Source organism: Pan troglodytes, chromosome 10, assembly GCF_028858775.2.
Source record: "Pan troglodytes isolate AG18354 chromosome 10, NHGRI_mPanTro3-v2.0_pri, whole genome shotgun sequence".
In the NCBI taxonomy this organism is placed as follows: domain Eukaryota; kingdom Metazoa; phylum Chordata; class Mammalia; order Primates; family Hominidae; genus Pan; species Pan troglodytes.
Genome location: NC_072408.2, coordinates 138,319,661 through 138,391,484, shown reverse-complemented (window position 1 = coordinate 138,391,484; position 71,824 = coordinate 138,319,661). Strand labels below are relative to the sequence as shown.

The 71,824-nt window shown below is 48.7% G+C and overlaps 1 long non-coding RNA gene across 1 annotated transcript; it reads left to right on the top strand.

Annotated features, from left to right (window-relative positions):
* The first annotated feature begins 35,529 nt into the window (after positions 1 to 35,529).
* On the top strand, positions 35,530 to 69,681 carry LOC134807527 (uncharacterized). Its single transcript, XR_010148214.1, has 3 exons — positions 35,530 to 35,640; positions 52,255 to 52,338; positions 66,306 to 69,681. It is a non-coding gene; the product is annotated as an uncharacterized LOC134807527 (long non-coding RNA).
* Positions 69,682 to 71,824: the final 2,143 nt, after the last annotated feature.

Sequence of the window (71,824 nt, the reverse complement as noted above, 5' to 3'; positions counted from 1 at the left end):
GATATATTGTGTGTGTATTGAGACTTATTTTAAGATAACTGAATATTCACACGCAGTTGTCAGAAAGAATACAGCGAGATCCCCAATACACCTCCCCCAGTTTCCTCCAAGGGTAACATCATATACGACTGTAGTATGTCACAGCCAGGACGTTTACACTGATGGAGTCCACCACCTTCTTCAAATTTCTGGCTTTATATGCACTAATTTCTGTGCATTTTAATCACATGTGTAGATCCTGTGACCACCAGAATCACAATCCAGAAAAGTTGTATCACAAGGATTTCTCCTGTGTTTTATTCTAACACTTTTATAGTTTTAGCTGTTACATTTAGGTCTAATGAATTTTAAGGTATATTTTTATGTATAATGGGAGGTAGGGGTCCATATTCATTTTTCTGCATGTGGATGTCTAGTTGTTTCAATATGACTTTTTGAAGAGACAATTTTTTCCATTTTATTGTATTGGTACTCTTGTTGAAAACCAACTGACCATAGATGCTAGGGTTTATTTTTGGTCTCTCAATTCTAGTCTACAGATCTATATGTCTGTCCTGATGGCAGTACCGCACGGTTTTATTATGACAACTGTGTAGTTAGTTTCCACACAGCGAAGTGTGAGTCTTCCACCTTTGTTCATGTTTATCAAGATTTTTTGGCCGGGCATGGTGGCTCACGCCTGTAATCCCAGCACTCTGGGAGGCTGAGGTCGGTGGATCGCCTGAGGTTAGGAGTTCGAGACCAGCCTGGCCAACATGGTGAAACCCTATCTCTACTAAAAATACAAAAATTAGCCGGGCATGGTGGCGGGCGCCTGTAATCCCAGCTACTCAGGAGGCTGAGGCAGGATAATTGCTTGAACCCAGGAGGCAGAGGTTGCAGTGAGGCGAGATTGCGCCACTGCACTCCAGCCTAGGCAACAGAGAGAGAGAGGGAGGGAGGGAGAGAGAGAGGGAGGGAGGGAGGGAGGGAGAGAGAGAGAGAGAGAGAGAGAGACTGACTTTGTCAAAAAAGCCAAACCAAACCAAAACACAACAAAAAACAAAAAAACAAAAAACAACAACAAAAAAGATTTTTTGAAAGGAGAGTCTTCTCTCTTCCTTTCCTCAGCCAGTCTAGACAAAAAATATTTGTCCATTTTGCTCTTCTTTTCTTTTCTTCTTTCTGGTTCCCTTTATTTATTTCTGTGGATTATATCACCATTTGTTGTCATTTCCTTAATCCGGTTCTGCTTTGTTCTCATCTGCCGCTTTGTGATGATATTATATTTAAATATGTTATAGGCCCCAAAATACAATTGCTTACAACTTTATGCAATTGCTTATTAAATGATTTAATAGAAGAAAGGTGGTAGCAATGTATTACCTTAGTTTTTGTTTATTTCTCCTTTGTTTTTAAAGATATTTTTGCTGGATGTACAATTCTTGGTTGACTGCTTTTACTTCCAGCATTTAGAGGATGTTTTCCCACTGCCTTTGGCCTGTGTGGTGTCGGATGAGAAACTGCCTGTTAGTCTTTTTGAGGATCCCTTTTACATGATGAGTCACTTCTATCTTGCTGCTTTAAAGATTCCTTCTTTGCCTTTTGAAAACTTGACTGTGATATGTGCAGGCAGAGATACTTTAGTTTATTCTAGTCATAGTTTACTGAGCTTTGTAGATGTGCAGTTTAATGTTTTTCATCAAATTTGGGGTTTTTAGCCATTATTTCTCCCAACATTCTTTTGCTCCTTTTTCTCCTTTCTGGCCAAGGCTGCCATTTTGTGCATTTGATGCGCTCCACGGTGTTCCGGCCGAGGCTGCCATTTTGTGCATTTGATGCGCTCCACGGTGGTCTGGCCGAGGCTGCCATTTTGTGCATTTGATGCGCTCCATGGTGGTCCGGCCGAGGCTGCCATTTTGTGCATTTGATGTGCTCCATGGTGTGCTGGCAGAGGCTGCCATTTTGTGCATTTGATGCGCTCCATGGTGGTCCGGCCGAGGCTGCCATTTTGTGCATTTGATGCGCTCCATGGTGTGCTGGCCGAGGCTGCCATTTTGTGCATTTGATGCGCTCCATGGTGGTCTGGCCGAGGCTGCCATTTTGTGCATTTGATGCACTCCACGGTGTTCCGGCCGAGGCTGCCATTTTGTGCATTTGATGCGCTCCATGGTGGTCTGGCCGAGGCTGCCATTTTGTGCATTTGATGCGCTCCGTGGTGTTCCGGCCGAGGCTGCCATTTTGTGCATTTGATGTGCTCCACGGTGTTCCGGCCGAGGCTGCCATTTTGTGCATTTGATGTGCTCCGTGGTGTTCCGGCCCAGGCTGCCATTTTCTGCATTTGATGTGCTCCGTGGTGTTCTGGCCGAGGCTGCCATTTTGTGCATTTGATGTGCTCCGTGGTGTTCCGGCCCAGGCTGCCATTTTGTGCATTTGATGTGCTCCACGGTGTTCTGGCCGAGGCTGCCATTTTGTGCATTTGATGCGCTCCATGGTGGTCTGGCCGAGGCTGCCATTTTGTGCATTTGATGCGCTCCATGGTGGTCTGGCCGAGGCTGCCATTTTGTGCATTTGATGCGCTCCATGGTGGTCTGGCCCAGGCTGCCATTTTGTGCATTTGATGTGCTCCGTGGTGTTCTGGCCGAGGCTGCCATTTTGTGCATTTGATGTGCTCGATGGTGTCCCACAAGTTTCTGAGGCCTTGCTCATCTGTATTCATTCTTCTTTTTTCTGTTCCTCATGGATTCATCCTCAAGTCTGCGGAATTTTTCTTCTGCCAGTTCAAGTTTGCCATTGAGCCTCTCTAGTGAATTTTTTATTCCAGTATTTTTTAACTCCATAATTTCTATTTTGATCTGAAAAAAATAATTTTTGTTTGTGGATATATCTGGGGAGACATTGCGCTCATACTTTTATTAATTCTGTAGACATGGTTTCTTCTAGTTTTTGGAACATATTTATAACAGCTGACTTGAAATTGTCTAGAAACTTCACCTGAGCTTCCATAGGGACAATTTCTATTGACTGTTTTGTGTGTGTTTATGTGTGTGTGTGTGTGCATGCGTGTGTACATGCCATATTTCCTTTGCATGTCTCATTTTTTTTCTTCAAAATTGGACATTTAAAATTATATAAATTACAAGGCCGGGCATGGTGGCTCACGCCTGTAGTCCCAGCACTTTGGGAGGCTGAGGCGGACAGATCACTTGAGGTCAGGAGTTCAAGACCATCCTGGCCAACATGGTGAAACCCTGTCTCTACTAAAAATACAAAAATTAGCTGGGCATGGTGGTGCACGCCTGTAATCGCAGCTACTGAGGAGGCTGAGGCAGGAGAATCGCTTGAACCCCGGAGGCGGAGGTTGCAGTGAGCCAAGATTGTGACACTGCACTCCAGCCTGGGTGACAGAATGAGAGAGACTTTGTCTCAAAAAATAAATTATATAAATTATATATGTAATTAATATAATCTTTTTCTGGACATCAGTTCCCACCCCTCCAGTGTTTGTTTCTTGAACTGTTTATTTCTGTCATTGTTTTCTTGCTTTAGACTTCCCTGGACTAATTCTATACAGTCTGCTTTCTTTTTTTTGTGAAGACACGGACATGTACTTGGTTAGCTTAGTGGTCAGATAATGACTGAACAGAGATTTCCTCAAATTCCTTGAAATGAGAATTTTCTCAGACTTTGCTGAGGGCTGTGTGGGTGTGTGTTGGGGAATGCCTTCACCATCCTGGCAGACAGCTTACAGCTCTGCCTTAGCTGTTGCCCACGCTGGCAGGGAGCATCCCAGTCAGCCCAGGTGAGCAGGGGCCCTCTTAGTTCTCTCCCAGAGGACACACAGCCCTGCATGTGCACCTGGCCTTCTAAGTTCTCAGGAATATATCGGAGCTTTTCAAAGCTTTATAAGAACATCTCATTCGACAATAATTCTTTTTAATTTTTTTTGGCCAGCCTCTTCTCAGCTTCAACTTGTATCGCTGCTTCAGGCTACTACAGTAATAAACAATCCCCACTGATTTTTTAGGACAAATATCCTAGGATAGGTAGGGCTGGTGCACAGAGCAAGCTCTCATGAGGTCAAGTAGCGAGGAGAAAGTTCTTCAGTGAGAGCACAGCTTCTCAGGGAGCTGTCATGGTGGTCCGAGGACAGCGATTCACTGGGAATGGGCCCTGTGGAGAGTTCCGATCCTCTGTGTTCCTCCAGGGGCTGCCAGCCTGCTGGCTTTTTATAGCCACTCCTTGTTTTTTAAGACTACTGTGGGGCTGGGAGAAGAGAACTGAAATTGGGCAAATTAAAATGCCACACAATTTGCTTTTCTTACCAAGATTCAGCCATTGCTATTATTTTGAGAAACGGATTCACCCTATTGCCTAGAGTGCAGTGGCACAATCACAGCTCACTGCAGCCTCGACCTCCTGGGCTCAAGCGATCCTCCTACCTCAGCCTCCCAAGTAGGTGGGACCACAGGTGTGCGCCACCATGCCTGGCTAATTAAAAACATTTATTTATTTTTTTTATTTTGGTAGAGATGGGGTCTTGCCATGTTGCTCAGGCTGGTCTAGAACTCCTGGACTCAAGTGCTCCTCTCCCCTTGGCCTCCCAAAGTGCTGGGATTACAGGCATGAGCCACCAGGCCCGGCCATTATTATTATTTTGAATAAATGCTCTTCAGATTATTGCAAGCCTTTAGCTAGTTTTCGGAGGTCTGAAACAGTCCTTTTGACATTTATTCCAGTATTCTGATTGCTTTTATGGAGGGAGAGAATTTTGGAAGCCTTTACTCTGCTATCCCAGAAGTGCTTCTAGTATCGCATTTTGTACTCAGCATTGTGCCCTGCAAAGGCAATAATGTGAAAATATTTTAAGTGGGTTGACAGTTGCCAAATATTTTCTAAACTGTTATTGTGAATTTTTACCACACATATTAATGCATGAAGGTTGCCTTTGCAGTTTAATTGCTGGAATTCTTACCCAGGGCAATCATGGACCTCCTGCTGTGTACAGATTTGGAGACAATTGAGAGTGTCACTCATCCACGACGATCCAATGCGGAGGTTTCTATTTCCACAGAGATGAAGCCACAAGCAAAGGCCTGTCCGTGTGCAGGTCTGTTCTGAAGATGAACATCTTGTCCCAGAGAGAAAATGCTCCCTCTGGGAAGAGCCTCCCTGGGCACCCCCTGGGTCCTTGGAGCCCTTCTGGGCCACATCTCTGCTTAGCATTGGGGGACCTGTCACACCCGAGTGGGGTGACCACGGGCTCGCGACCTGTAGGAGGCGAGACTCCAGCATTCTAGGGGGTGACAGCAAAACCAGGCCCTCAGCAGAGACCACCTCCTTCCAGAGCCTTCTGTGGCTGGGCGGGGGTCTCCAGGCAGCTCCGCAGCCCCTGCGAATACCGCCTGGTGCTGAGTCCGCTTATACAGACAGAGACGAAGGGCAGCGACACCGTTTTTCTTTTCTGAAGTGGGAGGGTCTCGTATCCGCAGCTCAGGAGGAAAACGAGGCGCAGGCTTTGCAGGTGGGTAGGAGTTTGTGTTGTACTCGGAGGCTGGGAGCCCCTGGGGTTTCTGTAGGGAGAGGCGGTCTGAGCCGCGCTTTAGAAGTTGACCTGCTGCTGTGCGGGGACTCGGTGCGGGGGACAGGGGTGGAGGCTGCTGCATCATCCAGGTGAGAGGAGAGCCAGGTGCGCAGTGAGCAGAGGTGGGAGGAAAGCTGGTTGCCAGGGAGACGAGGGCGTGTCCATCACTGCAAGGCTCCACCCACAGCACTATCCTGGGCAGAACCTTCCTGGCCCCACCCACAGCCTTAGCTGATTGGAGTGTGGAGCACATGTGACTTCAGGCTGAGTTCTTATAGGTCGGATGGCCTCTCGTGCCCTGCCCATGTGGCGATGGAGCTTTTGCAGGGGTTGTCCTGGAGAATCAAGGGTGAGTCCACCATCTAGGATGGTGGAGAAGAGTTATGGGGTTAGTGGGCCTGAGAAGGGGCTGTGGTTCTCACCATCAGGGGCAGGGCCATGTAAGAGGGTGTGGAGTCCCTGTGAGTGGGGTGGGGCCATGTGAGTGGGGTGGGATCATGTGAGTGGGGCAGGGCCATGTGAGTGGGGCGGGGCCATGTGAGTGGGGTGGGGCCGTGTAAGTGGGGCGGGGTCATGTGACTGGGGCAGGGCCATGTGAGTGGGGTGGAGTCATGTAAATGGGGTGGGGTCTTGTGAGTGGGGCAGGGTCATGTGACTGGGGTGGGGTCATGTGAATGAAGAGGAGCCATGTGACGGGTGGGGTCATGTAAGTGGGGTGGGGTCATGTGAGTGGGGAGGGGCCATGTGAGTGGGGTCATGTGGGGTCATGTGAATGAACAGGGCAGGGCCATGTGAGTGGAGTCGAGTTATGATAATGGGGCGGGGCCTCTGGTTAATTCTCCCGTTTGTCTCTGGAGATTCCTCCTCATGGCTCCCAGACGCTCAGGGCTTCTCTCCCATGGACAGAACACCTCCACGAGTCCCATGGCCTCAGCACCAGTGACCTCAGCGCTGCTGGTTCATAGAGGGCAACTTGTGCGTGCACTGGCAGGTCCTGCCTATTTAGGAAAGAGAGGTGGAGGCTCAGATGCTGGGTTCAAGACTCACCGGGGACGCGGGCACCAGGGTGCTCCCTCCCCAGCCTCTGGCTGACAGCACTGAACTCAGCCGCCTCGCCCGGCTTCTGGTGGCTTCTGGTCCACGCTGTACCCTCCTCTGTGGGCTCCGTCTCTGCAGGGTTCTCGGAGACATCGCAGCTGCTAAATGCCAAATGCAGAACCTGGGCTGTGGGTCCCGGCCTGGCTTCGTGTGCCGCGCTTTCCACTGAGAGCCGCGTGACTGGGTGCTACCTGGGGCGAGGGGGTGATGCGAAAACACTTTCTGTTCAGTTTCAGGGCAAGCTGCCCTAACTCCAGATCCCCACGCAATTTCAGAGTACTTTCTTTTCTTTGGGTTTTGAAACAGCAATGCAGTTTCCTCTCTGCGTGCCTCTCCGGCTTGCGGGCTGGCACCTGTGCATAAACCGAGCGTGAGAATCAGGTGTCTGCGGGCCCCTTTCTTCTCAAACGGGACTCCTGAGGTTTCGCAGAGGAGACAGGGACTTGGGGACCTTGGAGGGAGGGACACAGTTTAGAGTTGAGTTCACACTGGAGGGTGGGTCTCTTACCAGACCAGCATCCCACATTGACCATGAACAGACATTGAAAACCTGAGTTTCCGGGAGGCTCATGGTGTCTTTGACCCTGGTGCCTCCTGGGTGACTGTGTTGTACCTGCACATGCCTCCAGGACAATCGGGGCTAGAGTGGGTCAGGAGAAGGTCCCTCTGGACGTGACCGCGCATGGCTCTCGTGGTCCGAGCGGGGTTGAAAACAGCTCCCCTGGGGCCAGGGAGGGCGCTGTCAGCAGGAAAGACCAGGGAGTGGAGGGATGGGGAGGCTCCTGGACCCTCAGCGGCTGCTCAGCTCCAGCCCTGCCCACACCCGCCTTTCCCCGGCTTGGTCCATGCGGATACAGGCCCAGTGTTGTAGATCTTCTGAGTTTTACGTGAAATTTCTTAACATTTACAGCACCACACAGGCAAACAACACATCTGGGGCCTCCAGTTCACACCCCGCCTGACGGCCCATCACCGTGTGTGTGGTTAGGGCTCCCCAGCACCTGGGCATCTTCCTGTGCCTGGACTCGTTCCCCCAGCTCCCCTCTCCTGCTGCTTCAGAGCAGCATCCACCTGGGCTGTGCCTCCCCTGCTGGCGCTGCCCCCATCAGAGAGGGCCTTTCTGCTCCTCTGTCCCCAGAGGCCCAGGAGATTGCAAGATGCTGACTGGGGTGCTGTGGTGGGGGCCCCAGTCTGCTTCATCTCTGTCCCACGAAGCCTGGGGAACACAGAGCTGAGCCCTGCAGTGCCCGGCACATCCTCCATTCTGTCCACAGAATATTCCATTCGGCTGTGACCTTTAGGAAGGCATCCGTCTGGACATTTGCAAAGTGGGTGAGTGACCCTGTGGCTTTGTTGGGATTGCCCTGGTTAACTCAGTGGGCTACAGATCTGTTTTTATTCACTTATTTGGAAACTTGGAAGATTTGGGAGCAAATTCTTTTTGAACTAGCCATCCAACTTTGGAGAAACAATTTATGGATGAAAAGCAGAGGTGGGTTTTGTTAAAAGCAAAGTAGCATGTTGAGTTCTCTTTTTAAAGACATTTTAATAACAGAAGAGCTGAAAGGGATGTTACAGCAAAAGCATGCACCTATTGTTCATAATTTATAATTATTAATATTTATGTTCACATTAAAAATTGCAACAAGTAAGACATTGTAGAGGATGCCAGAAACCCCGTGGCCCCTCTGCTCCGAGAGGCAGTGACCGTGGTGAGTGCTGTGTGACTTTCTTGTCCATTTATGTACATTTTAAATTCATGCACAACATTGAGCATATTGGGGTCTTTATTAATCTTTCCTCTGAGCTCTGCAGCTTGTTTTTCCCTGACACGAGGTTGCCTGGATGCAGCCACGTGTACGTGTCTTTTAGATCATGCCTTTGAACCGGGACCCCCAGGTGTCCTGATCGAACCCCTCCTGGGGCACATGCTGGTGTCTCCACCTGTCCTGTCTCCAGCCGCACTCAGGAATCACTCTGTGCCCCTCCTCCTGCACATGTGGGATCGGATCCTTTCTCTGTGTAGACACAGACCGCTGGATCTCGAGGTTGGCTTGTTGTCATGGTCACTCACCGGCCAGGTGTCCAGGGTAGACTTATCTGTGCAGGAGCTGAGGAGCCACCTGCTAGTTTTTGCTGGCTCCCTTGAGGGGTTGTCACCTCCATGCTGAGATGAGGCCACCCAGGCCTCTGCTCCCCTGACTGATTAGGGCATCGTGACCTGCGCAGCTCCCCGTGGGAAAGTGTGACCTTCCTGCTCTTCATTCCCAGTTGCCCTCTGCATGAGCAGAAGGAGCCCGCAGTGCTCCCACCCCCCCGACTCCTGCATTTGCCTCATTCATTGCATGTTAATCTCTGACCTTACCGTCAAGCAGGGCAGGGCACGATGCACCCACCAGATGGACAGTGATGTGGCCGCCATCGCTGGCTTTGCCAATTCTTCAGAAGGTTCTGGAAAATCAAACCAGATAGTGTCAGAGACAACCCATCTTATGTCCTCTGATGGAACTATTCATGGGGCTTGCTCCTTTCAACCCCAGGGCTCAAAGGTCCCTGGCTTTGCCCCTGCCCACCTGAGGAAAGGCCGTGGTTAACTGTGAAACTGCCCTGTAGCTGCTGGCACTGACTTGAGGTCACGAGGTCCAGCAGCATCTCCTAGATTGTCACTGACCGCTCTGCTCTGTGGGCAGGTCAGCCGTGGTAAAGCACAGCGGGTGGAGGACCAGGCGTCCTGGGGCAGGTTCCTGTTGGCCCCGCTCGCAGCCTGCCTATTGCTGTTGAGGCTGCTGTGCAGGAATCTCCAGGCTACAGGAAGGATTCTTGGATGCTCCTGCTTGTGGGAGATCCAGGTCTTCAAGGTCCTCTTGGCCGTACACGATGCCCACCTCATGGGCTAACTTCAGGACCCAAACTGAGATGGTTTGACAAAAACTAGAAAAGAGAACCAGAGACTGTGGCTGTTCTCCCGAGGGCCAGGGGGCCCCATTTCCTCAAAGTCCTCCTATATCCTCAGGGATGCTGGCGGGCTCCCCTGTGACTGCCCTCTCCCCTCTCCTGGGGAGTTCATGAACCTGGAAGGGGACACTTCTGTCTCCCTGGTCCTGGCCACATAGCGCCCACCTTTCCCGTGACAGCCACGATGCCCATGGAGAGGGAAGTCCAGCCCCAAGGAAGTTTGAACTCGCTGCCACGGCCCGAGCCAGCACTCCACACAGGCAGCTCCACCCGGCCTTGGCCTCTCTGCTTTGTCTCTGAGCCCCACGGCACGCCGGTCCCCTTCAGGGGAGCTGACACAGGTATCGTGGCAACAGCTGTCCCACTCCTGATGGGGTCCAGGATGATGTTGCAGCCCCCCTGGGTCAGGCTGAGGCCCTGCCTCCTGCACACGCTGGGTCCAGGGGACGATGCCAGGGCCTGTGTGTGTGTGTGTGGGGGGGGGGGGGGCGGCGCGGGGAATGAGCTCCCACTGAAAGGGGAGGCGCAGGCTGCGGAGTCTAGGCTTCCCCCACCCCAAACTCAGACAGCCAGGGATTGTCCTTCTCACAGAGGGAGCGTGATTCCTGTAACCCAGGAGTGATTCACAGTCGGCTGTGAATCACAGAGGCTGAGAAAAACCCTCAAGCTATCCAGTCCTTGAGTGCAGCCCTGCTGGCTCCAGAACGGCTGCCTTGGTCGGCCTTACTCGGCTTCTGCAAGAATTGGCAGGCTGGGCCCCTGCTCCGCTTGCCCGCAGCCTGGCACGCTCCATCATGTGCCCACGCCTTGGTGAGCGAGGGCTGAGCTGCCGTCCGCAGGTGGGAGGCCTGAGGCCGAAGGCGCGGCGGGTGCTGCCCACACAGCAGCAGCACCACTGATCAGCAGCTCCCAAACTGCCCTGATCACCTGGGGGCCTTTCCCAATTACTGACATCTGCTTCCCACACAGACATGGGCTATAACTGGTATCAGATGGGGCCTGTGCCTCAGGGATTTAAAACTCTTCCCAGGTGAGTCTAACCTGCAGCAGGGTTGGGAACTGCTGACCCAGGAGTGTGAGGCAGCAGGTTCCCAGGTGATGCTGACGCTGATGGTTGATGCCACACTCAGAACCGCTGCACTAGATCTCTGGCCGAGGCTGAGTTTCGGTGCAGGGTGTAGACGTCGTTGCTGTAGACCTGAGGTTCAGCAGGTCTGGGTTTTTGCTGTAGGAACAGCTGCTGAAAATAAGCAAGAATGCGACATGTTGACTGAGCGTTGGCCTGTGTCCGAACAGGCTTCAGGAGTGGGTGCTCTGGGGACCTTGCCTGGGGAGCGCTGGGCTCTTGGAGCCCAGGGTCAGAGGTCTAGAGGTCTGAACTTGAGAGACCAACCCTGTGCTTTGGAGCCAACAGCCACCATGGTGGGTGGAGCTGGTGGGGGGTGTCAGCCTCCAGCCTGAGGGCACTGCTGTCTTGTCCCTGCTGTGGCTTCTGTCACCATCTACAGTGGCTCCATCTCAGTTCAGCCCGCCGAGTTGGCGTCCCTTTGAAATAGTGCAAAGCAGAACAGTTATTCCTTAAGGCCGTAGCTTCATTCACTTAAGAGACTCATGGAATGTCCACCCTGTGCTGGGCACTGTGTTTGATGGGCAGGGAGTGTGGGCTGGGTACAGCTGTCCCTGCTATCTGGGACACCCTGGAGGGTGGTGACAGTCCTACAGCTGAGAACAGGGACCGCAGTGGTCACAGCCCTGGCTATGGCCTGCTCCAGCCTGTATGGACACCAGGGAGCTCCTGCCCATCAGGGCCGTGGCCACCCTGCAGGCTCTCGGGCCTGTCTACCCTGGTCTCACCTCCCTGATGGTCCCTGGGCCCCGGTGCTGCCACTGCCCCTCCCCAGATGTAGCAAGAGAAGCCTTCAGGGTGATACAGAGGCACATCTGGGACGGGGAAAAACATGAACATCTAAGTGAGATGTTTTCACAGAGGCCTCTTGGAGATTTCCTAGAGGGCTCCATGTTGCTGAGAGAAGAGGTAGGTGGGAAGAATTTCTGTAAACAGGAAGCAAAAAAGAGCAAAACCGACCACTGAAATGCCAACTTCAAACGGAAGGGCAGCCCCAAGCTGACAAACCCTCCCTGATTGCAAAGAGGGTCTGGTCACGAGGGGAGGGGAGAGGAGGACAGGGAAGGCGGCAGAGCATGGCTGTGCAGAACCTTCTGCGTTGCCCTGCCTCCCTTCTGCCTTCCCCCTGGACCCGAGGTGAGGATTTGGAGGGGTCCACAAGTACAGCCAGAGGCTGAGTCTCCCCACGGCCAGGCCTCCAGTCCTCCCTAGGTTCAGCTGCAGGTGGACGGAGCAGAATTTTAGCCTCATTTGTCACCAGATCTCCCTCCCACCCCTGGCTGTGTTTGGGCTTCGGAATTCCTAGAAAACCTGAGGAGTTGATAATCTAGGTTCCTGCTCTGTTTAATTCAGGGTCCTCATCAAGGCTCACCAGGCTGGGTTCTGCTGGAGAATGGCTCTGTCATTTCTGGGAGATTCGCTTAACTCTCTGCTTCACGCTCTTGAACCCCAAAGCCCTTTGCTTGGACAGGGTCAGGCTGGGCACATCCTGCCAGCCAGAGGGCCCTGGTGCAGTCTCATCTGTGAAACCAGTTGTTAGAGGCGTTTGAACCAGAGTGACTCCATTTTGAGTAGGGGCTGGGTAAAATAAGGCTGAGACCTGCTGGGCTGCATTCCCGGGAGGTTAGGCATTCTAAGTCACAGGATGGGATAGAAGGTCAGGCATAAGTTACAGGTCACAAAGGCCTTGCTAATAAAACAGGTTGCAGTAAAGAAGCCAGCCAAAACCTGCCAAATCCAAGATGGCGACCAAAGTGACCTCTGGTCATCCTCACTGCTTGTTATATGCTAATTATAATGCATTCGCTACTAAAAGACACTCCCACCAGCACCCCGACAGTTTGCAAATGCCATGGCAATGTGAGGAGGTTACCCTATATCGTCTGAAAAGGCAGAGGAACCTTCCAGGAATTGCCTACCCCTTTCCCAGAAAGCTCATGAATAATTCACCCCTTGTTTAGCATATAATCAAGAAATAACTGTAGAAATAGTCAACCAGCAGCCCTCAGGGCTACTCTGCCTGTGGAGTAGCCATTCTTTCATTCCTTTACTTTCTTCATAAGCTTGCTTTCACTTTATGGGTTCACCTCGAATCCTTTCTTGCATGAGATCCAGAACCCTCTCTTGGGGTCTAGATTGGGACCCCTTTCTGGTAACACAATGGGTGACATGTAGTAGTTCCTTTTGGCTTTTCACAAAGTGAGGCTGGAGCTTTGGGATTCCAGTTCTGCACCTTGACCACGTAGTCTTTTTCTTGAAGAACGGCTCCATGGAGGAATATTCTGTCTGCCCCAGCCTCACTCTGATTGCACTGAGGCAGCGAGTCCCCTGGGGGGATAAGAATGAAATCGCTTTGCAAAAATTATATCAGTGAGAAAATTGTGGCAGTGGGGGAGATCTGATCTAGTCAACCTCCATTTTGCCTTTAGCCTTCAATTATTCCTAGGCTTAAGCCAAGCGAATGTTGGGAAACATTTAGTTTATAGTTTAAATGATAATAAGTCCTTACCCCAAACTCAACTGCCTTTGTAAAGCTAATGAGAGACCACCTGGCTGGGAGGATAGAGCAGGCTGAATTTTTCTAAGGTGTAGACATAAACCATTGCTAGCCATTATTCCAGAGGTCACAAGACATGCAACTCCCCAATTACTCCTGCAGATAACATTACTATTGTAGAATGTAAGATTGGCCTTTTCAGATATCTTTTCAGGTTTTTTGCATGTCTGATGACTGACGGCTCCATCTGGTCCTGCCAGCTGCTCCTGTGGCCCCACCCAGAATCGAGTTAGTAAGCAAGAAGATCATTTCCCATGCTCCTATGATTGCACCCCAGCCAATAGGCAGCAAGCACACATTGCCCCAAAGCCACCCCCACCCCTTCCCCCAAACTAGAAGAATGCATTGGGCGGTTCCAAGAAGCTCTCCTCATGGGAGACCTGAGCCCTCTGGCTGAAAATGCATGGCCAAGTCACGCTGTGACCCACAGGCTACATCTAATCCGTGGGTCTTCATTATTCGGCCTACCCATTTTTTATTCATTGCTAACATTAACATTTGAGACAAAGCTAGATTTATAGGTTCATTTGAGTAGTGGAGCAGTGAGCCACCCCTGGGCCACATCAGGATGATGGGCTGGAGCTGAGGGGCAGTGCCGCCCTCTGGAAAGGACACGTGCCCTCCGGCTTACTGCAGTCTCCACCACTCCCTGTGGTCACTTTGTTCTGTCTGGTAGCATCGCCCTTTTTTCTCTGTCCAACCTGCGTGATTCATTATGTGTAATTACCTGGACCCTGTAAACATGTGATTTGTCTCGAGACAGTCTGTTCTATCCTGATGTCAGAGGTGTTCAAACCAGAGCAACTCCATCTTGAGTGAGGGCTGGAAAATGAGGTTGGGACTTACTGCGCTGTGTTCCCAGAAACTTAGGCATTCCTGGCTTCTAGATATTTACGGTTAAGGGAACAAATTAATAATCTTTACTAAACAGACCCAGACTTAGAAGTGTGCAGATATCCCGATATCTGCAGAACAAAGGCATTCCTAATTTTGCTTTAAAGATAATATCAATTCTTGCAAAATGTAGTAATTAAGAAAATTAATCCTTTATCACAAACCCTTGTAGCAGAACGCATCTCCCCATATATGCAAGCATTGGACCTAGGGTGGACGCCTTCCTCCTCTTATTTTTAGGAACGCCCTACTCTGTCTATGGAGTAGCTGTACTTTCCCCGCTTTCTTAATAAACGTGCTTTTGCTTTGCACTGCAGACTCGTCCTGAATTCTTTCTTGTGTGAGATCCAAGAACCCTCTCTTGGGGTCTGGGTCGGGACCCCTTTCCTGTAACGCTGGCAGTTGAAATTTTAGCAATTGATTGACCTTAGCCACATGAGAAGTGGTTACTGATGGTGTCCACATAAACAGCCTTGTTCTATTTGCATGGGGATTACGCAGTGAAGAGAAGTGTTTCTAACCCTGAGAATGCTTTTGAGTCAAGCAAAATCTTTACCATTAGGCCATTACAATCCCTATATTCCCCACTAAAGGAGATGAAATTTAAAATTAGTTGGTACAATTTGAGCTAAAGATTACCTAGATCTGACATTTGTTAAGGAAAAAATGTTGATATTAAAAACAGATATGGGCCAGGCATGGTGGCTCACACCTGTAATCCCAGCGCTTTGGGAGGCCAAGGTGGGTGGATCACTTGAGGTCAGGAGTTCGAGACCAACCTGCCCAACATGGCGTTAACTCATTTAGAATGAATACAAAAATTAGATGGGTGTGGTGGCATGCACTTGTAATCCCAGCTACTTGGGAGGCTGAGGCAGGAGAATCGCTTGAACCTGGGAGATGGAGGCTGCAGTGAGCAGAGATCATGCCACTGCACTCCAGCCTGGGTGACAGAGCAAGGCTGTCTCAAACAAACCCCCAAAAACCCATGAATTCAACAAGGTTGCAGGATACAAGATTAATTTACAAAATCAATTGCCTTTCTATACACTTGGAATACAAAATAAAAAATGAGTTTAAGAAAATAATTCCATTTATAATAGCATCAAAAAATAAAATACTCAAGACATAAATTTAACAACAAACAAGTATAAAACATATACTTTGAAGACTACAGAACATTGTTTAGAAAAACTTAAGAACTAGACAAGTGAAAAAGCATCTCATATTATTGAATCAGACGACCTAATATTAGGATGGCAACACTCCCTAAATTGATCTACACATTCCTCACAATCCCTATCATTATCCCAGCTGACTTCTCTGTAGAAACTGACAAACTGATTCTAAAATTCATTCAGGATTTCAAGGGATGCCGAATAGCGATAATTACCTTGAAAAAGGAGAAGGAAATAGAACAGCCCACAGCTCTCGCTTTCAAAACTTACCGTAAAGCAGTGGTAATCAAGACAGGGTGGTGCTGGCACAAGGATAGACATCAAGATTAATGGAATAAAATTGAGACTCCAGAAATAAAATCATATATCTGGGGCTAATTGATTTCCCATAATGGTGTCAAGACCACTCAATGGGGTAAGAATTGTTCTTTCAACATATGGTGCTGGGACCACTGGATTTCCACATGCCATGGAATGTAGCTGGACTCAACCACCCACCATACCCAAAAGCTAACTCAAAGTGGATCAAAGACCTACCTGTCAGAGCTAAAACTATAAAATCTCTTAGAGGAAAACACTACTGATGTTGATTTGGCCAAAAATTCTTAGGTAAGGATTAAAACCATGAGCAACAACAACAAAAATGAGCAACAAAAGAAAAAATAGATAAATTGTATTTCATCAAAATGGAAAACCTTTGTGCTTCAAAGAACACCATCAAGAAAGTGGAAGGCCAGGCATGGTGGCTCATGCCTGTAATCCCAGCACTGTGGGAGGCCAAGGCAGGAGGATTGCTTGAGGCCAGGAGTTCAAGACCAGCCTGGGCAACATGGTGAGACCCTGTCTCTATATTACAAAAAAAAAAAAAAAAAAAAAAAATATATATATATATATATATGGAAATCCTACCATAGAACTCTTTTGATTCAATAATAAAAAGTCAAATAATCCAATCACAAAATGGGCAAAGGATATGCATAGTCATTTCTCCGAGGAAAATATATACATTGCCACATTAAATACACAATAAGCACATGAAGAATGATTGGCACCGTTAGTCATCAGGGAAATGCAAATCAAAACCACAGTAAGACGCCACTTTACACACACTAAAATGCCTATGATGAAAAAGTCAGATAATAACAAATGTTTCCGAGGATGTGGAGAAATCCGAATCCTCATCACCACTGGTGGGAGTGGAAGATGGTGCAGCCACGTTGGAGAACAGTTTGGCAGTTCCTCAAATGGTTAAACATAGAGTCACCACACCACACAGCAACTCCACTCCTAGTTACATACCCAAGAAGAAGCAAAACATATGTGCACAGAAAAACTTGGACACCAACCTTCAGGGCAGCTTTATTCATAATAGTCAAAAGCTGGGAACAACCCACACGTCCATCAAATAACAAATGGTTTAACAAAATGTAGTACAGGAGCCCCTCCTTATCTGAGGTTTTGCTTTCTGAGGTTTTAGTTACTCATGGTCAATCACAGTCCAAAAATATTAAATAGAAAATTTCGGAAATAAACAAGTCATCAGTTTTAAATTGCATGCCATTATGAGTAGCAGATGAACTCTCTCACCGTGCCACCCGCGATGTGAATCATCTCTCTGCCCAGCGTACCCTGCTGTATGCTCGGTCTGCCCACTGGCCACTTAGTAGCTGCCTTGGTCATCAGACTTACTGTCTCGGTGTCGCTGGACTTGTGTCTTCAGTGCTTGTGTTTAAGGAACCCTGATTTTACTTAATGAACAGCCAGAAGCACAAGGCTAGTGCTGCCAGCGATTTGCACATGTCCAAGAAAGCCATAAAGTGCTTCCTTTAAGTAAAAAGGTGAAAGTTCTGTACTTAATGAGGAAAGAAAAACAATCACATAATGAGGTTGCCAGGACCTACAGTAAGAATGAATCGTCTTTCCATGACATTGTGAACAGTACATTGTTATAATTGTCCTGTTAGTGGTTATTGTTGTTAATCTCTTACCTCGTGTCATTTATAAATTAAACTTTATCATAGCTATGTATGTATAGGAAAAAAGCAGTGTGTATAAGGTTCAATACTATCTATGGTTTCAGGCATCCACTGGGGGGCCTTGGAACTTATCCCCTGCAGATAAAGGGGGAAGATTGTGTATACATACAATGAAATATTATCCGGCCATTAAAAAAAGGATGTGGTGGCTCATGCCTGTGATCCCAACACTTTGGGAGACTGAGGCAGGAAGATTGCTTGAGACCAGGACTTTGAGACCAGCCTGGGCAACACAGCAAGACCCCATCTCTACAAAAAAATAAAAAATAAAAAATTAGCCAGGCATGGTGGTGTGTGTCTGTAGTCCCAGCTACTCAGGAGGCTGAGGTGGGAGGATCACTTGAGTCCGGGAGGTTGAGGCTGCAGTGAGCTGTGATTATACTACTGCACTCCAGCCTGGGTGACGCAGCGAGACCCTGTCTCTTAATAAAAAAAGGTAATGAAATACTGGGGGCCAAACACTCCTGAACAGAGAGATCCCTGGAATTATTACCTCCGTGCTCCTCAGTCTGGGGTCCCTCTGCTCTGGTATCACATTCCAGGGGGTGAGTGGCCAGCCCGAGTCACACATCCACCACTTGGCTGCAGGCAGGGGTTGCCATGATGGACAGTTCCTGGGTGTGTCCAGGAGAGGAAGGTCTCTTCTCCCAAAGCAAAGCCAGGAGGAGTGGACGGGAGAGAGCAAAAGGAGCAGAGGGCCAGGGCCGGAGCCCGTTACAGAAATCCTTCAGTGAAAAAGGTCTGGGGAACTTCCAGAGAGGCCGACTGCTGGCAGATTCAGTCTTTGTCCTGCAAGAGACAAAAGAGTGAGAAGCCAGCTGGGATCCCTTCCAGAAAGGGGCTGGGGAGTTCATTCCAAAGACAAATAAATGAAGGGCAACTTCTCAAGCTGTACACCCGCCCTCATGGCCTTGTGAATGGGATTATATGTGAGAATCCCAGTGTGTTGGCTGAACTCCTTCTCCAGGGCATCTCGGGGCATAATTAGCAGAGGAGGGCCAGGCTCCCTCACAGGGCACCCCACCTCAGACTCAGGGGAGCATCTGAGAAGTTCTTGGATGCGCCATGGAATGGACGGGGTGTGCACTGGCCTCATGTTCTCGTGCTGGACGCTTCTCAGGCTCCCGTGTGAAACCTCCCATGAGGATTCCTTACAGTGCAGATTTTGGTTCAGGAGCTCTGGGTGGAGCTCAGAATGCTGTATTTCTATCAATCATCCCAGTGATGTTGATGCTGCCTGTCCAAGCCCACAATGGGGAGTGAGGTCCCATCTCGTGCTGGCAGCAGGAGGGGAGGCAGGTCTGCAGCAGCTCCAGGTGTCCATAACCCCAGCTGGTGGGCCCAGAGTACTGGGAGAGCATCTTTCCTCCAGAGCCCTGTGTCTAAATCCCAGAGAAGGGCTCTGATTGGTCCTGTTCTTCCAGAACCCTGTGCTACATCCCAGGCAAGGGCTCTGATTGGTCCTGTTCTTCCAGAGCCCTGTGTCTACATCCCAGGCAAGTGCTTTGGTTGGTCCTGTTCTTCCAGAGCCCTGTGTCTACATCCCAGGGAAGGGCTCTCATTGGTCCTGTTCTCCTAGACCTCTGTGTCTAAATCCCAGGGAAAGGCTCTGATTGGTCCCATTCTCCCAGAAACCTGTCTCTAAATCCCAGGGAAGGGCTCTGATTGGTTCTGTTCTCCCAGACTTCTGTGTCTAAATCCCGGGGAAGGCTCTGACTGGTGCTGTTTGAGTGCTGTGCCTTAGGGTAAACCTCTGTGGCAAAAGAGAAAGGATGATAGCGGTGGTTGGTTCTCACCAGAGCCTCTGGGGTGGGGAGAGGCTGCTCCCCAAAGGAAAGGGGCAGCTGGTCCTAAAAGACACACGGCCAGGTGGTGCTGGGCCAACAGATGAGCTGTGCATATTTGATATCTGCTTTTAATGAGCAAACAGAACACCCTTTAGTGACCCCAAAGAATGTTTCAAGAAACTGAGGCCAGTATACCTCAGGGATATTGTGGGTTTGGTTCCAGACCACTACAGTAAAGCGAATACTGCATAAAGCAAGTCACATGAATATTTTATTTTCTCAGTGCATATAAAAATTACATTTACAAGATACTGTAGACTGTTAAGTGTGCAATAGCATTATGTGTAAAAAACAATGCACATACCTTAATTAAAAATACTTTATTCCTAGAAAATGCTAAGGTTCATCTGAACCTTCTGTGAGTCCTGATCTTTTTGCTGGTGGAGGGGCTTGCCTCAATGTGAATGTCTGCTGACTGATCAGAGTGCTGATTGCTCAGGGTTAGGCTGGCTGTGGCAATGTCTTAAAATGAGACAACAATGAAGTTTTCCACATTGTTTGACTCTTCCTTTCAATAAAGATTTCTCTGTAGCATGTGGTGCTGTTTGATAGCATTTTACCCACGGTAGAACCTCTTTCAAAATTAGAGTCAATTTGCTCAAACCATGCCACTGCTTAGCAACTGAGTCTGTGAAATATTCTAAATCCTTTATTGTCATTTTAACAATGTTCACAGCATCTTCACCAGGAGTAGATTTCATCTCAAGAGACCAGTTTCTTTGCTCATTCATAAGAAGCAACTCCTCATCTGTTCAGGTTTTCTCATGAGACTGCAGTGATTCGGTCCCATTTTCAGGCTCCACTTCCAGTTCTAGTTTTCTTGCTATTTCCACTACATCTGTGGTGACTTTCTCCACTAAAGTCTTGAGTCCCTCAAAGTCATCCATGAGGGTTGGAATCAACTTATTCCAAACTCCTGTTAATGTTGTTATTTTGACCTCCTCCAATGAATCGTGAATGTTCTTAATGGCATGTGGAGTGGTGAATTCTTTCCAGAGGTTTTCAATGTACTTTGCCCAGGTTCTTCAGAGGAATCACTATTGATGACTATGGCAGCTACAGCCTCACACAATGTATTTCCTTTTTTTTTTTTTTTGAGATAGGGTCTCATTTGGTTGCCCAGGTGGGAGTGCAGTGGTGTGTAATCATGGTTCACTGCAGCCTCGACCTCCTAGGCTGAAGCCATGCACTCACCTCAGCCTCCCAAGTGGCTGGGACCACAAGAACATGCCTGTGAATAGCGAGGCCTGCTGTCTTTCTCATGCCTGGCTAATTTTTAATTTTTTTTAATAGAGATGGGAGTCTCTGTGTTGCCCAGGCTGGTGTATTTCTTGAATAAGACTTGAAAGTAAAAAAATTACTCCTTGATCCATGGGCTGCAAAATGGATATTGTGTTTACAGGAATTAATCTTCTTGTACATCTCCATCAGAGCTCTTGGGAGACAAGGTGCATCGTCAATGAGCAGTAGTATTTTGAAAAAAATCTTTTCTTCTGAGCAGTAGATCTCAACAGTGGGCTTAAAATATTGAATAAACCATGCTGTAAGCAGATGTGCTGTCATCCAGGCTTTGTTGTTCCATTTACAGAGCACAGGAAGAGTAGACTTAGCATAATTCTTCAGGGCCCTGGGATTTGGGGAATGGTAAATGGCCACTGGCTTCAACTTAAAGTCACCAGCTGGATTAGCCCCTAACATGAGTCAGCCTGTCCTTTGATGCTTTGAAGCCAGGCATTGACTTCTCTTCCCCCACTGTGAAAGTCCTAGATGGCATCTTCTTCTAATAGAAGACTGTTTTGTCTACATCGAAAATCTGTTGTTTAGTGCCGCCACCATCAATGGCCTTTACTAGATCTTCTGGATAACTTACTGCGGCTTATCCATCAGCAGTCCTTGCTTCACCTTGCACTTCTATCTTATGGAGATGGTGTCTTTCCTTAAACTTTGTAAGCCAACCTCTGCTGGTTTCCAGCTTTTCTTCTGCAGCTCCTTCACCTCTCTCAACCTTCATAGACTTGAAGAGAGTTAGGGCCTTGCTCTGGATTGGGCTTTGGCTTAAAGGAATGCTGTGGCTGGTTTGATCTTCTATTCAGACCACTAAACCCTTCTCCATATCAGCAAAAAGAAAAGCCTTTTTGCTTTCTTATTCATGTTTTACAGGAGAAGCACTTTTAATTTCCTTCAAGAACTTTTCCTTTGCATTCACAGCTTGGCTAGCTGTTCGGCGTGAGAGGCCTGGCTTTTGGCCTACATCATTTTACTGTTTCTTCATTAGCCCAAACCCAGCACTGGACCAGACCTAGCCACAAGGAATGCTGGGAAATGTAGTCTCTCCAAGGAATGCTTGGACCAGGACCGACTCCTGGTCAGGGGTTGCAAACCCACTTGCCCTCTGAGATCAGACAGGGAACATAGAACTTTGAAGTGGCTGGGTACAGGAGGAGGCACAGGGGGAGTGGGGGGCAATGCCTGACCTACTGAAGAGCATGGACATAAAAAAGGATTGAGGCACTGCTGAGTGCAGGCAAAGCTGTTTGAGAGCTGGACCCAGCACCCGGCGGGTTGCTGACCAGGCCTGCTTCTGTCAGTGATACTCCGGTTTCCAAACCCCAAAGCTTAAATACCCATGCCTAAAGGAGACATTTCGTGAACTGTGGCATGCACGAAGGTGATGGGGACAGCAGCCTCTTAGGGCGTTGGTTAAATCCAGGTGATCGTTTTCTTGGTGGAAAGCCCTGTAAAGGGGGTCCCTCTAACCAAGGTCTGGGAAAGCAGTGGCTCTTCTAGGAAAGGGTCCCACCCCATGGGCTTCCTCCCATTCCCCTGCCCGCTGGTACCCTGGCACCTCCCCAGCCAGGCCCATTGATCACAGTTACTGGGGCTGACTGTAGCACAGCCCTGGGCAGCTTAGGTGCATGGAAAATGAGGTGGGGCTGTGTGACCACCGAGCTCTGGAGGGGCGTGGGTGGTGCATGGCTTGAGCTGGAGCTTCCTGGGGCAAACAGATGAATGCAGTGAGGCTGAAGGACTTCAGTTTGTGTTAGAATCCCCAGAAAAAAATGCTGTGGGGATGCAGAGGGATCAGGCCTGATGTTCCTTCCTCCCTGGCCAGCTCTGCATGGGGCCTTCTGCGTGGCATGCTCTGGCCCCCCCTTTGAGATATGGGTAAGCACACGTGCACACAGAGAAGCACACACATGTGCACAGATGCACACACAGGAGCATACACACCCACACATGGATGCACACACATGCACACATAGATGCACACAGGTGCACACACATGCACACTCATGCACACACAGGTGCACACACATGCACACTCATGCACACACAGGTGCACACACGTGCATACACATGCCCACACAGATGCACACACAGGTACACAGACACACACATGCACACACAGGTGCATACATACACACACATGCACACACAGGTGCACAGACGTGCACACACATGCCCACACAGATGCACACATAGGCACACACACACACATGCACACATGCACGCACACATGCCCACAAATGCACACACGTGCACACACAGGTGCACACATGCACACACACGCACACACAGGTGTGCACACACACACAGATACACACAGATGCATGCATATATGCACGTATATCACACAACCCACAAGCAGCAGTGAATTCAGCTGATTGAGCTGGCAGGCTCCATGGGGCTCACCTCATCCTTGTCTCTGTGGTCAGGGGCACCAGTTTCTTGCAGCTTGTCAGACAGGGTCACAAGGCAGTGACCTATCATCCCAGTCCAGCCTGAACCTACTGAATTTGGCATGTTCAGGAAGAACCTGGACCAGATGTCAACACTTGCCATGTGATTTCTCCAGGTAAGCAGTAAGGCTTAGCACTCTGGGCTCTATTCCTTCTTGACAGCCCTTGGCTAGGTCTGAGGACTTCATGTCACCAAAGCAGCCCTGGTAGGAGACTGAGCTTGTGGCCCCCAACACAAGCTCCCTACAAATGGATTGCTGGCTGGTTCTGTGAGTCCTGCAACCTCCATCTGTCTCCCTGTCAGCTTTCTCTTAATTAATTTCATCAAGAGCCCAGGAACTGCATCTTTCACTCCAACTGGCTTGGAGCTGGCTACGAGCCAAAGTCAGGTAGTCTGCAGGTAGCTGGGCTCCCTCAACCTTCAGTTTTTAATTAAAGAGTTGGAGGCTCACCCAGAGCATGACGAAGCCTCACTGCAGGGAGGGCCCCTGGAAGAGAGCAGCTTCTTCCCGTAGATTTCACCCTGGCCTTAATCCAGCCTTCAAGCAATCTGAAGTTGGTGGCAGAGGTGCCAAATGGTCACCTTCCCCTGATTTTCTGTCAGATGCCAGGCCCTGTCAAGAATGTGCGGTGAGTAGGGGTGAATGACAAATATCCTCCTTCCTCCAGAAGCCCACGAGGAAGCCAGGAATGGAGCTAAGGATAAGCATTTGAGAATTTAAATACCAGTACAGCATGCATGAGTCCCAGATCACAGAACATGGAAATGGAAGAAAGGGATTCGTTTTGTTTTTCTTTTTGTGATGCTGGCTGATTTCTTTTAGTAGCTCATGTTTAACTGGAAGGTGGAATTAATCACAGTCAATTTGGATCCCACCTTCGTCTGAGGCCACATCTTAGTTCCAGGAGGCTTAACTGCACAGTGCCAATGAACAGGAGAGGCATCAGTCAGAATAGCCTATGCGGTGCTGCAGTAACACACAGCCCCAGCAGCTCACTGGCTTAAAACCTTTTTTCCCTTGCACACACTTCCATGTCTTTCATGTGGATTCAGGAATGATATGGTTTGGCTGTGTCCCCATCCAAATCTCATCTTGAATTGTAGCTCCCATAATTCCCACATGTTGTGGGAGGGACCCAGTGGGAGATAATTGAAACATGAGGGTGGTTTCCCCTATACTGTTCTTGTGGGAGTGAATGAGTCTCATGAGCTCTGATGGTTTTATAAGGGGAAACCCCTTTCGCTTGGTTCTCATTCTCTCTTCCCTGCTGCCATGTAAGACGTGCCTTTCACCTTCTGCCATGATTGTGAGGCCTCCCCAGCCACATGGTACTGTGAGTTAATTAAACCTCTTTTTCTTCAGAAATTACCCAGTCTCAGGTATATCTTTATCAACAGTGTGAAAATGGACTAATACAAGGAAGCTCCACTCATTATATGAAAAGCCCCAATGAAGAAAGCACAGGCTGATCCCTCTGAAAATTTTCTATGTTTAATGGAGGGAGAAAGCTTAAACTCTGAGAAGCATATTTTCAATAAAATGGGACCAGGATCCCCAAATTTTATACCCAACCTTGTTAGGCATCTCACAGAGAATACTTTTATACCTGAGTTATTGTGCACATGTGGGGGCCTCTCTGTCGAAAAAATTCCTAGCACAGCACCTGGTTCTTAGTGAGTTCTTGATGAATATGGACAAATTTATCTAAATCCAGCTGTGATTAGTAGGGTCACACAGATAATTACTTATTTTAGATGTATCTATTGGATTCTCCTCATTCTTATCTGTCATCCTCCTCAACCACGTCATCACCATCACCGTCATCATCACCATCACCAACATCACCACCATCATAATCACCATTATCATTACCACCACCGTCATCATCATCCTCACTATCATGATCATCACCAACATCACCACCACCACCATCATTACCATCTTCACCATCACTACCATCATCATCGCCATCACCACCACCATCATCACCATCATCACCATCACCATCACCATCATCACCATCACCACCATCATCATCACCATTGTCACCACCATTACCATCACCACCACCACCATCATTACCATCATCACCATCACTACCATCATCATCGCCACCACCACCACCATCACCATAATCACCATCACCATCACCATCATCACCACCATCATCACCATCACCACCATCATCATCACCATTGTCACCACCACCATTACCATCACCACCACTATCATCATCCTGATAGTCATCACCAACATCACCACCATCAGCATCATCACCATGATCACCATCACCACCATGATCACCATCACCATCATCATTACCATCACCACCACCATCATCACCATCATCACCACCATCATCATCTTCACTATCATGATAATCATCACCGACATCACCACCACCATCATCATTACCAAAGCTATCATCACCACCACCACCACCATCACCAGCATCATCATTATTACCATCATCACCACCATACTCATCATCCTATTATGATCATCATCACCAACATCACCACTACTACCATCACCATCATCACCATCACCATCATCACCATCATCACCATCACCATCATCACCATCAGCATCACCATCATCATCATCATCACCATCACCATCATCACCATCACCATCATCACCATCACCATCATCATCACCACCACCATCATCACCATCACCATCATCATCACCATCACCATCATCACCATCATCACCATCACCATCATCACCACCACCATCATCACCATCATCACCATCATCATCACCATCATCACCATCACCATCATCACCATCACCATCATCATCACCATCACCATCATCAACATCACCATCATCATCACCATCACCATCATCACCATCACCATCATCATCACCATCACCATCATCACCATCACCATCATCATCATCACCACCGTCACCATCATCACCCTCACCATCATCATCACCATCATCACTCATCACCATCATCACCCTCACCATCATCATCATCACCACCACCATCATTATTATAGCTATTACCATTATCACATTCACAATGGACATCTATTGGGCACTTTAATTTAGAGGATGCTAAGAACTTTGCATGCATCATCTTATTTAATCTTTCCAATAATCACCTGTTGAATGAATCAATTCATCAAACCACCAGACATCAATAGGGACCTTAAGAATTATTTATCTTAGGCCGGGTGTGGTGGCTCACACCTGTAATCCCAGCACTCTGGGAGGCTGAGGCAGGCGGATCACAAGGTCAGGAGATCGAGACTATCCTGGATAACATGGTGAAACCCTGTCTCTATTAAAAATACAAAAAATTAGCTGGGCGTGGTGGTGGGCACCTGTAGTCCCAGCTACTTGGGAGGCTGAGGCAGGAGAATGGCATGAACCTGGGAGGCAGAGCTTGCAGTGAGCCGAGATCGTGCCACTGCACTCCAGCCTGGGTGACAGAGTGAGACTCCGTCTCAAAAAAAAAAAAAAGTTATTTATCTTAAATACTGTATCTGGGATAAAATTTTTCCTCCTCCTTCATCATCCTCCCACTAACATTTATTGAGTTCATATTGTGAACCAAGAATGATAGGTAACTTATTTCGTTTTCTCAGTAATGATTTGCAGTAAGGACTGTTGTCATTCCCATTTTATAAATGAGGCAGCTGAATCTCAGAGAGGTAAACTCACTCATCCCCACATCACCCAGCTATGGAGGTTGGTAGAGCCTGGATTTGAACCAGGGAGTCTTGTGTCAGAGACTGGGATCAAATAGGACCATGTCACTGCCTCCCAGACAGGCCACTAACATTCTGGCCTGGCCATTCATCCTTACAAATATTATCTTTCAGTGTGTCTGGAGACCCCGAATTAGGAAGATAGTGAGGAAAATTCATGGTCATGAAATCCTGGTATGAAAGAATGTTCTTTTCCATCTTTACCTTTAATCTCCATGGCTAGAGCTTGGGAAATGTGTATGGGCTGCGCACATGTTCTGATCTGACACTAAGCTGGCTTATTAAGCAGACGACTCAGGTTTTAGGTCCAGACATTTTAGCATCTTGCCGGGAATCTCTGCATTTCATTTCCCCCTTTATTACAATTCCATATTTTAAATCAAGGTAGGACTTGAGAGGGCCTAAAATTGTCCTCGCTACACAGGATGGATGGTGTTTTAGAGAGAACAGAATAAATTCCTGGAAAAGATGGAGACAAAAAAATAAGCCACATGTGAGCAGCTCAGGGTGGTCTCTAGAATAATTCTCATGTTCACAGTGGTGAGACTTGCAGCTGTAGTCTGCGAGCATGTGGTCCTGTTCCATGCCTGTCTTCTATGCCCTGATGCTCTGGAGGTCCCGTACTCAATCTCCAGAGAGGGTCAAGCCTAGAGACTCTGCAGGACTCGAACTCATTAGAGTCCCTCGTTAAGTGAAGGCTTAATGTCTGTACTTGTCAAGAACGGGTGCTGGCTGATTCTCACACTCTGCTTTGCTCCACAGAGGGAGGCCTCTATGCTCTCAGGGGTTGTTTGCAGTATTTCCAGAGCCTGTCACTGGGGCCAGGCTGCACGTCTGAAATCCTGGAGTGTGTTCACAACGGACTTCAGGGACCAGGTTCTCCAAGAACAGGGCCTCAGGGGCATCAGCTTCCTCCTGGTGAGGCAAACTTGCGGGCTCAGCTCTTTGCACCTGCCCAGGTACCTGCTCTGCACCGGAAACCAGTTTCCTCACACGGCACCATGGCTGTAGCCATAGGTCCACTCTAGACCCTGTGCTGGGACTACTGAGCCTTCCACTGGCCATCAAGTTGGGGAAGTTATTTATCAAGTTATTTGCTAATGATTTCCTGAGATGGGGTGACACCAGTTCATTGAACTGACAGGCACTCATTAATCATGCTGCTGTTAAAACAATAAAATTGAAAGTGCTTTCCTGTCAAGCAGATAGAAAAGTTGCCACATTTTTGAAAAACAGGACGGCAATCATAAAACACATGTACCCTGGAAGGTAATAAGCAAGATGACATTTTATCGTGTTACGCTGCTGGTATTTGGGTACCATTTCCCCTCTGTTCCCTAGACTTTCTGTAATGTCGTTGTTCCATTCAACATTTAAAGCAAGCACATTTTTCAGGCCAGGGAAGCTCCAGGAAGCTTCTTTTCTAGGTAATTAAATCAGATACTCAAGAGGTCGCCTGAAGCTGATTCTGCCACCAGAAGCCCCTGGAGAGCTCCAGCTTTGAGGCCGCCAGGCCCTGGAGCCGGGAGCAACCTTCCTTTCTCCTCACTTTCCTCCTGCTGCCTGGAGGGGCCAGGCTGAGGCTTCCTCCAGGGCGAGCGCCCTTGGGTCAGTGGGACCCTTGGTCAGGGGTAGCACCCAGAGCTGCACGGCCTGGCCGTACTCAGTTGGTGTCTTCGGCTCCCCCTCCTTATTCCAGGAATCTGAGATGTGCAATTTCCTCACTGGGAGCTGCTTTTCTTGAGTGTCCTCCTGGGGGAGAGGCTTCGTGGGCAGAGAAAGGAGCTGGTCCTTTGCCATCTCTCCACCTCGCTCCTGGCCTTCCTTGCCGGGGGAGCAGAGGGCAGAGGCTCAGGGCGGCAGCACCACACACAGACCCTGTGGACGATGCCCCACTTCCAAAGCAGCCAGGAGTGTGTTTTCAGATTTAGAAGCAGATTCATGAGGGGTCTGCCTCAAAGTTCATAAGGGCGTGTAGAAGCGGGCAGGGCTGTATTTCCGTGTGTGCGCCAGAACAAGCTCCCCTAGCACCTGTGGTGGGAAATGCCACCTTCCTACGCCCTTGTTTGAGAGTCATGAGACACATCAGCCCATAAACAAGCTACACGGTGTTTTCTGGAGGAGAATGGCCCCCCGTGGTTAGGCCCAGTCCATAAACACCTCCAGGCTACACGGCGTTCTCTGGAGGAGAAAATGGCCCCTTGTGGTTAGGCCCAGTCCGTAAACACCTCCAAGCTGCACAGTGTTCTCTGGAAGAGAAAGTGGCCCCCGTGGTTAGGCCAGAGTTCCCAGAGCTGTTTTTAAATGTGGATCCTTTTCTTGGGGGTGATCCAGATCAAGTTTGAAAAACTTTATTCTTAATACTAGAGCTTTCTTCCAACTCCCAATCCTCAAACAGACTCTTACATGGCATTGCGAAGTATCAGGCAGATTTATTTGGTTTTAATTCAATCTCGAGCGGTAGAAACAAAACACAAAGCAGCTTTTGCAAAAACTAGAATTTACTGGCTCATATAACAAAAACATCCGAAGTGATGGCCTCAGGGATGGCTAGATCTAGAGGCTCAAGTGACAGTATTAAGATGTTGTTTTGTTCCATCTCGCAGATCTGATTTCTCATTTGTGCCTTGGCTGCCCCCAGTGATACCAAGATAGCTGCCTGGATCTGAGTCTCACTAATACAGCTGTCCCTCAGTATCCTCAGGGGATTGGTTCTAGGAGCCCCCAAGGATGCCAGAATCCATGGATGTTCAAGTCCCTTATATAAATGGCATAATATCTGCATATAATGCACACACATCCTTCTGTATACTTTAAATCACCTCCAGATTAAGTATATACCTGATACAATGTAAATGCTATGTCAATAGTTATTACACTGTACTTAAAAAATTGTGCTTTTTATTGTTGTATTATTTTTCATTTTTCTTTTTTGAAAACTTTCTGTCTGTGGTTGGTTGAATCCACAGATGCAGACTCTTGTAGACACAGAAGGCCAACTGTATTTGCATCTTCCTAGAAAGCCCAGAATTCTTCTTTTTTGACAGTTTCAATGAAATTCAGGACGGAGTCTCACTGGTGCACCCAGGCCTACGTGTCTGTCCCTGAGTCTGTCTCTGGTAAGGACTTTGATGATGCAGTTAGCCAGGTGTGAGTCACATGACCATCTTAGATCCAGGAAAGTGATCAGTTGCGCTAAACACACAGAATGATGAGGCGGGTGGCTCACCAAGGAAAACGAGGCTCAGTCGTTGGGGCAGGGGGACTGCAGGTGGATCCAGCCACACCAACAGATGCTGATCGTTTTTCAAGTTCCAGATAATCTTGTCTTCTCCTACCTCCTCCTCGTGTCTTTAGACCAGCTGGTTCCCTCCTCCATCACCTCCATCACTGCAGGGCCACATCTGGCCCAGGTCGTTCATTGTCATGCACACATTATCCCTTGTGGTGTGTGTGTGTGTGTGTGTGTGTTTCTTATCTATCTGATTAGATTCTAAGCTCTTTGGAGAGCCGTATCTTATTTCACATTTGCTCTGTGCACAGTGTATTAGCTCATAGTGTCTGTATCTATCAAGTGTTAAGTTCATTCTCAACACAGAATGAGAAAAAAGGAGAATGACTGACAGGCAACTTGAAACAAACCAACATAATTTTCGGTTCTGTTTTTTTTACAGATTCTCATCTTTCAGTCTGTATCATTTCAATATCATCTACTACAGAGAGGCAATTAGATAAGGAAACAGGAGTTTCCGATCACCCCCACCCCGCGATGGCCGTGACTTCCACGGGTAAGTTCACATCAGGGTCTGAATGTTCATGACCTTGGTCCAGTGCATTGTTCCCGTGTGGGAGTGGGGGTGGTGTATAAGGCTGGTTTTTCCCAGGCCCTGGACAATAAGGACTAGAAGGACTGAGAAACAACTCCAGCTCTGTTCTTCCCAGAAACAGATGTGGTCACACATGGATCCCAATATCATGACCCTGTAGCCCTTTTCTGGGCAGTCAGCACAGTCCCTGGTACACAAAACCTGCCCAGTAAATCACAGCCATGTGAGTATATGAATGCACAATTGATATGGTCTCTTGTGCACCAGGCAAGTGGTTCCTGTTACTTGGTTAGGACGGGAAGGTAATCTATGGGGTCTGAGGTCTGTGCTGCCATTTTGAAACTGCAGCTGATAGGTCCATAGTTGAATCAGGAAGGGAATGAGATGGTGGGGATAGGGCCAGGTGAGGTGTTCAAGCTCTAGAATGATTATTTCCCTTCCTTTTTGGAAAATTAAAAAAAGCTTTAGCTCAAATGTCTTTACGAAGCTGCTGCCAGTTTCAGCCAAGCTGAGGAACCACTGAGTGGAATCATGAAAGGGACTCATTGAGAGTGCTTGAGACGAGAAAGGAAGTTGGGCATTTTCACAGCTTCAGGATGAGACAATATTTCAGCTGAATAGTGAAACTGGGAGAAATCCAGCCTTTTCCACGTTGGTGCAGGTTCCCTGAAGGCGAAGCATTTGTAGAAGGCAGTGTCTGAGCGCACAGTGAAACAAGCGTGGTTACGCAGACCACTGTTCTGGCCTTCCTTTCATTCTGGATGCTGTTAGAAGTTGAGGGACTAATTAGAAGAAGAATGTTCTCCTCAAACACAGCTCAATGGCATTTGTTCCCTTTTATCCCATCTGGAGCTTGGGGATTCTGGACTCACCCACAGTCCTGAGTCCCAGGGTCTGACTCTAATACAAGCCTTTTCCCACCCTCATGCCCGAAAGCCAGGCAGCACCAGCCAGGTTCAGGAAGCTCACCGGGTTTCTGAACAGGATAGAGTGTCTACCAGAAGCCCCTCGTCGACTTAAAATTTTGCATGAAATGCTGGAAAGCACCATCTCTCTCTTTGCAGAAGCATCCCACTCTCCGGAGAGCCTGGTTTGAATCGCACCTTTGCAGAGGTACCATTCAGACTTGCAGTGCATTTTCCTTTTAAACAGTGCATCCTCAGATGAGAGGTTTCTCCTCTCCGTGCTCTGGGCATCTTACAGGTGCTGTCATCTGTTTGGAGGCACTTAGTGTCTCCTGGTCTAGGAGGTGTCAGGGAGGAATGTGGGCAGAGGGGCAGTGTGCCCATGAGTGCTCCTGGGAGTCACTTGAGCTTTCTGGGCCTCAGCTTCCTCATCTGCAGGATGGAGTGGTCACAGCACCCACTTCGGAGGGCAGCAGGGGATGAAGGGAGATGATGTAGCACCTGGGGTCGAAGTGACGCGGGGCAGGCCCGCTGCTCAGTGAGTGGTCACCGGGGGAGTAAATTAAGGCAGCCCCGTGGAGACACCACGTCATGTGCTAGTGAGGGCTGCGCCACGCACCTGTCCAGAGCCCAGGCATCCTGAAGCTATTCCCAGATCCAGGGAGATGAGATGTCCTTAGGGAACCCCAGGCTCTTGGCAGTTCTGATGCTCTGGAAATGAAATTGTAAGGAGCTGGCATTCTTGCCTGAGTTCTGGGAGTCACATCCCATCAACTCTTGCTGGTTAATTTCACTTCAAACTAAAACTGCCATCCATCCTCCCCCAGTTCCAGAAACCTGTTTAGGAGTCTCTGAGAAGCTCCCCTCACTGGAGCCACAAAATCCCATCTCCACATGCAGTTTTCTCCTGGCTTGTTTGATGCGGCTGAAGCGCTGGCCACAGCCTTGCAGGAAGCCTCCTGGAGTGGAGACAGTTGTTAAAGGGCCTGAATAAATCTGTTCTTGGACAATTATTAGATTATTTCTGGTGGATGGTAGTTACATCCAGAGAATTTGAAGTGGTGACGGTTATGTGTTTGCATACAAATCTATGATAAGGCAACTCGACCAATTCTGCCACATACACACGGACATTTATTAAACTCTTTATTAGGAGGCAAACACAGAATGGCCATTATCAAACTCTTCTGTAAGCCCAGGAAGATCCTGATCTCCTTCTTTAAACCTGACCCAGCTTCCCCCTGCCAGAAGGGTTTACTAGAGGAAGGAAAAGGGAATTCCTGGGGTAGGGTCTTTACTCCTTGGGCAGCACCATGCTCAGACATCCTCTGATCCACAGGCTGAATAGAGGGCTGTGTGGGGACCGTGCGCACAGGCCACCAGGCCTGCTGGTTCCTCTACCTGCACATTCAGGGTTGGGGGCATGTCCCAACATATATGAGAAAGTCCCCTCATCGCTAACAGAAATGCTTTTCTAAGACCTGTAATGGTTTGTAATAAGTTAACACCTTCACCCATAGATACCCACTTCTAATATTCATTACGCAAATAACAACACATCTGGTGTTGATCACACTTAGCATTTGTAATGGCTGCTCTATAAACTCACCAACCCAGGTTGCGAACTCCTGGGGGCAACAGACTCACCTGGGATAGAGGTGAAACAACCCTCCTCTGCAGTCCTTTGTATCTGGGGGAGGCAGACGGCAGCTCACAGGTAGAAGATGGAGGGAGGACATCTTGAGTGTGGTTGGGTGTGAAGGAGACAAGTCAGATGGGCTGAGGCTAAATGTGGGTTTGGATGCAGAGATTCTAGTCATGAACTGCCTCTTATTCTAGGCGGGGGATTTCGGAAAACCTGAGTCCAGAAGGTTCAATAAACACATCCAGAGCCAGTGAAACCTGCTGTACCCATGGATTTTAACTTCAGAGAATGGTAACTTGAGATTTAAGGAGAGTTCTTCATAGGATGGAAAGGCTGGGAGCAACATCACCCCAACCTCCCTGAGGAAAGACAGGTGTTTCCAAGGAAAGGCATGATGTGAGCATGTGCTTTCCTGGGGGCCTCGGGGTGCCAGATGCCCTAAAAGCCGGTGAGGAGAATTCATCTCAAATGCTGCTCAGATCGCTGAGAGCCTGGATGAGGATGCAGAACTCCAGGGGTCAGAGACACAAAGGGGTCACATGCTAGTGGGCTGTCTTCCCTGGACCCTTACCTGGTGCTCCCAAGAGAGATGGAGGCAGGGTGTGAGTGTGGGAGAGCCCCTTGGTGTGTATTTTAATAAACTCAGTTTACTGATGTATTGCGGTGAGGAAGAACACATACCTTGGGGAAGTGTGGACTTCTCAGTAAGAGAGCATCAAAAGCACTTAGCGTAGGACTTGGACCTGTGTTAGGTGACTTGGGGGGAGGTTTAGGGAAGTGGAGTTTCTCTGAATTAGATGCTGTTAGGAAGCGGGGAGTATTTCTGTGATTAAGCACTACTGTGGTTTGAATGTTTGCCCCCTTCAAAACTCATGTGATAGCGTTGAGAAGTGGGGCTGTTAAGAGGTGTTCTGTGATTAAGCATTGCTATGGTTTGAATGTTTGCCCCTTTCAAAACTCGTGATAGCGTTGAGAAGTGGGGCTGTTAAGAGGTGTTCAGCTCATGAACGGATTCATGCTGTTATGGTGGTTTACCTCCTCTCTCTGTCTGCCATGTTATGATACGGCAAGAAAGTCCTCACCAGATGCCAGCACCTTCATAATGGACTTCCTAGACTCCAGAACTCTGAGCCAATATACTTCTATTTATTATAAATTTCCCAGTTTGTGGTATTCCTTTTTTGTTGTTGTTGTTGAGACGGAGTCTCACTCTGTCACTCAGGCTGGAGTGCAGTGGCATAATCTCAGCTCAATGCAACCTCCACCTCCTGGGTTCAAGCGATCCTCCCTAGTAGCTGGGATTGCAGGCACCCACCATCATGCCTGGCCAATTTTTTTTTTTTTTTTTTTTTTTTAGTAGAGACAGGGTTTTGCCATGTTGGCCAGGCTGGTCTTGAACTCCTGACCTCAAGTGATCCGCCCACCTCCTCCCAAAGTCCTGGGATTACAGGTGCGAGCCACTGTGCCTGGTTCCAGTCTGTGGTATTCTGTTATAGCAGCAGAAAATGGATGAAGACAGGCACCTTAACAATTCTTAGGTTGAAGCTAAGAAGAGCAGAGCAAGGCTGCTGCTGTGCTTGGTGCTGATGCTGCAGTCTCTCACACTGGCCAAAATAGAGGGAACGTTGATTGTTTTGTGGTTTGGAACATGCTCGTGTTTTGTCTGTAATCTGATATGATCACAGTTGTTCTTGTTTTTGTCTTGCTTCCTCATGTCACAGATGGTTCTGTGTGATCCAGGTGTTCCGTGAAGTGTGGGTTCACCAGGAGAACAGCTTCGCCTGACTGTAAGCAACAGGACGGCTCCCATCTGATGACATAACAACTTGGACAGATTGCAAGAGAATAGTGCAAAAGGCTGGTCTCAAAATGCTCCAGGCTGAATGCTTCCATTTGTGTAATATTCTTCAAGTGACACAATTACAGAGAGGAAGCTTTTAAAGAATAGCAGATCAGCTTCAACTCCCATAAGTAAAAGGACTTAAGTTCTGAGAAGGTGGGGGATCAGGGGCGGCCAGTTCCAGGCTCAGTGGAGGTAGCAGGTGTTTCTGCTCAGCCTCGGTGGATCTTCTGCATCGGCTTGGTCTTGTGACCCCATACCCCCACTTTGTGGCACCTCCTGTCCTGGCTCTGACCCATTGCCTAGCCCCCATCTGGGCTCTGATCCATCCCAGGTCTCTCCCAGCATGGACACGTGAAAGTGAGTGGTGCCCACTTGCAGCTCTGAGGTTCCCGGATAGAGAGGGAGGCTCTTTCTCAGCGCTCCCTGTGCAAGTCCTAGGCTGGTTCTGATTGGCCACAGCGGGTCACATGTTTGTCCCAGAACCAATCACTGGAAACGGGATGGAGTCGCTTGATTGGTCAGGCCTGCATCACATGACCCCCTTGTGATGTCAGCACCCAACCACAGAAAGGGCGTGGTGGGGGTGGGAGGTCTCTGTGAAGAGAAGAGGTGCCTGCCCCAGAGCCTGCCCTGTCCCCTCTGTGGTTCCACATCCGTGCCTCTGAGGACCCTGGACTCCCAAAGCGAGGCCCAAAGGTGTGGAGAATGCCTGACAGGCTCCCTTGCCCTGCCTGTGGCCTGCGGAGGACCCCCAGGGACAGTGAGGAAGGCGCCTTGCCGGTACCGATGTCCTCCTCGTTGTGGGTCTTGTGTTCCTGATCCCATTTCTTTTCTGATTTTCAAGTTAAAGTTAATTTTTTTTCTTGCAACTCTCACCCAAACCAAAATATTTTATTTTTAATTGACAAATAATAATAGTATATACTTACGGGCTGACAGATACATGAAAAATGCTGATCATCCTGGCCCCTGCAGTCAGGGCAGAGCTGAGGTTGGCTTGGGGCCATGTCAGAGCGAGGGGGCGTCTCTGGGTTGTGCCCCCAACCAAAGCCTCCCACACCAACCCTGCATCAGGGCCAGAAGTGGCTGCACCCGGGGCCAGACACTGGTCCACAGGAAAAGCCTCCCTTGGTGTGTCCCTGCCAGTGGATGAACCGATCACCAGCGCAAAGTCATGGGCCATAGGGCAGGACCCCAGCCTGTGTGTGTGGCCTAGACTGGGGCACAGTTGGGTTTTCTGGAGGTCTTGCCCTTTGACCTGCTGCTTTTGAAGAGTGATGCTTTCAGGAGGGGATGAGGTCATGGGGATCTGCCCTCTGAATGGGATCTGTGGCCTTAGAAAAGAGGCCTGATCTGGTTAGGATCTGTGTCCCCTCCCAAATCTCACGTCGAATTATAATACCCCGTGTTGGAGGTGGGGCCTGGTGGGAGGTGATTGGATCATGGGGTGGATTGTTCATGAGTGGTTTAGCAGCAGCTCTTTGCTGCTGCTCTCGTGACAGAGTTCTCACGAGATCTGGTTGTTTAAAAATGTGTGGCACCTCCCATCCCCTGGTGTTCCATTCATGTGATATGCCAGCTTCCCCTTCCCCTTCCGCCATGATTGTGAGTTTCCTGAGGCCTCCCCAGAAGCCGAGCAGAAGCCACCATGCTTCCTGTACAGTCTGTGGAACCGTGAGCCAATTCAACCTCTTTTCTTTATAAATTACCCAATCTCAGGTATTTCTTTACAGCAGCATGAGAGCGGCCTAGTACAAAGCCTACTGAAGCTGCCTGTCCCTTCTCCCTGGGAGGATGCAGTGAGGAGGTGCACCCGAGGGCCCTCACCAGATATTGAATCCTCTGGCCCCTTGACCTTGGCCTTCCCGGCCTCCAGAACTGTGAGCAACACGTCTCTGTTGTTTCCAATGACCCAGTCTAAGGTATTTCATTATAGCAGCCCAAATGGACTCAGACGCCTCCTCCACGTGTGTGTTTCATAAATGTTATAAACCAGCGCTGCCTCGCCCACCTCCCCTGCTCCTTCCCCAGCTGCTAATAGGGAAGCTCGTTGGTCTCTGCTCCACAATGGGTGGCACTGACTGAGGCCGTGGGCCCTGGTGGTTGATGAGGAGTGAAGCAGGGGGAGGTGCTTAGAGACTGGGTTTACTCCCTATTCCCTGAAGTTCTACTGAGACACACGAGGGGCCACGTCTGGCTCATTGGCATCTTCTGGGCTAAGGAGTTTGCAGGGGGACAGAGGATGAGAGGCCATCATTGTGGTTGTCATCATTGCTGCTGTTTGGGATGTGGGGAGGTTGGGGTGGTGCCAGCCCCGTGCACATGACCCCAGCCGTCCTGGCCACGTTGACTGGGCTCCCTTCCACTCCCCGTCTCCTGCTGGGAGCCCTGTGTTCTGAGGGTCCACAGGCAGCAATGGGCTGTGTGGGAGGGGACCCTGAGCAGCACTGAGGTTACCAGCTGGGCGGGGTCCTGGCTGCAGCCGTCTCTCAGCCCAGGTTCCCTCTTACACATCAGTCAGGGCCTGGCCACACCCTCAGGGGCTGAGCCACTCTTTGGGGGAGCCACAAACAAGGACAGCTTCCTGGGCCAGAGGAGTTTCTGATTAGCTGGATGTGGTCATGACCCAAACGGGTGGAGTGCACACGTCTAGGGTGAGGCGCGTACCTGCTCTGGGATGGGATCTCCCTGCGAGGCAGTGACTGTTGCAAAGGGAAAGGATTGTGGAATTTGAGCTTCCATCAGTGGCGTCTACAAAGAGCTCTGAGCAAGGCCGATTTCTCTTTTTTAAATTTTTAAATTATTATTTTTTTAGAGTCAGGGTCTTGCTGTGTCACCCAGGCTGGAGTGCAGTGGTGCCATCACAGCTCACTGGCTCACCTTGCCTTCCTGGGCTCAGGTGGTCCTCCCACCTCAGCCTCCCAAGTAGTTGGGACCACAGGCACCTGCCACCTCACCTGGCTAATTTTTGTATTTTTTATAGAGATGGAGCCCTGCCATGTTGCCCAGGCTGCTCTCGAACTCCTGGCCTCAAGTGATCCTCCTGCTTCACCATCTTAAAGTGCTGGGATTACAGGTGTGAGTGATTTTTCTTTCAGTGAATCGCTGTCAGCTGTGGGAGGAGACACCTTTGGGGCTGTGCGGTCGAGCTCCTCGGGTCCAGGGGCCGCAGCGCCTCCCTGGGGGCTGCGTGAGGATCACCTGCCATTGCTTTACCAACCCTGCCCTTTAAAGAGTGTTAGAGGCTTCAGTGAGAGGTCCTCGCACTCCCTGGAGGTCTGGGAGGACCATTCATCTTGTCAACCAGAATGCAGAAATGAAATGTCTTCAGAACAGACTCCAGTCCTCTCAATCATCAAACTCCTGGCTGGAGCATGGCCAGTTGGGAGGGGGTTTAAAGGACGTTTAGTGACAGAGGATGGGAAGGGTAAGCTGTATTCAAGTCTGCTGTTCCTTGTTCTCCCTTTCTCTCTACTGACTTAAACCCTCTAGAACTGCAGAGCCTGGCAGAACAGCCCCTGTCTCAGATGTTGCCCTGGTCATCTGGCTTTTACTTCTGACCGTGGTCAGTGACAGCTGGGGTTCCAAGGTGGCTCTGCCTGGCTCCTTCACCACCCACATGGCATGGGGTCTGTTGCCAAGAACCCAGCACTCCTGTGTCTCCCAGCCTTTCTACAGCCCCTGTTGTCATTCCTGTGGAGACATTACCTCCAGGGTCTCACCTCCAGAGCCCCCTGGTCACACTGTGTTAATATCCATCAACCCTGGGACAACAGTTTTGGGGCTTGTGTGCAGAGGGCATCACCAGGGAGATTTAAAATGTGAAGGCAGGCCGGGCATGGTGGCTCACGCCTGTAATCCCAGCACTTTGGGAGCTTGAGGCAGGTGGATTGCTTGAACTTGGGAGTTTGAGATCAGCCTGGCAACATGACGAGACCCCATCTCTACAAAAAATACAAAAATTAGCCAGTTGTCGTGATGTGTGCCTGTGGTCCCATCTACTCGGGAGGCTGAGGTGGGAGGATGGCTTGAGCCCAGGAGGTGGAGGCTGCAGTGAGCCGAGATTGCACCACTGCACTCCAGACTGGATGACAGAGTGAGACCCTGTCTCAAAAAGAAAAATCTAGAGGCGGCTCCCACCCCGGAGACTCGGTCTGTCTTGCTCACCAGAAGCCTGAGACTCGGCATGGGGTGGGGGTGGCCTTCATGTGTCCCTTGAATTTCACTCCCCAGCCCTACCGGGGCCCAGGGGCTGCATCCATCAGAAGGAGGGACGCCTTCTCCAGTCACTCAAAAGCTCTGAGGCCGAGCTGCCACCCTGCCAGGCAGCAGCTACAGGAGCTCTGCTGGTCAGCAAGGTCCTGGCCAGTGCGGCAGGGGAGCTGGTGGAGGGGCAGGTCCAGCCAGAGCCCAGCTGCACGGTGTCAGGGATTCACAACTCAGTGGGGCTTGAGGAGCCACATCCCCCGGGTGTATGGAGGAGAAGAGATGCTCTAGCCCCTGGTCAGCGGCCGGCAGGCCCACAGGGCCAGGGAGGCAATGGCGGTATGTGCTGGGGGCACACAAACCCGCAGCCCACCTGACCTAGGGCAGCGGCCGCCACTGCTGGGTTCGTTCCGCCTCTTACAGGCTCGGTGCTGTCAGGTTTCTGAATTTTCAAGCAAAGCCAGAAATCCAGGTTTTCACCTGAAATCTGATTCTTAAAAGTTGGTGCAATTTCAAAGACATTTTACAACAGACTGTTCAGACCCTAAAAATACTTCTGACACTACAAGATGTCCGTGGCCACCACTGTGCAATCTCTGCTAGAGAGTGCAGTTTCTGGATTGAAGGCATTTTCTTTCTTTAGGTGGAAACAGTTGCTTTATTTCTTGACAGAAAGAACTGACAACTCTCCTTCCAAGACAGGCTATTCCTACTTCAAAGATGAAGAGTTGTGTTTCACTCAACCCTATTGTTGGGGAGTTTTAATTGCTAGCCTTTCTTGTGTTTGTGTGTTTGAGGGACCACAGGTGGCCCTGGAATGTTTTATGCAGTGACAACCATTTGTTGGGGAAGGCCAGCAAATCCAGAAAATCTAAGGGTGTCCTTCCACAGCCAGAGTCCAGCTGGGACAGATCAATCCCACCCCATGCTCTAGTGAGAGGGGTGCTGGCTGCTTAGGAATCACATCCTTGTTTATTTACCAAAAAAAAGTCAATTCTCTAGTAAGCCATTCAGAGAAGAAAATGTACTAACTGTTCAAACCCAGACTCTACCTGTAGGGACATCTGGATGTGGTTTATTTTGTTGAGGACGGCAGGTTACCATCCACAAGTGGACTGTGTGCCCTCTCGAAGGTCTACCTTAGAAGGTAAAGTGATTCTGAAGTTCTGCTTCTGGAGAATAAATGACTGCCACATCTTCCTTCGAGGTAGGATGAAGCTGAGAAGGTAGCATGTAATTTGAAGTTGTGTTGTCAGGCGGTGGATGTTTAGGATCGTCATGTCTTCCCGGCACATGCACCTGTTCGTCAGCGTAGAATCTCCTTGTTCTGAAGTCCACTTGGCCTGAAATCAATGTTTCACTCCAGCTTTCTTTCAGGTAGTGTTAGCATAGTATCCCTTCTCCTTGCTTTACTCCTGACAGATGTACGTTTTCATGTTTAAAATGGGTTTCTTATAAACAGCCTGTATTTGATGCTTGCCTATTTCTGTCCAGTCTGGCGTTCTCTGCATGTTAACTGGTGGCTTTGACCACCCACATTTAAAAGGATTATTGATGGAATGAGAGTAATAATTACCATCTTGTCAGTTGTCTTGTATTTTTCCATTTGTTCTGTTTTTTTCCCTTTCTTTCTGCCTTGCCTGAGTTTAATGGTGCATTTGTTATTATTCCATTTCATCTTCTCAGTTGATATTATGTAGAACCTGTTTTAAAACATTTGGTTGTGAACTGTGGTTTGTAATATTCATTTTTTAAATCATCCGAGACCACCTCCAAGTAATATACTATTGCTTCACTGGAAGCATGCGGACCTTGTAGCGGGATGTCCCCACCCCCTCTGCCATCATGCCGACCTTGTAGTGGGATGTCCCCACCCCCCTCTGCCATCACGCAGACCTTGTAGCGGGATGTCCCCACCCCCTCTACCATCATGCAGACCTTGTAGCGGGATGTCCCCACCCCCTCTGCCATCATGCGGACCTTGTAGCGGGATGTCCCCAGCCCCTCTACCATCATGCGGACCTTGTAGCGGGATGTCCCCACCCCCTCTGCCATCATGCGGACCTTGTAGCGGGATGTCCCCACCCCCTCTGCCATCATGCGGACCTTGTAGCGGGATGTCCCCAGCCCCTCTACCATCATGCGGACCTTGTAGCGGGATGTCCCCACCCCCTCTGCCATCATGCGGACCTTGTAGCGGGATGTCCCCACCCCCTCTACCATCATGCGGACCTTGTAGCGGCATGTCCCCAGCCCCTCTGCCATCATGCGGACCTTGTAGCGGGATGTCCCCAGCCCCTCTGCCATCATGCGGACCTTGTAGCGGGATGTCCCCACCCCCTCTGCCATCATGCAGACCTTGTAGCGGGATGTCCCCACCCCGTCTACCATCATGCAGACCTTGTAGCAGGATGTCCCCACCCCCTCTGCCATCCCTGTGCCACTATCACTCCCACGCATTTCTATTTTCCATGTTATGCCCTCAGTACATTGGTACTATTTGTCTTAGTTTCTTTGGGCTGCTCTAACAAAATACCATCAGCTTGGTGGCTTCTAAACACGAACACTTATGTCTTGCAGTTTTGGAGGCTGGGAAGTCTCAGATCAAGGCACGGGCAGATTTGGCATCTTGTAAGAGCCCACCTCCTGGCTCACTGATGGCAGCTTCTCACTGTGTCCTCAATGGTGGAAGGGGAAGGCAGCTCTCTGCGGTACCTTTTATGAGGGCCCTAATCCCACTCATGAAGGCTCCTCCACCCTCATGACCTCATCACCTGCCAAAGACCCCACCTCCTAATGACACCACTTCAGGGGTTAGGATTTCAAAAGATGAGTTGTACAGGGGACACCAACCTTCCAACCATAGCACTACTATTGCTTAGTCATTGATCTTTCAGAGCAATTAAAAATAGAAAAAATAGATATGTTATCTTCGTTTATTCCATTTTTATGATATTGATGCCTTTTCCGCTCCGTGTTTCTGACCTGTATCATACTCCCTTTGCTTCTTTCACCATTTCTCATAGAGCAGGTCTGCTGAGTGCATGCCCTCAGTTTTGTTTATCTGGGAGAGTCTTTCTTTCTCCTTCACTTTTGAAGGATACTTTCAATAGCTGTAGAATTCTGAGAGCTTTTTATTCTTTTAGCACTTTAAAGATGTTACTTACTTATATTTTTGCTTGCATCATTTCTTTTTTTTCTTCAACTTTTAAGTTTGGGGGTACATGTGCAGGATGTGCAGTTTTGTTACATCGGTAAATGTGTGCCGTGGTGGTTTACTGCACAGATCATCCCATCATCTGGATATTAAGCCCAGCATGCATTAGGTATTCTTCCTGATGCTCTCCCTCCCCCTTCACCCCTTCTCCGACAGGGCCCAGTGTGTGTTGTTCCCCCCAGCTGTCCATGTGTTCTCATCATTCAGCTCCCACTTATAAGTGAGAACATGCAGCAGTTGGTTTTCTGCTCCTGCATGAGTTTGCTGAGGATAACAGCTTCCAACTCCATCCATGTCCTGCAAAGGATATGATCTTGTTCCTTTTTATGGTTGCATAGTAGTCCATGGTGTGTACGTACCACATTTTCTTTATCCAGTCTATCATTGATGGGCATTTAGGTTGATTCCATGTCTTTGCTATTGTGAATAGTGCTGTGGTGAACATACATGTGCATGTGTCTTTCTAATAGAATGATTTCTATTCTTCTGGGTATATACTCAGTAATGGGATTGCTGGGTCAAATGGTATTTCTGCCTCGAAGTCTTTGAGGGATCACCGCCCTGTCTTCCACAATGACTGAACTTATTTTCACTCCCACCCACAGTGTGAAAGCGTTCCTTTTTCTCTGCAACCTTGCCAGCATCTGTTGTTTATTGACTTTTTAATAATAGCCATTCTGATGGGTGTGAGGTGGTATCTCATTGTGGTTTTGATTTGCATTTCTCTAGTGATCAGTGACGTTGAGTTTTAAAGACCTAAATGTAAAACCCAAAACTATAAAATCCCTAGAAGAAAATCTAGGCAGTACCATCCAGGACATAGGCACGGGCAAAGGTATCATGACAAAAATGCCAAAAGCAATTGTAACAAAAGCAAAAATTGACAAATGGGATCTAATTAAACTAAAGGGCTTCTGCACAGCAAAATAAACTATCATCAGAGTGAACAGGCAACCTACAGAGTGGGAGAAAATTTTTGCAATCTACCCATCTGACAAAGGTCTAATATTCGGAGTCTACGAGAAAAAACCAACCCCATTAAAAAGCGGGCAAAGGACATGAACAGACAGACACTTCACAAGAAGACATACATGTGGCCAACAAACATATGAAAAAAAGCTTGCATAATTTCTATGAGAAGTATTGTATAACTTATCCTTGTTTTTCCGTAGGAAATATACATGTGGCCAAACAAACATATGAAAAAAAGCTCACATAATTTCTCTGAGAAGTATTCCAAAACTTTTATCCTTCTTTCTCTATGGGTAATGCTTCCCGTTCACCCCTTTCTGGTCGTGTTCAGGATTTTCTTCCTGTCTGGTTTTGGCAGTTTGAATGTGATATGCCTCGGCGTTGTTTTTGGTGTGGTCATTGTTCATCCTTCTTGGTGTTCTTTAGTTTCTTAGATCTGTGATTGGTTGTCACTAATTTTGGTAAATTCGCAGTGATCATTCTTTCAACTATTCTTTTTGTCCCATTCTCTCTTTTCCATCTACAATTCCAGTTGCAGCCATTTTAGACTTGCTGATTTTGTTTCACTCTTTGTGGAATTTTTCCTTCTGCTGGGCCCCTAGGGTGAGGGCCTGTGCTGACCTAGTCAGGAGCCCTGTTGGGTTTGAAGTTTGTTGTTGCTATGGTAACCTTGCTCCACTGGAGACTTCCCACTCCTCTAGAGACAGGAGACACCTTGCATTTTCTCCCTCTTTGCCTTGGGTCCCCCCTTCCACGCTGCTCTTCAGAGCAGTTGCCGTCTACAGATCATCTTATTCATGGCTTCTTATCCTGGTGGTGGGATGTGGGGGCACATTCTCTGATGCTCTGGTCAGGCCTTACTCGGGGGTGGGGAACTGTAAAATCGGATCTGGGATCTGGCATCCCAAGTGTCCCTTCCCCTCTCCCAGGGCAGAGCTGTTTTTGTTTCCTTGTTCCCCTCCCTATCTGCAGTGGGATCCCCAGGGCTCCCAGCACTGGCACCGTGGTCCCGTCCGCCCTGGGTGGTGTCTCGACAGTGGCCCAGCCCTCCCCGCTGCCTTGCTGCTTCGGGATCGGCCCCAGTTCTCCCCGGCTGGGTTTCCCAGAGAAAAGGTCTGGAGCCTGTGGGTGTGGAGCCCTAGGTCTGCTGCTGCGTGTGCCTCCTCGTCTCCCACCAGCCCGCAGTCCACGGTTAGCACGTTTCCATTTTCACTTCAGCCTCCCAGGCTGCTTCCCTGGCGACGTCTGTCCCTAGGCAGGTGCTCGGGGCCTCTTCTCCCTGCAGGCGCCTCTTTCCCTCTCTAGGTTCCAGGTCAGTCTCAGTTCCTATAGACTCAAGGAGAGTAGTCCTGCAGCTTTCTTCTTCTTGTCCGGGTGGGAGCAACACCCTTTCCTGCTTTCTGCTTCCCTAAACTTCAGCCATAGTTGAGGACAAGGTTTTTAAAATAGCTTCTGCTGAGATGTAAAACAAAACAAAGGACGAGAATTCCATCCAGCTTCAATCACCAGCTCAAATACAACGTCACATTGTATTCATGCTCCAGCATCCAGAGAAGTGCAGCCTCCGTTTTTCACCTGAGTTGAAATGAGGATCCTGAGTGGCCCCTCAAGCCGTTTCTTCCACATCTGGGGTAAGTAGCTTGTGGCTGTTCTGACGAGATGCTCAGAGGAGGAAACGCCCTGGTGTTCGGCTCACGCACGCCTCCCGCCAGGGCCTCTTCCGACTTGTAGCAGATGAGCCCGCACCGTCCAGCCAGGCAAGGGGGAGGACAAGGGAAGTGCGGCCGGGCCTGCTTGTTTTGCATTTTTCCAAAATGCCAGATTTGTGCCACTTTGAGCTGCTGTCTCCCAGTGAACTGCGCTGATGCAGGAACAGAGGCCGTGGTGAGCCGCCACTCCTCCCGCGATGCCACAGCCAGTGTGATTGTCCTGGCGAGGTGGAAGACATGTGCACGCCGAATGAGACCAGACAGACCCAGGCTGCTGAGCAGGGGGATAAATACACTCAGCAAAGTCTCTGGAGAATTCGAAGGGATGAGGGTTGTAACAGCCCACAAGGCGAGCAGCATCAGCTTACAGAAACGCTTCATTCTGGGTCTTAAACACAGAGCTAAGAAACAACAAAGGGCCCACTGCCCCTCATTAATCACTCGGACACACTCCGGAGTTTCTGGAATATGCGGCCAGCATTTATTATTCCCGTCCGGCGGCGCAGAAGTCTGGCACCTGTTGGCTTCTATTCCAGTTGTCCAGACAGCAGTGGGGTCGTCTTTGCCAGTGGTCTGATTTGCTCTCTCCTCTCCCAGCTCTTCCGTCCAGCCCAGGCAGCAGGGCCATGGATGCTGTTGGTCCAGGTTTCCCAGGGCCGGCGGGAGGTCCACTCTGCCCTGTTGCTCCAGAAGCTTCATGTCTTTGAGACCATGCACTTAATGCTTGGTTCAGAACAAACTCCTGCCGGCAGAAGTGGAGTGGGCATGAGTCGGGACTTCCTGTGGCAGGTGCTGGAAATCCCGGCAGGTGGGCTTAGGGGGAACTGCAGAAGACAGTGGCACAGACAGGGTCCTGCCCTCTGGAGCTGACATTCTAGCTGCAAAGATAGTCCTTAAACCAGGCAATCCACAGAGAGGCCGTCATCACGGAGGGAGGTGGGAGTGATGAGCAGAGGCCCAACCCAAGGGCCTGCACTGTGTTCCCAGGGTGTCTGGGGATGAGACAGTCACGCTGAGACCCGAGGAGTGAAACAGGGAAGGAGGACTTCCCAGGCAGAGGACAGTGAGCACAAAGACCCTGAGGTTCAAGCCCCCAGAAGGAGGCCTCTGAGGCTGTAGCAAAGGGAGCTGCGGAGAGGGGTGCAGAGGGAGGCTGGTGTGGGCTCAGCTGTGGTTGACCCAGTCTCTGGGAGGTTGGTGTGGGCTCGGCCGTGGCTGACCTGGTCTCTGGGAAGTGGTGTGGGCTCGGCTGTGGTTGACCCGGTCTCTGGGAGGTGGTGTCGGCTCGGCTGTGGTTGACCTGGTCTCTGGGAAGTGGTGTGGGCTCGGCCGTGGTTGACCCGGTCTCTGGGAAGTGGTGTGGGCTCGGCCGTGGTTGACCCGGTCTCTGGGAAGTGGTGTGGGCTCGGCTGTGGTTGATCTGGTCTCTGGGAGGTGGTGTCGGCTCGGCTGTCGTTGACCCAGTCTCTGGGAAGTGGTGTGGGCTCGGCCGTGGTTGACCCGGTCTCTGGGAAGTGGTGTGGGCTCGGCTGTGGTTGATGTGGTCTCTGGGAGGTGGTGTCGGCTCGGCTGTCGTTGACCCAGTCTCTGGGAAGTGGTGTGGGCTCGGCCGTGGTTGACCCGGTCTCTGGGAAGTGGTGTGGGCTCGGCTGTGGTTGATCTGGTCTCTGGGAGGTGGTGTGGGCTCGGCTGCGGTTGACCTGGTCTCTGGGAGGTGGTGAGGGCTCAGCTGTGGTTGACCTGGCCTCTGGGAGGTGGTGTGGGCTTGGCTGTGGTTGACCTGGCCTCTGGGAGGTGGTGTGGGCTCGGCTGTGGTTGACCCGGTCTCTGGGAGGTGGTGTGGGCTCGGCTGTGGTTGACCTGGTCTCTGGGAAGTGGTGAGGGCTCGGCCGTGGTTGATCTGGTCTCTGGGAAGTGGTGTGGGCTCGGCTGTGGTTGATCTGGTCTCTGGGAGGTGGTGTGGGCTTGGCTGTGGTTGACCCGGTCTCTGGGAGGTGGTGTGGGCTCGGCCGTGGTTGACCCAGTCTCTGGGAAGTGGTGTGGGCTCGGCTGTGGTTGATCTGGTCTCTGGGAGGTGGTGTGGGCTCGGCTGTGGTTGACCTGGTCTCTGGGAAGTGGTGAGGGCTCGGCTGTGGTTGATCTGGTCTCTGGGAGGTGGTGTGGGCTCGGCTGTGGTTGATCTGGTCTCTGGGAGGTGGTGTGGGCTCGGCTGTGGTTGACCTGGTCTCTGGGAAGTGGTGAGGGCTCGGCTGTTGTTGATCTGGTCTCTGGGAGGTGGTGTGGGCTCGGCTGTGGTTGACCTGGTCTCTGGGAAGTGGTGAGGGCTCGGCTGTGGTTGATCTGGCCTCTGGGAAGTGGTGAGGGCTCCGCTGTGGTTGACCTGGCCTCTGGGAGGTGGTGAGGGCTCGGCCGTGGTTGATCTGGTCTCTGGGAGGTGGTGTGGGCTCGGCTGTGGTTGATCTGGTCTCTGGGAGGTGGTGAGGGCTCCGCTGTGGTTGACCTGGTCTCTGGGAGGTGGTGTGGGCTCGGCTGTGGTTGACCTGGCCTCTGGGAGGTGGTGTGGGCTTGGCTGTGGTTGATCTGGCCTCTGGGAGGTGGTGAGGGCTCGGCTGTGGTTGATCTGGCCTCTGGGAGGTGGTGAGGGCTCGGCTGTGGTTGATCTGGTCTCTGGGAGGTGGTGAGGGCTCGGCTGTGGTTGATCTGGCCTCTGGGAGGTGGTGAGGGCTCGGCTGTGGTTGATCTGGTCTCTGGGAGGTGGTGAGGGCTCGGCCGTGGTTGATCTGGCCTCTGGGAGGTGGTGAGGGCTCGGCTGTGGTTGATCTGGTCTCTGGGAGGTGGTGTGGGCTTGGCTGTGGTTGACCTGGCCTCTGGGAGGTGGTGAGGGCTCCGCTGTGGTTGATCTTGTCTCTGGGAGGTGGTGTGGGCTCGGCTGTGGTTGATCTGGTCTCTGGGAGGTGGTGAGGGCTCGGCTGTGGTTGACCTGGTCTCTGGGAGGTGGTGAGGGCTCGGCTGTGGTTGATCTTGTCTCTGGGAGGTGGTGTGGGCTCGGCTGTGGTTGATCTGGTCTCTGGGAAGTGGTGAGGGCTCGGCTGTGGTTGACCTGGTCTCTGGGAGGTGGTGAGGGCTCGGCTGTGGTTGATCCAGTCTCTGGGAGGTGGTGTGGGCTCGGCTGTGGTTGATCTGGTCTCTGGGAGGTGGTGTGGGCTCGGCTGTGGTTGATCTGGTCTCTGGGAGGTGGTGAGGGCTCGGCTGTGGTTGATCTGGTCTCTGGGAGGTGGTGAGGGCTCGGCCGTGGTTGATGTGGCCTCTGGGAGGTGGTGAGGGCTCGGCTGTGGTTGATCTGGTCTCTGGGAGGTGGTGTGGGCTTGGCTGTGGTTGACCTGGCCTCTGGGAGGTGGTGAGGGCTCCGCTGTGGTTGATCTTGTCTCTGGGAGGTGGTGTGGGCTCGGCTGTGGTTGATCTGGTCTCTGGGAGGTGGTGAGGGCTCGGCTGTGGTTGACCTGGTCTCTGGGAGGTGGTGAGGGCTCGGCTGTGGTTGATCTTGTCTCTGGGAGGTGGTGTGGGCTCGGCTGTGGTTGATCTGGTCTCTGGGAAGTGGTGAGGGCTCGGCTGTGGTTGACCTGGTCTCTGGGAGGTGGTGTGGGCTCGGCTGTGGTTGATCTGGTCTCTGGGAGGTGGTGTGGGCTCGGCTGTGGTTGATCTGGTCTCTGGGAGGTGGTGAGGGCTCCGCTGTGGTTGATCTGGTCTCTGGGAGGTGGTGAGGGCTCCGCTGTGGTTGATCTGGTCTCTGGGAGGTGGTGAGGGCTCCGCTGTGGTTGATCTGGTCTCTGGGAGGTGGTGTGGGCTCCGCTGTGGTTGATCTGGTCTCTGGGAGGTGGTGAGGGCTCCGCTGTGGTTGATCTGGTCTCTGGGAGGTGGTGTGGGCTCGGCCGTGGTTGATCTGGTCTCTGGGAGGTGGTGAGGGCTTCTTCCCTGCTGTTCCAACCTCCAGACCGTCTACTCCAGAGGAGACCTCTGTTTCCCACGCTTGCTCATCTCCCCGGACCCCTGACATTCAGGTTCCTCGGGACCCACCTGAGCCTGCCTTCCTGCCGCAGGGGCAGGTGTGGGGAAAGCAGGCGCCCAACCCTGCCGCCCTGTCCTGCAGTGTAGAGTTTTGCCGAGAGTCATAGGAACTGATTCTGAAATGGTAGGAATTGGGGTCCTGACCAGCTGGGGGAGAGGAGACCCCAGGAGTAACTTTAAAGTACCATAATCCTCATTTCAATATGTTCCCTTCATTTTGAGTTCCTGACAACTTAACCTGAATTGAATCTGATCCTCGCATTAGAGAGAGACAAAAGTACCAGGCAGATGCCTGCCCGATTTAAGAGAACTGCCATCCTCAGGCATCATAAACATTGATTTTCGTGTTGTTGTATTAAATTTTCATTATAAATTGGCTTTATTCGCTAAAGCAATGATCCTGTTAGTAATCCTAGCCCTGGTCACTACTGCATGACTTGGGAGTGAGGAAGCTGGGCTTTTAGGAACAGCGAGTATTTTTCTTGTGGCTGTAACGTAGTGTTCCAGTGGGGGGGTCTGGAGGGCACTGGTGTTACTGACACTCACCACGTGCAGACACCCTATGGCGGCGATGCCCGTGACCTTGTCTCACTTGCCCAAGATCCTGGGAGAGGTGTCATTATCCTCATCCTACAAACCCAAAACAGGCAAATAAGGCTGTTCAGATTTTCCAGATGACTCAGAATTTTTAAAAGAGGAAGAAAAGGGCCCTGGCCACAGCACAGCCCCTGAACACAGCTGTGGACCCCGTAGCAGAAGGAAATTAGTGGGCCTTCACTTCCCCTTGCTGTCTGTTGCCTTGCAACTCCCGCCCCCATTCAGGACGCTGTAGAGCTACCCCCTCCAAGGGGGCAAGGGACAGGACGTGCTGGAGCCTCTGCCAGAGACGCCCTCAGTGCTCAGCCCAGCCCCAGCAGGTTCCAAGCAAGCAGGGGGCATGGTCAGGAGATGATGTCCTCTCTGCCGTGGCTCACACAGCCGCAGGCCCAGGGTGGGCAGGAGGTGAGAGCCAGGCACTGTGCTGGGGTACACACATGAGCACCTGTGCGTGCACACACACACACGAGCACACGCACACACATATACATTCTTAACCCTTTCAACAAGAGCAGTGTCCTGGCGTGCTCTGGGCTGCCCCACCTGGAGAAGGGGCGGGGTCTCTGGGAGGGATGCCAGCCACACAACTCACTGCCATCGGGGGTGTCCTGACCTGCATCTCTTATGGCCCAGCCGATTGCAGGTGACAGAAATCCCAGCATGCACTGGCCTAAGCAGAAGGGGGACTCACTGACGCAGCTGACTGTAAAGTCCGGAGCTCAGAAGCCCTGGCGTTGCAGGAATTCTTTGGCAGTTGCGGCACGGGGGCCCAGCTCGCCTTCGCATCCTTAGTGTTGGCTTCAGGCTGAGGTCGACTCTGCCCCCTGGTGGCAGAATGGCTGCGGCAGGGGTTCAGGCCCACGGGGGAGTCCCCGTCCCACCTGCTGAGACAGAAGCCTGCGCCTGGAGGATGATGGGGACTCAGGCTGGACCTGTGCCCTCCCTGAGCCAGACCCTGTAGAGGGGGATTCACTCATCACCCTGACCCGAGCCTCATGGTCCACCTTGGCTCTGGGGTGCAGTCAGCACCCCCAAACCACAGGGCCTGAAGGCTGGGGCGCTGTTCTTCACAGGGAATTTGGAGAAGTTATGAACTTTTTGGCCTGGACACTGGGTAGCCATGACAAATAAATGGACGTCACACCTGGGATGAGGCCTTCACTTCTGGAGCAAGAGGGAGTGTCGGGCAGGCCTACCCTGGAGCGTTGGGCAAGCCTACCCTGGAGGCGTTGATGGAGTACAGGTGACCCCCACCCTGGGGTCGGGGCACAGAGGGGGTCTGAAATGTGAAGAAAGAGCGTGTGACTTCCTGGGCCACTGGCCCCACTGTACTGAAATTTTGTTGTGGATGGTCATTTCCATTTTACAGAATTTAAAACTACTTGAAGTGCCAGCAACTTTCAAACCTCCCAGGTCTGACATAAAGTTACTTTTGCATCTCCATATCTTTCCTAATCTGAAAAGAAAAACAGTAAATATGTCAGTCGCAAATCGATGAGAGAATTATTCTGTAGTGAATTCCAAACACTGTAAATTAAATGGACAAGAGGCTCCAGCCTTCCTGGGCTTGTTCAGCCCATGGAAACCTTTGAGGGCTGTGCCCTGTGTGAGAAAAGATGCTCGTGGGGTCGAAGCCTTGTCCTTTCCTCTTCCATCGGCCACACAGGCTGGTCCCCTGGCCCTCTGGTGACCTGGCCAGGGAGGAGCGGAGCCTGACCCTTGCTCACTCCAACCCTCAGCTCCTGAGGCCCTCATCCTGGCATTCAAGATTGGCCAGTCTGTCCCTAGCTCTTTTTTTGTTGTTGTTGTTAATGTTTAAAATTTTTAATTTTTTGATACATAATAGATGTACATATTTTGGGGATACATGTGATAATTTCATACATTCATATAATCAAATCAGGGTAATTGAGATGTCCATTACCTTAAATATTTATCTTTTCTTTAGGCTGGGGACATTCAAATTGTTCTCTTCTAGCTATTTTGAAATGTAGAACAGATTAATGTGAACGGTAGCCACCCTGCTGATCTACCAAACACCAGGTCTTCCTGCTTATACCACACTGCAGATTGTACCGACTCATTCACCTCTCTTCCCTACCGTTCCCTCCCTCTGGGATTTGTACTCATTCATCCACCTCTCTTCCCTACCGTTCCCTCCCTCTGGGATTTGTACTCATTCATCCACCTCTCTTCCCTACCCTTCCCACCCTCTGGTAACTACCAGTCTACTCTCTGTCTTCCTGTGATCCACTGCTTTAGCTCCCACATAGGAGTGAGAACATATGTGACATTTGTCTTTCTGTGCTTGGCTTGTTTCACTTAACCTAATGACCTCCAGTTCCATCTGCGTTCCTGCAAATGACAGGATATCATTATTGTTTATGGCTGAATAGTACTCCATTGTGTATATGCACCCCATTTTCTTATCCATTCATCCACCAATGAGCATTTAGGTTGATTCCATATTTTGGCTATTGTGACTAGTGCTGCATTCAATATGGAAGTGCGGGTATCACTTAAATACTGATTTCTTTTCTTTAGGATATATACCCAGTACCAGTGGAATTGCTGGATCATAGAAAACTGGTTTTCTGAGGAACCTCCATACTGTTTTCCATAGTGATGGTACGTACTAATTTGCATTCCCACCAACAGTGTACAAAGGTTCCCCTTTCTCCATATCCTCAACAGCATCCGTTATTCCCTTAGGTAAAAGCCATTCTAACTGGGGTGAGCTCCTTGTGGTTTTGATTTGCATTTCTTGGATGATTAGTGGTGTTGACTATTTTTCATATACTCGTTGGCTATTTGTATGTCTTCTTTAGTGAAATGTCTATTTGGATATTTTGCCCCTCTTCTAATCAGTTTATTTGTTATTATTATTATTATTATTATTATTTTGCTGTAGAGCTGTTTGAACTCCTTATATACTTCGGTTTTTAGTCCCTTGTTAGATAGTTTGTAAATATTTCCTCCCATTCTGTGGGTTGTCTCTATTTGGTTGCTTTCTTTGCTGTGCAGAAGTTTTTTTTTTTAGCCTGATGTAATCCCAGTTGTCTATTTTTGCTTTTGTTGCCTATGCGTTCGAGGTCTTACTCAAAAAATATTTGCCCGGACCAATGTCCCGGGGCATTTCCTCAGTGTTTTCTTCTAGTAGTTTCATAGCTTCAGGTCTTTAATCCATTTTGATTTTATTTTTCTACATGGTGAGAGATAGGAATCTAGTTTCATTCTTCCACATATGGTTATACGGTTTTCCCAGAACCATTTATTAGAGGGACTGCCCTTTCCACACTGTGTTCTTGGTGCCTTTGGTAAAAGTGAGTTGATTGTAACTGTGTGAATTTTTATTTGGGTTCTCCACTCTGTTCCATTGGTCTGTGTGTCTGTTTTTAGGCCAGTACCATGCCTATTTGCTTACCAAGCTTTGCAGCATATTGAAGTCAGGTAATGTGATACCTCCAGCTTTGTTCTTTTTGCTCAGGATGGCTTTGGTTATTCAGGGTCTTTTGTGGTTATATGAATTTTAGGATTGTTTTTCTATTTCTGTGAAGAATGTCACTGGCATTTTGATAGAGATTGCATTGAACCTGTAAATTGCTTTGGGTAGTATTGTCATTTTAATGATGTTAACTCTCCAATCCATGAGCATGGAATATCTTTCTATTTTTTGGTGTCCTCTTCAATTTCTTTCATCAGTGTTTTATAATTTGTATAGATTGTTCAGATCTTTGGTTAAATTTATTCTTAGGAATTTTATGTTCTTTGTAGCTATTGTAAATGGGATTGCTTTCTTGATTTCTTTTTCAAATTGTTCACTGCTGGTGTATATAAATGCCACTGATTTTTATACATTGATTTTGTATCATGCAGGTTTCCTGAATTTGTTTATCAGTTCAAATAGGTTTTTGGTGGAGTCTTTAGGTTTTTCTAAATATAAAATCATGTCATCTGCAAACAAGAATAATCTGACTTCTTCCATTACAATTCGAATGTTCTTTATTTCTTTCTCTTGCCTAGTTGCTCTGGTCAGGACTTCTCCTATTATGTTTTTTTTTTTGAGACGGAGTCTTGCTCTGTCGCCCAGGATGGAGTGCAGTGGCACGATCTTGGCTCACTGCAAGCTCCGCCTCCTGGGTTCACGCCATTCTCCTGCCTCAGCCTCCCGAGTAGCTGGGACTACAGGCGCCTGCCACCATGCCCAGCTAATTTTTTGTATTTTTAGTAGAGATGGGGTTTCACTGTGTTAGCCAGGATGGTCTTGATCTCCTGACCTCGTGATCCACCGCCTTGGCCTCCCAAAGTGCTGGGATTACAGATGTGAGCCACCGCACCTGACCCTGTTTTGTTTTGTTTTGAGACAGAGTCTCACTCTGTTGCCTAGGCTGGAGTGCAGTGGCGTGATCTTGGCTCACTGCAGCATTGACCTCCTGGCTCAACCAATCCTCCCACCTCAGCCTCCCAAGTGGCTGGGACTACAGATGTGTGCCACCACGCCAGGCTAATTTTTGTATTTTTAGTAGAGATGGGGTTTCACCATGCTGGTCAGGCTGGTTTCAAACTCCTGACCACAAGTGATCTGCCTGCCTTGGCCTCCCAAAATGTGGGATTACAGACGTGAGCCACCATGCCCAGCCTCTAATATTATGCTGAATAAAAGTGGTGAAAGTGGGCATCCTTTTCTTGTTTGATCTTCCAGAAAAGGCTTTCAGTTTCTCCCCTTTCAGTGTTTGGTTGGCTGTGGGTTTGTCATTTATGGCCTTTTTTATTTTGAGATATGTTCCTTCTATTCCCAGTTACAGGTTCTTATCATGAAGGGATGTTGAATTTTATCAAATGCTTTTTCAGCATCTATTGAAATGATCATATGGTTTTTTCCTTGGTTCTGTTAATGTGATGTACCACATTTATTGATTTGCATGTGTTGAGCCATCCTTGCATCTTTGGGATGAATCCCACTTGATCATGGTAAATGATCTTTTTAATATGTTGCTGAATTTCATTTGCCAGTAGTTTGTTGAGTATTTTTGCATATTTGTTCATCAGTGATACTGGCTTGTAGTTTTTGTTGTTGTTGTTGTATCCTTGGCTGGCTTTGGTATCAAGGTAATGCTGGCCTCATAGATGAGTCTGGAAATATTCCCTTCCCTTTGATTTTTTTTTTTGAAGCATTTGAGTAGAATTGGTATTAGTTCTTTTTTAAATGTTTGGTAGAATTCAGCAGTGAAGCCATCAGGTCCTGGGCTTTTCTTTGCTGGGAGACTGTTTGTTACAGCTTTGATCTCATTCTTGGTTTGCTTAGGTTTCCTATTTCTTCATGGTTCAATCTTGGTATATTGCATGTGTTCAGGAATTTATCCATTTCTTCTAGGTTTTTCAGTTTGTTGGTGTATTGTTGTTCATAATAGTTTCTAATTATTTGTAGTTCTGTGGTCTCCGTTGTTACGTCTTCTTTTTAATTTCTAATTTTATTTATTTGGCTCTTCTCTCTTTTTTCTTTGTCTTGCTAAAGGTTTGTTAATTTCATTTATCTTTTCAAGACCCAACTTTTCATTTTATTGATCTTATGTATTGTTTTTTAGTCTCATTTTCCCTTATTTCTGCTCTGTACTTTATTATTTCTGTCCTTCTATTAATTTTGCATTTTTTTCTTGCCTTTCTAGTTCCTTGAGGTGCATTGTTGGGTTATTTATTTGAAGTCTTTCTACTTTTGTGTTGTAGGTGTTTCTTTTTATAAACCTCCCTCTTAGTACTGCATTTGCTGTATCCCATAGCTTTTGGTATGTTGCATTTCCATTTTTATTTGTTTCAACACATTTTTAAATTTCTTTATTAACTTCTTAATTTCTTCATTGTACATTCATCATTCAGGAGCATGCTGGTTAATTTCCATGTGTTTGTGCAGTTTCTGAGTTTCCTCTTTTATTGATTTCTAGTTTTATTCCATTGTGGTTAGAAAATACTTGATGTGATTTCTACCTTTTTGAATTTGTTGAGGCTTAAGATATGGTATATTCTGGAGACTGTTCCATATGCTGATGAAAATAATGTGTATTCTGCAGCAGTTGGGTGAAATGTCCTATAAGTGTCAGTTAAACCTATTTGGTTTAGTGTATAGTTTAACTCCAGTGTTTCTTTGTTGATTTTGTTTGCATGATCTGTCCATCACCGAGAGTGGGGTGTTGAAGTCCCCTACTATTACTGTATTGTAGTCTATCTCTCTCTTTAGATCTATTAATGTTTATATACTCTGGTGTTAGGTGAATAGATATTTATAATTGTTATATCTTCTTGCTGAATTGACTCACTTTTATCTTTATATAGTGACTTTCCTTGTCTTCTTTTATAGTCTTTTGACTTGTAGTCTATTTTATGTGATATAAGTACAGCTACCTCTGCTCTTTTTGGTTTCAGTTTGCATGAAATATCTTTTTCTGTCTTTTTACTTTTAGTTTCTGAGTGTCTTTCTAGGTGAGGTGGGTTTCTTATAGGCAGCATATAGTTGGATCTTGTTTCTTTATCCATTCAGCCACTCTGTATTTTAACTGGAGAGCTGAGTCCATTTACATTAAGTATTATTCTTGATAAGTGAAGACTTACTATTGCCATTTTGTGCCTTGTTTTCTGTTTGTTTTGTAACTCCTCTTTTTATTTTTTCTTTTCTTGCTGACTTTCTTTGTGGTTATTTCCTCTGGTAGTTAGTATGTTTTAATTCGTTGCTTTTTATTTTTAATATATTTGTTATAGGTTTTTGCATTCTGGTTAGTTTGAAGCTTAGAAAAAACATCTTATAGATATAACTAGTTAATTGAAAAAGATAGTCACTTATTTTAGATAAAAAAGTAAAGTTCTTTTAGTGTGAAACCAACACTGAAAAAACTATTCGAGAAACTCCACTTTAACTCCAGCCCCCCAGATTTTGCCACTTGTCTCAGTTTACATGTTTTATATTGCTTCTCTCTCAATGGGTTGCTCTAGCTACTTTTGTTTTTGATAGATTTGTCTTTCAGGCTTCATACTAGAGTTTTGAGTGGATTGCATATCACAGTTACAGTATTGGAGTAGTCTGGGGTTGTCATTGTACTGAATTTTACCATTAGGTTTTGTTTCTTCAAGTATTTTCTTTTTGCATGTTAGTGTTTTTTTTAAAGTCTTATTTAATTTTTTATAATTTCAACTTTTATTTTAGATTTAGGGGGTACATGTGCAAGTTTGTTACATGGGTATCTTGTGTGATGCTGAGGTTTGGGGTACAATTGATCACATCACCCAGGTACTGAGCATAGTACCCAAGCATTTTTCAACCCTTGCCCCTTCCCTCTCTCTCCCTGTAGTAATCCCCAGGATCTATTGGGTCCATCTTTATGTCCATCAGTACCCAGTGTTTAGCTCCCACTTATAAGTGAGAACTTGCAGGATTTGATTTTTTTGTTCCTGCATTAATTTGCTTAAGATAGTGGCCTCCAGCTGCATCTATGTTGCTGCAAGGGACATGATTTCATTCTTTTTTGTATGTGTGGCATTTTTTTTCCTTTCAGATGTAAGAACTCCCCTTAGTATTTCTTGTAAAACAGGTCTGGTGGTGGTGAATTCTCCTAGCTTTTGCTTGCCTGGGAAAGACTTTATCTCCCCCTCATATTTGAAGAATAGCTTTGCTAGATACAGTATTCTTGGATGGCAGCTTTTTTCTTTTAGCACTTTGAAAATTTTGTCCCACTTCCTCCTGCTCTGTATGGTTTCCATTGAGAAGTCTGTTGCCAGACAAATTGGAATTCCTTTATATGTTATTTGCTTTTCTCTCTTGCTGCTTTTAGGATCCTCTCTTTGTCCTTGACCTTTGAGAATTTACTCTATGCTGTGGGCGAAGGATTACCCAGGTGCCGAGGCAAGAGACTGAAGACACAAACTGTTGCAGTATAATAAAGAAAATAGTTAGAATAAGAATAGTTATAATACAAATTAGATATAGAGATGATCATGGACAATTATCAATCATTATTATAAACATTATTAATCATTAGCTTTTAATATTACTCTTTGTTGCATTACTAATATAACCTAGGAATAACCTGAGGGTATAGGGTCAGGTGCTGAAGGGACATTGTGAGAAGTGACCTAGAAGGCAAGAGGTGAGCCCTCTGTCATGCCCACATAAGGGCCGCTTGAGGGCTCCTTGGTCAAGCGATAATGCCAGTACCTGGGAAGGCACCCGTTACTTAGCAGACTGCAGAAGGGAGTCTCCCGTCTTTGGAGGAGTCAGGGAACACTCTGCTCCACCAGCTTCCTGTGGGAGGCTGGATATTCTCCAGGCCTGCCCGCAGTCATCCGGAGACCTAACCCCCTCCCTGTGGGGCTTCAATGGTCACACTCCTTGTCCACTTTCATGCTCCTCCCGCACTCCTGGTTCCTCTTTGGAGTTCGTAGTAGATAGCAGAAGAAGAAATAGTGAAAATCTTAAAGTCTTTGATCTTTCTTATAAGTGCATAGAAGAAAATGCTGACGTTTGCTGCCTTCCCTCTCTGCTTCGGCTACCTAAAAGGGAAGGGCCCCCTGTCCTATGATCATGTGACTTGCTTGACCTTATCAATGACTTGGACGTCTCACCCTCCTTACCCTGCCCCCTTGTCTTGTATGCAATAAGTATCAGTGCGCACAGCCATTCGGGGCCACTACTGGTCTCTGCGTCTTAGTGGTAGTGGTGCCCTGGGCCCAGCTGTTTTTATCTCTTTGTCTTGTGTCTTTCTTTCTTACAATCTCTCGTCTCTGCACATGGGGAGAGCAGCTGCAAAGCCCGGTAGAGTTGGACCCTGCATATGCCTTGGGGTAGTTTTATTTGGGTCAAATCTGTTTGGTGTTCTCTGATCTTCCTGAATCTGGATATGTGTTAGTCCATTCTCACACGGCTATAAAGAATTGCATGAGACTGGGTAATTTATAAAGGTGGGGGTTTAATTGACTCACAGTTCCACATAGCTGGGGAGGGCTCAGGAAACTTACAATCATGGCGGAAGGCAAAAGGGAAGCAAGACATCTTCACAAGGCAGCCCGAGGGAGAACAAACAGCAGAAACTACCACACACTTATAAAACCGTCAGATCTCACGAGAACCCACTCACTATAATGAGAACAGCATGGGGGAAACCGCCCCCTTGGTCCAATGACCTCCACCTCGTCTCTCCACTGACACCTGGGGATTGTGGGGATTATAATTCAAGATGAGATTTGGGTGGGGACACAAAGCCTCACCATATCAGAATATTTATATCTTTCTCAAGTTTTGAAAAGTTTTATGTAGTATTTCTTTGAATAATCTTTCCACTCCTTGCTTTTGCTCAACTTCCTCTTGAACACCAATAGTTCTTAGACTTGAGCCAGGTGTGGTGGCTCATATCTGTAATTCTGGTACTTTGGGAGGCTGAGGTGGGAGTGAGAGGATGGCTTGAGCCAGGAGTTCGGGATCAGCTTGGGCAACATAGTATGACCCGGTCTCTACAAAAATCTAAATAAATTAGCTGGGCATGGTGGTTGTATGCCTGTAGTTCCAGCTACTTAGCAGGCTGAGGTGGGAGGATCCTTTCAGCCTGGGTGGTCAAGGATGCAGTAAGCTGTGATTGCACCACTGCACTCCAGCCTGAGCAATGAGGGTGAGACCTATCTCTCAAAAAAAAAAAAAATTCTTAGATTTGATCTTTTGAGGTAATTTTCTGTATCTTGTAGGTGATCTTCTTTTCATCCTTTTTTTTTCTCCTCTATAATTTCAAATAGCCTGTCTTCAAGCTCACTGATGATTTTCTCTGCTTGATCCATTCTGCCGTTGAAAGACTTTAATAAATTTTTCAGTTCAGTAAATGTATTTCTCACTTCTAAGATTTCTGTTTGATTGTTAAAATTATTTCAATGTTTTAGTTCAATTTCTCTGACAAATGTCTTTAGTGTTATGCTGGAGATCCCTGAGTTTCCTTAAAACTGTAATTTTGAATTCTTGGTAAGAGCTCGTATCACTGTCTCATATGGAGCCAGTCACTGGTTTCTTGCTTTGTCCACTTGGGGAGACCATGGTTCCCTGTTTGCTGCTGTTTCTTGTGAATGTATATTTATGTCTTTGCACTGAAGGTTATTTATTCCAGTGTTCTCTATCTGGCTTGGCTTGTTTTTTACTGGGTATGTTTGCAATTTACCTGTTGAATTTCTTCAATGTTTTCCTGCTAGGTTGCTGCCCCTTTTTAGCAGTAGACGATCCCTTAACCTCAGGTTGGCCTTGGCTCTAGCAAACTATCGGAGTGCTCCCTGTCTGAATGGAGGAGGGCCCAAAAGGGATATCCCGGTAGCGTGGGGAAGGCTGGCTCGGGGTTGTGCCCAGGGGTCCTGTGGAACATATCTCCTACGGCATCGTGCTGCTGAATAGTCACTGTGGCTTGGTGTCTCCTTTGGCTGAGTTACAGAGCAGAGTTTCCGGGGCTGGGATGGTAGTCCCACCTCCCCGCTTTGTCTCTGGCTGTCCTCAGGAATATTTCTCCCTTTAGGCACTCTCTCAATGCTTCCGTGGGTTGAGACAGAGACAAGTTTCCTGCCAGGGACTCCAAGATGGTGGGAAAGGTAATTGCCCACCTCAAGTTCACTTTTTCCGGTGTAGAAACTGAGACAGGAAAATTTTCATGTGCTTGGTGGGGCATCATGGATATGAAAATTTGATTCTCTTACCATCTGCTCAGAGTTTTGTCACTTCTCTGTGGCCCTGGGAAGTGGCCCATCCTCATATTTGAGTTCTAGGATATTGTTGGGGATCATCTTGGCCCTGTATGTTTGTTTTTAGTTTTCTGTGGCAGTGGGTGGGGATGGAGGAGAGTGAAGCCAGCTTGCTTCTATGTCACCAATTTTAAAAAAATTGAGAGAGAGTCTCACTCTGTCACCCAGCCTGGAGTGCAGTGGCATGATCTCATTGCAGCCTCCGCCTCCTGGGTTCAAGCAATTCTCCTGCTTCAGCCTCCCAAGTAACTGGAATTACAGGTATGAACCATTGGACCTGGTCCTATGTCACCATTCTGGAACCAGAAGTCTGCCCCCAGCTCTCGTCTCCAGCAAAATCTCTCACTCTCTTTTCTAAACCCTGGCACCCTTGAGACCACTACTAAACCCTGCCACCCTTGAGACCGCTACTTTCACTGTCCCCAGAGAGACACACCTGTGTGTCCACCCTGCACCTGTGTACCACCCCTCTGTCTCTGACCTGCTGCTCCCTCCCTCTCTGCCGTCAATGCCCACCTGCTTCTTAGGTCCAGTTCAGACCATGTTTGTACAAGGTCACTCGGAACTCCTGAGGTGCTCAGTGTCAGCTAATGTAGGTAATGGGTGGCAGGTGTGCAGAACACCCTAGGCAGGCACTGAGCTGAGCCTTTGATCTACCATCGTCTTAGTTAATCCTCTCAATACTCTGTGAGTCAGGACGTGTGTGTGTGTGGCCCTGCTACCGAGGAGTCCTTCACCAACTTAGCAAATATTTATGGAAGACTCACTGGGGATTTGTTAAAGTCACTGCTTTATTTGAGCTTTCATTCTAGTCAGGGATGACAGACAAATGATGCCCATCATAAATAAGTATTGAAACTGTTAGAAGCCTGAACGTGCCTTGGGTGAATACAGCCATGGTACCGTTCGGGGTGGATGAGGCCGCCAGGGCTGAGGAAGTTCCATTTAAATTACCTGCTCAGGCAAGGGCTTGCTGAGGTGACATGTGAGCAAACATAAAGGCACACATTAGCCCCATGGACAGCCAGGGCATGGACCTTGGGCAGATGAAGGTTTTAGGGAGGGGGGCAGTCAGGGGCTCAGATGCTGGGCATGCAGAGTGAGGGGCAGAGGAGCAGGAAGTGAGGCCAGAGGCAGCATGGCCCTGGGATGCCTCACCTTGCTGTGAATGCTACAGCCGGGTCCTCTGAGAACAATCCCAACACAGGAGTGTATTAACATCTCAGTTCCCAGAACACTTTTAATTTCATTCACTCAGGTATTCATGAACACCCGTCTTCTTATGTGCTGTGTTAGAGTTCTCTAGAGGGACAGAACTAGTGGAATACAGACACACACACACACAAACATATATATATATATAGATAGATAGATAGATAGATAGATAGATAAAGGGGAGCTTCTTAAGTATTAACTCGCACGATCACAAGGTCCCCCAATAGGCCGTCTGCAGGCTGAGGAGCAAGGAGAGCCAGTCCAAGTCCAAGTCCAGTTCAAGGGATCATCCAGGAAGCATCCAGCACGGGAGAAAGGTGTAGGCTGGGAGGCTAGGCCGGTCTCTCTTTTCACATTTTTCTGCCTGCTTATATTTGAGCTGAGCAGGCAGCTGATTAGATGGTGCCCACCCAGATTAAGGGCGGGTCTGCCTTTCCCGGCCCACTGACTCGAATGTGAATCTCCTTTGGCAACAGCCTCATAGACACACCCAGGATCAATACTTTGTATCCTTCAATCCGATCAGGTTGATACTAAGTAGTAACCATCACACGTGCATTCATCATGTGCACACACTGGTTAGGATCTGAGGGTACAGACCAGGCTCCTGTTCTCTGGGAACTGGCATCCCAGCAAGGACAGGTAGTAAACAAATAAGAACATTTGAGAACAGTGTGGGGAGGGCCTAACACTGTGCTGTGTGGTGGTACGTAGGACGCAGGCTACTGTAGACTGGGTGGTTGTGGGGAGGAGGTGACTGTGGGGAGGTGACATTGATCTGAGCCCTGGATGCCAACAAGGAGCCAGCTGTGCATGGATGGAGGTGGGAGCGGGGCCAGGCTGAGCCTGCAGGAGGTCGAGGTGCTGGTGGGAGCTCATGTGGCTGGGGACAGTGAGCGTGGGTGGAACAGAGGTGGTACTTGTGCAGAAGGAATTAACCATGAAGGCCAAAGATGCCCTCCCTGCAGAGGCCTGCTGGCAAGGTTGGCCCTCAGCTGGGGCCTGGGAGCTTTGCCGATAAACAGGCCCCCACACTGATTCACCGAATGGCTGCGTGTGCAAACAATAGGGTTTATGCTGAGGACCTGCTTTCCCTCTGAGAGGCTGGGATTTTGGACTATGCCAGGCACAGGTGCTGACATGACCAGACCCCAGTAAACCCTGGGCGCCGAGTCTCTAGTGAGTGTCCCTCATAGACAGCACTCGCATGTGTTGTCACATCTCATCGCTGGGGAATTAGACATGTGCTGTGTGACTCCCCAGGGAGGGGACTCTGGGAGCTTGTGCCTGGTTCCCCTTGTGCCTTTCTCTTTGCTGTTTTTGCAGGTTGTCCTTTCACTGTAATAAATTGCAGCCTGAGTCCTGGGAGTCTCTGAACCTGGGGATGGTCCTGGAATCCCTGACACAGATGTGGCCAGAGAAGGGATGGGGCCAGGCCTGCAGGACCCTTTAGGGAATAGTGAGGTGCAGTGTGAGGGTTGCAGCAACCCGTGGGCTGCTCAGCCCAGCCTGGGGTGACTGTCTCACTTTCCCTCGGAGGACAGGGTGGGCACCACCTGCAGACTCTGGGAAGTCCTCACTCAGTCTCCACGTGCACAGGGCCTAGGAGGTGGTCTGGGTGCTGGTGGGCGGCTCTGCCACATGCCACCCTCACCGTCTTCCCCTGAGTCTGTTCCTTCCTCTTGCTTGTCCCAGGCCTCTCTCAGCAGCACCTTCCTCTGTGAGTGTCAAATGCTACTGACTCATGTACTTCCTGTCTATTCAGAGACAGGACACGGGGTGGGAAATTGGTATCATTTGCATGACGCTCACCTCCTGGGGTTGGTGAAGAGCTTGCAGGCATCAGAGCTAGCTGGGAAGTGAGCAATTATAACATCTTTAGGAAATGGACTTGGCCCTTTCTGAGTCTGTGTCTCCTGGTTTTCTCCATGCCCAGTATTCAGAGGAGGATGAGAGGAATGCTTCCTTGGGCCCCATGGCCTGGCTTTGGCTTTGGCATTTTCAAAAAAAGTCTGGACTTACTGATCATGATTCCAGACTCCCGAGAAAGAAGCAGAGAATGTTCAGGTTTTATGAGTGGGATCTGGGATCCTGGGGGCGGGGTTTGAGGGTGAGAGCCCCACGGAAGTGCACCCAGGAGCAGGTGGATGTGGGAAGGTTGGAGCCCCCCAGACCAGGGCTGGCCTTGGGGAAACAGAAGGGGGTCATGGCATCAGAGAGGAAAGCGCATCTTCGCTACGATCCCCCCTGCCCAGAGCCTCCTCCAGATCCAGGGACCCCTCTCCTTCTGTGTTTGACCAGGGTCACTGGCAGCTCTGCCTATGTTGAGAGTCCTCAGAGAGCTTCAGCTAGGCCTGTTCCCCAAAGATCTTTTGTTGTTCATTTTAAGAAACAACAGACCATCACTTTAAAAGTAGCACATTTTGGTACCTATTTCTCAGTGATTGATCCTTTCAGATACGGTTTCCCGGGATCTAAAGATCGTAGCTGAATAATGCATGATATTTTTGTTTCCCAGAAACAGGTGTTTTATTTTTATTGCATTAGTCTTATGAGAACAAGCTGGCTGCAGTTTCTCTGAGAGCCGAAGTGCTGAAACAATTCTGGGTTTTATAGGCACCCATTGCCAGGAGCTGTCATTGCCAGGCTCTTGGGCTCTTGACAAGGAAGCTCATTATGGCCATGTCTCACCTCCTCCAGGGAGGTGCCAGATCCGTGTGCAGCAGTTTTGCACGTCCATCCATTTGTTCATCATTCATTCATTCATTCACTCACTCTTTCAATGTTCATTTCCTGAGGGCTTCTGAGTCCTGGTGCTGGGATGCACTTTGGGGTTACAGAGACAAAAAGACCAAGTCCCAGCCTTTAGGGAACCTGTAGTCTATGAGGGAGACAGAGTCTCAGTCATTGGGCCAGGTGATGAGGGGTAAACTGAGGCATACACCAGGTGTGATGGGCTGTGAAGGATCAAGCCTTGGAGCTCACCGGTGGGTGGGAGGAAGACCCCACTGAGGAGAGGCGAGAATCCGTGAGTGACAAGGAGTAGATGGGGCTCATCAGGTGGCTGTGTGGTGGGCAGGGACCCCAAAGGGCCTGAGCGGAAGTGTGACTATAGTGACTTAGAACTCGGGAGGGGCTGCCCTTGAGCCCCACCTGATTTACAACCTGGACCCTTTGTGATTTTGGCTGGAGAGAGGCAGTCGACTCCTTTGAAATATGAAGTGAAACACCAGAGGCAGGAACAGGCCAGCGGTGGTTAATGAGTGAAACAGATGGGAGTCTTAATTGGAGCAAGAGCAGGGCTAATTTAATGATCAGTGCTTCCCCAAGCATATGGCCCAGAGACACTTCCACCCACGCTGAGGGAGACAGTGTGCAGAGTGGGAACAGCCACATGTGTGGGCAGTGGGGTTTGCAAGGGTTTGTTCCCCTGCCCATGCCCTCTACTCCAGTGCCAGCTTCTACATTTTGTTAGCTTCTTTTTCATCCTCTGTGTCAACAGGTAGGGCCTTCTCTGAGGAACTGACTTGCAGGGCGTGGCCTCGAACTGACGTGGGGATTTTGCCACACAACCTTAGGGAAAGCCAATGATGACCTAGTGACTCTCACCACATGCTTCCAACTGCCAAGACCCTGAGTGCGGGCCTGTGAAAAGGGCAGGTGGGAGAGGGATGCTTGCCAGAGCCACCTGTGACTCCAGGTTAACTGGGGCCACATCTCCCAAGAACCCTGGGGTTGACTCTCACAAATCCCTCAGGTCAGCAGCCAGCCCTACAGTAGGGCCTGCTTTTTGGATAATAGTTCTTTAGGAGGAGCATAGCACTGGTTCCTGTGCCATCTGGCAATATTGCTCCTTTCCCATTAAATCCAGTGGTTCTCAAAGTGGGGTCCCTGGGCCAGCAGCATCGGCATCACCTGGAAACTTGGTAGAAATACAAATTTTCAGTCCTGCTTCCCAGACCTGCTCAGACACTGCAGGAGTAGAGCCCAGCAATCTATGTTTTAACAAACCCTCTGGGTGATTCCCATGAATGCTGACGTTGAAGACTCTGCTATAATAAGCCTCAGGAGATTTCTTCACACTAGATAGTGCTTGGAAGGATCAGTTTATCCTGACAACATCCTGTACTCTTTAGAGAAAGGGAACTGGGTGCTCTGAGATTCTGCTTGTTCATCTTCTGCAGTAAGTGGGATCTTTGGGCTCTCCTCAAATCCTGTCAATGAGCAGGTCGGGAGCACTGATGGGGGTGTGGGAGATAGGGTTTGTGTCCATTCTCCCGGAAACCATTTTATCTTTGCCCTCAATGAGGGATTGGCCATCAGAATGAGAAATAATCATTAAGGTCTAAGGAAACAAATCTCTGTGGCTGTGATATGTGGCCTCCACCTGCTAAAAATGGCTTCAGCCACTGTGTGTAATTCTGAGAGCTTATTTCTTTGGAAAGAGGCCATAGCCATCAATACTAACCATTGGGGGAATTTATGCCCCATCACCCAGCACCAGCAGCCCTATCAATTTCTCCAGCATGCACAGATGTGGACTCCCCTGACTGAGTGAGGGGCCGTGTAACAAACAACTGATTTGATGGTCTGCCTGGTTTCTAAAGTTCTGTATCATGATTCCTTCTTAGCTGCAAGAGATCTCCTACCAAAGCTGATATATCTCAGTGGGACATGCATTAACTCAGTCACCTTTCCAGGTAAGAGGGAGTAATTAACTGTGCCAAGATGTTCCAAATGGCTCTTTGTGGAGGTCAGGGCACCTCCAGGGGATGCATGACACATTTCAACCTTAGATACTTGTTTTTTGCATGTGAAATGCTTGGATGCCTTGGTATTGGGAGCTGATCATTTGCCTTTACTAAATGGCCACCCAGCTAAGAAGGGTGAGAGACTTCAATCTGCTGCCCCTCTCAGTCACACCTCCTCAACATGGGATTTTAGATATTTATGAGTCCCTAGGGTGGACCTTTAGACAGTATTTCCCAGTGTCTCTTATGAGAGAACAGTGCTCAATGGAAGGAGACAGCCCTGCTTTTCAGGAAGTTGCGACTTAAAGAATTCTAGCTCTTGGTGCCATTAAGTGCCATCAATGACACCCAATTTGTCAATGACCATCAGACTAGTTGTTTGTTACGTGGCCTCTCATCAGTCAAGAGTCCGCGTCTGTGCACGCTGGAGGAGTTAAGAGGGCTGCTGGTGCTGGCTGGTAAATTCTCCCAGTGGTCAGATCCAACACACTCCTAAACCTTAGTTGTGGATCATGAGACGATGTGGACCTGGGTGTCAGGAGAATGGTGAGAGTGGGTGTTGGGGTGTCAGATGACTGGATGCGCCCTGCCCATGCCAGGGATGTCACACGGCAGGACTTCAGAGGAGACAGAGTGTGGGGAGAGAGAGTTGAACTGGAGATGCAGAGAAGGAAATGTTTCATATGGGGGAGATGGAGTCCCAAGTGAGAGTTTCCAAAGAGAGCGTGGCTGATAATCGAGCCTTGGGGAATATCTACGTTTAGGTGTCATGAGGCGGAGACAAGACAATAGTGGAGACAGATAAAAAGTCACAGAGGCAGGAGGAAGATTGAGAATGCAGTGCCAGAGAGAACAATCAATAGTTCATTTACAAGGTGGAAGAACTAGTCAGCTGTCTAAAGTGTTTCCGAGAGAATGAAGAAGACAGAATCAAAGATGAGCCACGGGCTGGAGTGACCATTAGCAGGAACAATGCTCCTCACTGTGGTCAAGGGCAGAGGTTAGGGGTGAAACCAGCTCAAGGCCCCAGGGCTGGGAGAGGGGCTAGGTGGTGCTGGTCCTTGGGGACACCACCTGCCACCGTCACATCTCCTCCAGCAGATGCAATGATTCTCTCCCTCCCTGGACAGACATCGTTAGAGAAGATTTAATCAAGAAAGAGCAATGGCATAATGGAGTCCGTCCAGATGAGTGAGATAATGGCCTGACTCCTGCCCAGCCTGCTGACATAATTGGATATGCTGGAGACTCCTCTGCTCCTATTAGGTTAACAAGCTGTGTTTGTCAGTGAGATTGCAAACAGTACCTTCCCTCCATTCTATTCCCAGTCCTGCAGATCTCCTGGGTTTTGAGAGATGTTTCCTAAATGAAGTGACTTTTTCTCTTTCCTCCCTGGTGGGTCCTGTAGACGGATGTTGGTCAGGCTCTTTCCATGTGGGGTGGGGGACACAGGGCACACAGATCCTCCTGCCTGGCCCCACGGCAGAATTACTTAGGCTTTCCCAGGGCTTGTCCCAGGATGCAGGTGACGGCTGCTATGCTTTGTGTGAAGCTGCGCGCAAGTGTCAGGTGACTGGAGAAGAGAGTAGAGTCAGATAAGGATGGTGGCCTCCCTGTTCCAGGCTGATGGAGTGCAGTGTGGGGGCTGGAGCTCATGCAGCCATCTTGGAACATGAGGAGGATCAACTATCGAAGACGCCAGGGAAGCAAGATGGAGTAGTCTCCTGCCTTTATAAAGGTGAACAATGACGCCAGCCCAGGACTACATTTCTCTATGCTGTTTCGTGAGAGAGAAGGAAACTCCTGTCTTGTTTAAACTCCTGTGTTTGTGGTTTTCAGTGGCTCACAGCTGATCTCACCTTAACCAAAATGGCCATAGCACGTGTATTTCCTGACCCTCTGTGTGGTGCTGACTGGAGAAAGCAGCTTTCCTCCTGGCTGTGGCTCAGCCCTGTGCTCCTCAGAGCAGTGTGCTCATGACCCACCTGATGCTGACTGCTAGGCCTGGGACTCTGCATTTCTGACAGGCTCCCAGGGGATTCTGTGCTGCAGGTCCCAGTGCCACACGTGGAGTAGCAGAGGCTTGGAACTCACCTGCCTTCTGCAGTCCCAGCCCAGGCGTTCTCATCTGTCCTACCCAGGACATTTTCTGTCCAGCCCTGCCTGCAAGGGCAGTATCCAGAGAAAAGCAATCAGCAAAGAGGATTCTAACATAGACGTGCCTGGTTGGGAGTGAGTGCTCTGCAATGATTGTGAGTCCTGGAGGCCGCCCCGTGACTCTTCAGGTGCAAGTGACAGGTAATATATTACTTCTCGTCACCTGGCTGCCCCTGTGAGCTTCACCTCACAGCAGTCTTCTTGTACCTGTAAGACAGGAAGCTGGGGTATCAGTGGGGGTTACATATTAAAAGCCCAGCCAGGACCAGCAGATGCATTAGCAGTCTATTCCTGCTTTTCCTAATCTGGCAGGTGGGTTATCAGGTTGCTCGCTTAAGATCAGCTTCATTTGTCCCTTCTGATGCTAGGTTAGAAACTGGAGGCTGCGGCCCAGGAACCCTAATTTTACTTGAAGATGCCAAGCACTCTTCAAGACAGTGCATCTGCCCACAAGCGGAAGGGCTTACTTTCCCCCACCTCCTTCTGTTCCTCCCTTTGGCTCCTGCACAGGCTCTTGCTGTAAACACTGATGGTGAAGCTGCAGTCCTGGGCTGGACGGCCGGGCCTGGGGGAACTGTCACCCTGGCTTCCCTTTGGTTGGGGCCTGCAGTCGTCAGTGTCCTTTCCTCATTACTCAGTGCCCTGCATTGAGCTGGCCTGGGCCTCGCCTGGCTTCTGTGATGCATCCTCAGGCTTCTCTGCTTGTGCCTGTTCAGTCTTCCTGGCTTAAAGATTTCTGCTGCTGTCCGAGCCAAACACTCCCACACATCTTTTTTTTTTTTTTTTTTTTTTAATGGAATCAAGTTTTGACTTCATGCCGACAGCATAATTTATTATTTTTAATTTAAAAAAGTAGGACACCTCTATGCAAATAAACTAGAAAATCTAGAAGAAATGGATAAATTCCTGGACACATACACCCTCCCAAGACTAAACCAGGAAGAAGTTGAATCCCTGAATAGACCAATAACAGGCGCTGAAATTGAGGCAATAATTAATAGCCTACCAACCAAAAAAAGTCCGGGACCAGACGGATTCACAGCCGAATTCTACCAGAGGTACAAGGAGGAGCTGGTACCATTCCTTCTGAAACTATTCCAATCAATAGAAAAAGAGGGAATCCTCCCTAACTCATTTTCTGAGGCCAGCATCATCCTGATACCAAAGCCTGGCAGAGACACCACAAAAAAAGAGAATTTTAGACCAATATCCGTGATGAACATCGATGCAAAAATCCTCAATAAAATACTGGCAAACAGAATCCAGCAGCACATCAAAAAGCTTATCCACCATGATCAAGTGGGCTTCATCCCTGGGATGCAAGGCTGGTTCAACATACGCAAATCAATAAACATAATCCAGCATATAAACAGAACCAATGACAAAAACCACATGATTATCTCAATAGATGCAGAAAAGGCCTTTGACAAAATTCAACAACACTTCATGCTAAAAACTCTAAATAAATTAGGTATTGATGGGACGTATCTCAAAATAATAAGAGCTATTTATAACAAACCCACAGCCAATATCATACTGAATGGGCAAAAACTGGAAGCATTCCCTTTGAAAACTGGCACAGGTCAGGGATGCCCTCTCTCACCATTCCTATTCAATATAGTGTTGGAAGTTCTGGCCAGGGCAATCAGGCAGGAGAAGGAAATAAAGGGTATTCAATTAGGAAAAGAGGAAGTCAAATTGTCCCTGTTTGCAGATGACATGATTGTATATTTAGAAAACCCCATCGTCTCAGCCCAAAATCTCTTAAGCTGATAAGCAACTTCAGCAAAGTCTCAGGATACAAAATCAGTGTGCAAAAATCACAAGCATTGTTATACACCAATAACAGACAAACAGCCAAATCATGAGTGAACTCCCATTCACAATTGCTTCAAAGAGAATAAAATACCTAGGAATCCAACTTACAAGGGATGTGAAGGACCTCTTCAAGGAGAACCACAAACCACTACTCAACAAAATAAAAGAGGACACAAACAAATGGAAGAACATTCCATGCTCATGGATAGGAAGAATCCATGTCATGAAAATGGCCATACTGCCCAAGGTAATTTATAGATTCAATGCCATCCCCATCAAGCTACTAATGACTTTCTTCACAGAATTGGAAAAAACTACTTTAAAGTTCATATGAAACCAAAAACGAGCCCTCATTGTCAAGACAATCCTAAGCCAAAAGAACAAAGCTGGAGGCATCATGCTACCTGACTTCAAACTATACTACAAGGCTACAGTAACCAAAACAGCATGGTACTGGTACCAAAACAGAGATATAGACCAATGGAACAGAACAGAGCCCTCAGAAATAATACCACACATCTACAACCATCTGATCTTCGAAAAACCTGATAAAAACAAGAAATGGGGAAAGGATTCCCTATTCAATAAATGGTGCTGGGAAAACTGGCTAGCCATATGTAGAAAGCTGAAACTGGATCCCTTCCTTACACCTTATACAAAAATTAATTCAATATGGATTAAAGACTTAAATGTTAGACCTAAAACCATAAAAACCCTAGAAGAAAACCTAGGCAATACCATTCAGGACATAGGCATGGGCAAGGACTTCATGTCTAAAACACCAAAAGCAATGGCAACAAAAGCCAAAATTGACAAATGGGATCTAATTAAAGAGTTTCTTCACAGCAAAAGAAACTACCATTAGAGTGAACAGGCAACCTGCAGAATGGGAGAAAATTTTTGCAATCTACTCATCTGACAAAGGGCTAATATCCAGAATCTACAAAGAACTCAAACAAATTTACAGGAAAAAAACCAACAACCCCATCAATAAGTGGGCGAAGGATATGAACAGACACTTCTCAAAAGAAGACATTTAGGCAGCCAACAGACAAATGAAAAAATGCTCATCATCACTAGCCATCAGAGAAATGCAAATCAAAACCACAATGAGATACCATCTCACACCAGTTAGAATGGCAATCATTAAAAAGTCAGGAAACAACAGGTGCTGGAGAGGATGTGGAGAAATAGGAACACTTTTACACTGTTGGTGGGACTGTAAACTAGTTCAACCATTGTGGAAGACAGTGTGGCGATTCCTCAGGGATCTAGAACTAGAAATACCATTTGACCCAGCCATCCCATTACTGGGTATATACCCAAAGGATTATAAATCATGCTGCTATAAAGACACATGCACACGTATGTTTATTGCGGCACTATTCACAATAGCAAAGACTTGGAACCAACCCAAATGTCCA